Source organism: Trichomycterus rosablanca, chromosome 1, assembly GCF_030014385.1.
Source record: "Trichomycterus rosablanca isolate fTriRos1 chromosome 1, fTriRos1.hap1, whole genome shotgun sequence".
Lineage (NCBI taxonomy): Eukaryota > Metazoa > Chordata > Actinopteri > Siluriformes > Trichomycteridae > Trichomycterus > Trichomycterus rosablanca.
Window position 1 is genome coordinate 5,295,192 of NC_085988.1, and position 72,089 is coordinate 5,367,280.

The following is a 72,089-nucleotide window of genomic DNA, read 5'->3' on the forward strand; positions in this document are numbered from 1 at the left end:
AGAAACAGGGGCTTGATAGACGGAATCTGCTAAGAAAAGCATCAGCGTTTTCAGAGGGCTGAAAAAACAGAAACCAAAGTCACTATAAGCCACAGACATGAACAGAACAAACTTTATTCAGGATTTAAATAACAACTTAAAGTTTCTTTGCAAGCAGTTTAGTAAACTATCTAAACAACAAATAAATAACAGTTAACAATACTTACCATGAGAATATGAAACAGAGCCTCACTTGGCTGTCCCAGTTTCTGTGGTGGTGCAACTCCTGATGGGAAGAGTGCTGGAAGGCCGTTCAAAATCTCAATGGACTGTTGCACTATTTAAAGAAAAGCAAAATGTCTTACTGAAATTGAAATCACTTTTAAAATCAATTTTTTCCCTTCCAGAATGTTTACAATATGTCATATCCAATTCCCTTCATTTCTGCCTGGCCACACCACAGGATTTACAATAATTACACAGTCACCGAAACCACCAGACTTCAAATCTACCCAGAATAAAACAGACACCACCAAACGTGTACAAAGTTCTAGACCCACCTGAGAGCTCACAACATTTCTCATGAACAGACATGACTTTAGACGGGGCTTCAGACTACCGCTTGTTGAGGATGATAAAAATAGCACATGGGATATTTTACTGATTACTGATCAACTGTTTTGCTTCAGGGTCGAGTGGCAAACAAAGACTTAACACTCAACATCTATAAAACAATCATTTACTAATAAAGCAGTATTTCATCCAGAAATTATTTTAAATCACTTTTATTTCATCAAGTTTTTACTGCAAGTATAACGCAAATTTTTTATCTTTAATGAGAATGTATTGTAGCATTAAGCTAACAGTTTTGTCTGTTTGTGTTTTTTAACACTCTTAAACAGACAAAGTTTCTAACAAACATTTAAGTAACATTTCCTGTTAGAGTTTCTCTGTAATCTGGTCAACCTTCAAGTACTATTCACAAACAACAATCTAATGTTTGTGTTCAGTGATCAGCCAATTTAGTGATTTTCAAACTTAAATTAGGCTCCAGGGAACAAAAAATATGTTTGTGATATTCTTCTTTCAGCCATAAATGTTAATAATTGTTTATAATTACTGTTTGCTAGCTATTTACATCGATTAACCATAACATTAACACCACCTCCTTGTATCTACACTCACTGTCTATTTTATCAGCTCCACTTACCATACTGGAGTACTTTTCTAGTTCTACAATTACTGACTGTAGTCCATCAGTTTCTCTGCATACTTTGTTAGCCACCTGTTCTTCAATGGTCAGGACCCCCACAGGACCAACACAGAGCAGGTATTAATTCACTGAATGATTGTCTCAGCACTGCAGTGACTGACATGGTGGTGGTGTTTTAGTGTGAGTTGAACTAGTACAAGTGGATCAGACACAGCAGTGCTGCTGGAGTTTTTAAAACATTGTGTCCATTCATTGTCCACTCTACAGACACTCCTACCTTGTTCGTCCACCTTGTAGATGTAAAGTCTGAGATGTTCGCTCATTTCTTGCTGCAGTTTGTGTTGGTCATGCACTAGTCCTTCATTAGTGGTCACAGGATGCTGCCCAAAGAACATTGTTGGCTGGTGGACTCAGCAGTGGAACTGAGATGCTTAAAAACTCCAGTAGCACTGCTGTCTTATCCACTCATATCAGTGCAACACACACCAACACACCACCATCACATCAGTGTCACTGCAGTGCTGAGAATAATCCACCACCCAAAGAAAACCTGCTCTGTGTTGATACTCTGGGGGTCCTGAAGAACAGGATGGAAGAGGGATAAAGCATGCAGAGAAACTGATGGACTACAGACTGTAATGGTAGAACTACAAAGTACTCCAGTATGATAAGTGGAGCTGATAAAATAGACGATGAGTGTAGATTAAGGTGGTGTTAATGTTACGGCTGATGTGTGTATGATGCCCATTACAATGCATGCTGGTTACAATGCATTCTGAGCACAATATTACAGTATTTACATATAATTGTAAGAGTTATTACAAAAAAACCTAACTACAATATTAAATTACAATGAAGTTCGTTATAAGTAATAAAGTGATGCTTTAAAATATTTTAGACAGCTGGTGCCTCTAGGGGTACAAACTGCTGAATACATTTTGAGTAATGACTTAAATTGAATTTACCTTCATCCAGAGTCACTGGTGGCTTCATTACATTTTTCATGACTCCAAAGAACTGAACTTTTGAACAGAATGCTTTCCATCAGTTCTGTGGTGTACCTGTGATGGCCAGATTAAATAATCATCCATCCAACTCATCCATCACCTGTAAACAAGCACAAACAGCCATGAGAACATATTTTAGAGAACTAGAACTGAAGCATCTCAATTTTTATTTAATCACTATTTCTGATCTAAAACTGAGATCACTATTGTCACAATTTATTTGGTAAATAAATTACATAAAAAACATAAAAATATGATTTAAGAGATATTTAAAACAAAGAGTTTACAAAAAGTATAAATATAAATGTATATGTACACTGTCTTCTAAACAAAGTATAATTTACATTACAAATAAACAAAATACTAAGAGATGAGTTACAAGAATGACTAAAATACTTCAAACAGCAGATATTAACTGTGTATTCAAATGTATTCTTTACAATAACTAAATGTTTTACATAATACTGTTTCGTATACATCAAATGACAATTTCACAAACAAAAGCTGATTAAAAATGTTCTTTATAGCAGCAAAGTAAAGAATCAGAAAAAAAGAAGAAAACTATTTATTATTACTTGTGTTCATCACTACAGGCTCCACAATAACACAACATGAGCCATGACATGATTCTACTGCAGTATTATTACTGCAATAATCATTCATTTATCCTGATTTATTACTTCTGGTTACAAGTTATTCCTCCAAAACGCATCTAATAAATCAATACACTTTTATAGTCTTCCTTACCCTTAAACTTTTAGCAGATTGTTCTCCACAAAGTTCTTCTCCTGTCCCTAACACCACGTTCACCAGGCTGAAGTGACCCTCACCTGTGGAGCCGCTTGTACATGAACAGTTTCAAAACAGTTCAGAAGCTCAAACTCACTTCACTCACATTTAAACTCTCATTTTAACTTTCATCTTTTTCAAGCCTAAATGAAACTTCGTTGTTTTTCCCTCTTACAGAAAGCAGCACTCATGTTTACTCTGTGAGGCTTCGTCCCAAATCACTCCCCCTTCCCTATTTAGTGCACTTGGTAGGACATGACATATTAGCGCTTCCACCCCAGACAGTGTAGTGCACTATATAGGGAACATGGAGTGATTTGAGACACTACATATGGCCCTACTGTAAGGAGCAGATCTGTAACCCAGTTACCTAATCAATTGTATTTTCCAAGAATCCAGTGTTACCACTCACAATTTTAAAAGTATATTCTATGGTTCAACTACACTTGGTCATCAAACCTGAAAACAATTAAGAAAAAAAATGCTGACTTTAAAGTTAAGCTAGCTAGCTAAGTTAATTAGGTCAATGCTAACGCAAATAAACCTAGATAAGACTCTGAACAAGCACAATACTGGCTCACAAAACTCAAACAGAAGATATAAGTTATTAGCTCACCTGTAAGTGCTGCGGTGGAAATATCATCCAGGGTTTCTCCATTTCAGTTGTTTGTGATTAGCACTTAGCAGCAGAAAAAGACTGAAATGTGGGTTAGAAGAAAGTTCTGGCAGGAACTGAGGAGGAACGATCGATCTCATGTTGTAAAAGGGAGCGATTCATTTCATTAGGCAGCACGGTTTTGGTTAGCTGTTTGAATTGATCAAATGTGTTGCATTTATTACAACTCTAAAACACAAATATAATTAAACAAAAACAGCTCAACAATACCAGTGACTGTTTAAGCAGCTGTTATAGACAAACCTCCTTTATTTTTTACATAAAAATAGTCCAGGAGGGATTCGCAGGCTTTTGTTTCGGGTGTGACGTAGCTAGTGCGATACTGCAAAATTTGGTATTGATCCGATTCCAATACCAAGTAAATACAGCGCCAGTATCGCTAATATTAATCCGATACTTTTTAATAATTAAGGTAGATGCATCATCAAATTGCTTAATCTGAATTCTCATGAGGTGTATTAATGTAATAAATTTTTTTGTAAAGAGCTGCTCTCAGTAGGGTTGTAAATAAATTCAGTTGTTTAAAGCTCAGATTTCTTGTTTCTTGTAAGATGTGAGAGGAGCGAGTCTGTACACACATGGTCTCTACTTTCTGATGAGAGATGAGAGAAACGTGCTGAATGTAGCAGAGAAAAAGTAAAACTAAAGTATCGATCCCATCACACTAGTATCGATCTAATACCAATACCAACGTTGGTATCGATAATATTGATATTTGGATCAATCCACCCACCACTAGCGGTGGCTTGTTATCTACTTGTTAATAGTATATTTGAATTATTTAAAATGATTTGGCGTTGTGTAATCTGTATTTGTAGCTTTAACACTTAAGTCAAATAAACACTGGGTAGAGAGAACAAGGGAGGTTTGAAAGAAAGAGAAGATAAACTGTTGCCTGTTTTGTTTTGTTTTTTGGACCCAGTTTTTTCATCTGTATGAACCCACAATCAGAATGGCTGTAAAGTTTAAAGTGCATGTGTATAAATAATGTACAAAAGAATATACAGAAATGATATGTCTTTGTTTTTTTGCACTATTGTACTTTACTTATTTGCACTTTTTGTCAAATGTGTTATAAAACAAAAACAAATGCTTCACCTTTTTTGAAATTTGTGTTTTGTGTAATGAGCATTTGGTTAAAAGAAACCCAACAGCAAATCGAAAATACCAATAGAATTCTTGTCAGTCACATAAAAATGTGTCATCAAATTAAGGGAAACATGAGTGGGGATGTTTAGCTTTATAATCTTAAAAAAGAAATATTCAGAACACATTGTATTCTTAAATTAAGTAAAATTGTCTTGAATTTCTTTTTACGTAGTGGAGAGGGTCAATAATTTTCAGTTCTCTAGAAAAAGTTTCTTGTTTCATTGTAAGAAGTCTGTATAATTAGCTAATTTTTCTAATTAAGACAATTGTAGACAAAGTTTCTTAAATCTAGATTATTAATCTTGCACATGCAAATCTAGTCAAATCAGTTAATCTTAAAATAAAAAAAACAAGATCTATTGTTTATTTTTAAGATTTTCTGCCTTGTCAAGATTTCATTTTTTTGCCGTGTAACACAACAGAAAGGAGTCCAGGGCAGCTCCCATGACAGAGTTTATCCTCATTAAAAGTTTCTTTTCACATTTAAGTTCATTAGGACCACTATAACATCCATGATGAGTTTGTTAGGTGTGGGGGGTGCCCGCTGTGTGTTGTGGGGTTTCCTGGCTGGCACTGATGTCCTGTGGTTGTTCTGTCAGGCATTTCAGGGTCTTTTCTTGTCGCTGTACTTTGTCTCTTATGCCTAGTTCACACTACACGATTTTCGCCCAGATTTCACTCGACGCTTGATTTTCCGGGTCAGGAGCATCTCGGCGTTCACTCGGCGATCAAAACTCGGCTCTCAGTCGCTAAGTGTGAACTACCCAACAACTCGACCCGACCGGCTCGCCGAGCGCTCGGCGACTGGATTGAGTTTTCTAGCACGTCAGATATCTGATCTCAGATGTGCGACTGGGAATGAGTGACATGTCGAACAGCCAGTGAGAACGCAGGATACGGTGTGAGGGGAAACGCAGGAGAGGAAAGAGGTGGGACAGGGGCTTAATTAATATAGTTTATATCAGGATACACCGGCACACACACGTTTTACAGTATTTCTGATTTGATCGTCCTCTACAAAACATAACACCCATGCTGCATTGCAAAATTATTAATTAACCTCCAACTTACTACAGAACAAGCCATATACTGTTCGTGTTGCCAAATCCACTCAGATTCATTTATTTTTTCTCTTTGATTTTACGCTCACACCAGCGCACAAACACTTTGATCTCTCGCTACTTGTTGACGTGCATTTTTGGACGTGGTATCATTAAACCCCTCGCCACTTCTCGCGTGTGTTTTTGTAAAAAAAAAGAAAAAGAAAAAAGGGAGACCAGAGAAGCTCGTCTGCGATTCCAGTTGGTGATGGATCGTGTAGTGTGAAACCCCCTATCGCCGATCAGTCGTGTAGTGTGAAATACACACCGACTGAAAGACTCCCGAGTGCAAAAGATTCAGTCGTGTAGTGTGAACTGTACAGAGACCTGACCACTTGGAAAGTCGTGTAGCGTGAACTGTGTAGTCTGTGTAGTGTGTCTGTAATTCCCTCCATAGAGCTTCTTTATCCTGCAGGAGTTCCTTTACTCTGATTTATGGATAATTATTTATTATTAATGTCCTCTGATAATGGATGTGTTCTATTAGATCTAAGTGCAGCGTTTGATACTGTCGGTCAACATTTTACTGGAGAGGCTAGAAAATACAGTAGGTGTTAAAGGACTCGCTCTCTCTTGGTTAAAATTCTACTTGACTGACCGCTCTCAAAAATGTAAATAATAAATGCTCGGAAACTACAAAAGTAAAATATGGTGTTCCTCAGGGGTCAGTATTAAGACCTCTATTATTTACACTCTATATGCTACTGCTAGAAGAAATTATTCATAAACATGGCATCAATTATCACTGCTTTGCAGACGACACACAGCTGTATATATCAGCCAAAGCAAATGATACTGACACAATCAGTAAGATTAAAGATTGTGTAAATGATGTTGTGTAACTTTCTTTTACTTAATTGAGATAAAACAAAGGTTTTACTTGATGGATCTAGGGCTGTGAGAGAGAGAGATGTGTGTTTCTCTGTTACTCCCAGCCCAGCTGTAAAGAACTTGGTGTCACAATAGATTCAGATCTCTCCTTTGATGCACATTTTAATAATGTTACTATAAAAATAAAAAAATATATATACCATCTGTTAATGATGTTAAAAAACTGATCCATGCGTCGGTTAGATTATTGTAATGCTCTTCTCACTGGATGCTCTGGTGTATCCGGTTGGTTTAAAATGTATTGATCCTCTCTTTTGGCTGCCCCTCCTCACTGTTCACCTCTGTTTCCAACACTGCTGTTTCCCTTAAACATGATAGTACCATTCTGGAGTACACTACTGGTCAGAAACCTATGTCCCTGTCTTTCTTTTACCACAATTTGTCTATTTGTCTGCACTTTATCACAGGTCAATGGGGGGAATGTTCTAGTTCCTAAAATATAAAGAAAGGTGCCTTATCCATGGATGGATATTTTCTTTTTTCTGCTTTACTACAATTTCAATGGTTTCAAATCGGATAGTTTCAGGAGCTCCAGTTGAGCATGCCCTCATGCTCTTGGATTGTTGGTTTCTGTGTGAAGACAGTAGAAGTTGTACCATGACGGCACAACTAGCTGATTTGAATTTCTAAAGAGGATGGAAATCAGTGCTATCTAGTCAGCTTGTTGTTATGGTGTGGAAAGAACATAGAGAAGGAGCAGGTGATATGGTCAAAGATCAGAAGAACCTCTGAGGAACCAAGACCTTTTTCTTCAACATAAAGGTATTTAATGCAAATCCTGATCTTTTATACACATTAACACTTTATCTGTTTCTACTGTTCATTACCTACTAATATTTTATACACAAGATGTTTCAGGAATGAAATGGATGCATATTAAGAAATGAATTCAATTTTTTTTATTTGCATTCACCATACTGTCCCAATGTTTTCTGATTTGTGGTTGTATTAAAGTGTTAGATGTAGTTAGATGTAGCATGACAGCCCTGGGTATAAGTGTAGTAAGGGTAGGTAGGGAGGTGCAAGGTTTGGTATTTGTGATTATTTCTTACTTACATTTGTAGCATTTAGCATACAGTTTTATCCAAAGTGACTTACAATTATGACTGAATACAGTTTGAGCAATTGGGGGTTAAAGGCCTTGCTCAGGGGCCCAACAAAGGCAACTTGGCATTGGTGGGGCTCATACCGGCAACATTCTTATTACTAGTCCAGTACCTTAACCACTAAGCTACCACTGTCACACTTTTTCCACTAGTATAGAACTATCAAGAATTAAAAAGTGCCATCTTTTAAAAGGTAGGCCAGACCAAAAACAACAAACAAAACCCGATGCTGATGTCCAGACCAAATCTTCTTACTAACCTGAAAAAAACAAACTTCCTGACTACCATAAAACCAGAGGAAAACCCTTTATCAGTACCTAACAGGGATGTAACGATACACTCTACCCACGATGTGATGCAATTCACGATACTGGGTTCACAATGCGATTTTTTCCCGATTTCTTTTCTACTGAAATTGAAGACAAATTATGACAAAGTTTCCTTTTATTATTTCTCTTAATAAAAGAAAAGAAAAATACTGTATTTGTGATTTATCTTTTATTTATCTAAATAATTAATGCCCTTTTATTTTTGAGGTAGGTACAAACTATGCAAAACAATTTTGAATTAAGCCCAATTTGGCTAAAAAAACCCCGAATTTGGCAACCAGGAATATAGCGCCAGTGGCGTTTAACAAGGCGAGGTGAATAGCGCCAGCGCCCTCTGCTGTTTAACTTGAATATCGGTTCATTTTACATGTAAAATTGATTTGAATCGTGACATTTTTAAATCGGTTATTAACTGTATTGTGGTGAATTGTTACATCCCTAGTACCTAATCAGCAAAAGTCTTAGGTCACCACTAGCGTTATTGATTAAGCAAACAAGCACTCATTTCTCTTTAACTCTTTTTTTTATATATTTTCCACGATTGGACCCAAACATTATTGCTATTGCATAACAATAGCAGAATACACAGGATGTCCTCACACTGATGAGCCAGCATGTTTTTATTATATTGTTGTAATTACCATACTGTTGTATAATAGTAATTGCATAGCATAGCTAATTTTTTCTATAATTTACTTTTTTTTTTTTTTTATTCTACTCTATTTTATTTACTCTATTTAAACTGTATTTACACTGTTCTGGAGCTGCTGTAACACTCGAATTTCCCCCCCTGGGGATCAATAAAGGAATCTTATCTTATCTTATCTATTTTAAACTTCATTGGATCTTCATTCCAATTTTTGTGAGATTTAGCATATTTTAGCCTTTTCACCCTGTCTGTAAAAATTCTTTTTTTGGCTGCGACCCTTCCAAAAAGACCATTCCTGATCAAGCGTCTTCGAACAGTGGAGTGGTCAGCTTGGTATCCTGATGAAGCTGCTAGATGCTGAGCCTGGTCCTTGCTCGACTCTGAGAAGAAACTCTGAGAAACTTCTCATTAGATTTTGAAAGTTTTCTTACACACATCTTGAGTATCCAGTTTGTTTGCTGATTTCCTTTGAGAGAGGCAAAATTATCATTTATGTCTGTCAAATTCTGTGATCTTTGGCATTTTAAATGGAATGATGGAACTGAATATCGGTCTTGTACTTGTACTTGTACTAGTTTCCAATAAATTAACATTGTACACCATGTGTATGTAACACTCAGCCACGTCTTGCATGAACCTGCTGTAATAGAGCTTTTTCACTGCAGTCAGTTTGACATAAAATAGTAGAATAAATATGGATGTTAGCAATAATATTAGAGTTCCATTCCATTAACAGTACTGCACACACACACACACACACACACACACACAGTATATACAATTATAGAATGGAATAGAATGCCTTTATTTGGCATATATACACCAACTAGGCATAACATTATGAGCACTGACAGGTGAAGTAAATAACACTGATATCTCTTCATCACGGCACCTAGTGAACATTTTATCCTCAAAGTTGATGTTAGAAGCAGGAAAAATGGGTGAACGTGAGGATCTGAGCGAGTTTGTCAAGGGCCAAATTGTGTTGGCTAGACGACTGGGTCAGAGCATCTCCAAAACTGCAGCTCTTGTGGGGTGTGTCCGGGTCTGCAGTGGTCAGAATCTATCCAAAGTGGTTCAAGGAAGGAACAGTGGTAAACCGGCGACAGGGTCATGGGAGGCCAAGGCTCATTGATGCAAGTGGGCCAGCAGAACTCAAAAAGTTCATGCTGGTTCTGATAGAAAGGTGTCAGAATACACAGAGCATCACAGTTGCAGGGCTGTTTTGGCAGCAAAAGGGGGACCGACACAATATTAGGAAGGTGGTCAATACAATCTGCAGTTTACAGCTAATCCACTAGGACAGATTAGCGCTGATCATCCAGACACACTTTGCATTGATCACTAGCACGTTCTCTCAAACTCCTACTCTCTCCACCTTGTTCTGCTTTCTTCATCTTTGCCATAGCTCCACCTAGGGACAGTGAGGCACATGAAAAGAACAGACAACCTAAAAGAACATGTAAATATGTACAGTGTTGGTCTTGCTGGAGAACCAAACTGTTCAGTTCAGTACAATAATGGTACGAGCAGCATCTGCTGGAAATCAGGAGCTTCGATCATTACTTTACTGATGTACCTGAGGAGATGTACAGGACCATGTTCACCTTATTAATACATTATTCACTGTAGGATTAAAGCTTTCTCCAACCAATCAGCGGTTCTACTTTTATTAGGTTCCTGAAAGGGATTGATTGGTACCTGTTTGTTTACATTTAGTTCCACCTTCTGTTTTATGCTTGATTTTAGGCAGGTGGGATTATGAATGTAGCTACTAAATGTAACTTTATTTCAGGTGGAACTGCTGGGAGAACTACACCAGATTTCTCAGTTTACACATCAGTGATGGAGCAGATACTGATTCTCCTCCTGTTGCTCACAGGTAAGTGTGTTACTTGTTACACAGAGAAGAATAAAAGCACCTGGTTCCACACAGACTGGTGGAAAATACCCACTGATTGATACTAACACTTCATTACATGCTTAAAAGTGTGATGTTTAGGTGTTGACTGTGTTTGTAGTAAGGGTATCACTGTCATAAATAGTGCCAGCTTCTCCTCCATGACCATTAAGACATGGTTTCAGGGTGCCCAGGTGGCACAGCAAGATATTCCGCTAGCACACCAGCGCCGAGATTCTGAACTCCTCGGTTTGAAACTCGGCGTTGCCTCCGGTCGGTTGGACGCCATCTGGCGGGCATAATTGGCAGTGCCAGCATCAGATACTAATTGGCCACCGTATCTGCTAGGGTGGGACGACCGGACTATGTGTGGGTGGGATCTTCATACGCTATGTAAGGACTCTTATTGGTGGAAGAGACGCCTGTGCAGAATGCAGGGGTGAGAAGAGGCATGGGCAGCGACATGCTCTCCTCGGATGCTATTGGGTATCCCTCGAAAGCGGAAGACATTTTTTGTTTATGTAATTTACATTTACATTTTCAGCATTTAGCAGACGCTCTTATCCAGAGCGACTTACAGAAGAGCTTTCATAGTAAACATTACCTTACTCTAGTTTAAGTAGACAACAGTCCAAGAACATTCATCTGCTGAACCATTTATGCAAGAAATAAATAAGAGTACGAAGATGAAGGTTTTTAATTGTCTTTTGAAGACGGTGAGAGACTCAGATGTTCGGACAGTCAAGGGAAGCTTGTTCCAACACTTGGGTGCAAGTACAGAGAAGAGCCTTGATGCTCGTCTTCCTCGAGTCCTGGGTGGAGGATCAGGTTGAGCAAGACTAGTGGCTCGGGGGTTGCATGGTACAGAGCGGGGTTTGATTAGACCTTGAAGGTAGCTTGGGGCTGGTCCATTTTTGGCTTTTAGGCCAGCATCAGTGTTTTAAACTGAATGCGTGCAGCTACAGGAAGCCAGTGAAGAGAACGCAGCAGTGGGGTGATGTGGCAGCAGTGGGGTGATGATGTGGCAGCAGTGGGGTGATGTGGCAGCAATGGGGTGATGATGTGGCAGCAGTGGGGTGATGTGGCAGCAATGGGGTGATGATGTGGCAGCAGTGGGGTGATGTGGCAGCAGTGGGGCGATGTGGCAGCAGTGGGGCGATGTGGCAGTGTTCAGGTTGGTTAAAAAACAGGCGAGCAGCTACATTTTAAATGAGCTGCAAGGGTTAAATAGGGGAGCTGCAGCAGTCCAACCGTGAGATTACAAGTGACTGAACCAGAATCTGAGTAGCTTCCAAGGAGAGAAATGGTCGAATCTTCCTGATGTAGTAGAGGAGCAACCGGCACGATCTTGTCATGTTGGCTACATGAGAAGAGAAGGTCAGCTGGTTATCCCGGACTACACCAAGGCTTCTTACATTATTAGATGGTCTGATCTGGGAGTCATCAAGAGAGATGACTAGGTCCTGGGTTGGAGATTGATCTCCAGGAATGAGTAACAGCTCTGTCTTGCTGGGATTGAGTTTTAGATGATGAACTGACATCCATTGTGAGATATCTTGCAGACATGCTGAGATGCGAGCTGAGACTTGTGTGTCTGAAGGAGGAAATGACAGAATGAGCCGAGTATCATCTGCATAGGAGTGATAGGAGAAGCCATGGGAGGCTATGACCTTACCCAGAGAGCGGGTGTAGATAGAGAAAAGAAGTGGACCAAGTACAGAGCCCTGAGAAACACCGGTTGAGAGAGTGCATGGAGGGGATATAATTGAATTCCAATCTATTCACACTATCTTCTTAGCCACCCGTGAATGATGGGTCCCTGTTGAGTATAGTGGAGTTTGGTTCAAGGTTTCTTTCTTGTAATATTTAGGGAGTTTTTTTCCTGCCTTTGTTGCACTTGATCATTTGTGTTCATTGGTTCTGAAATTGACTACGCTAAATTAGGTTCTCGGCCTTTTGGCTAAGATCAAGTGTAGTATCTGGCCTGGTAGTCGGAAGAGGGGCATGCTCCATCCGCTCCACGCATTGACCAGGTGTTGTAATCAGAAGGTCGCTGGTTCAAGCCCCATCACTGCCAGGTTGTCACTTTTGGGCCCTTGAGCAAGGCCCTTAACCCTCAATTGCTTAGGCTGTATGCTGTCCCAGTAATGTAAGTTGATTTGGATAAAGGCGTCTGCTAAATGGTGACTGCTAAAAGGATTAATGTATTAATGAATGCATGAATAACTAGTAAGATAAATGTATAAATGACTGTTGTTTTGGGTGAATGAATTAATAAATGAATTAATCTGTTCTACAGGAGTCTCCACCCTCATACCTCTCGCCCAGCATAAATACTATCTGATCCAGCAGAATAAAACATGGTACGATGCTCAGACTTACTGCAGAGCTACGTACACCGACCTGGCTACCATCAGCAGTGATGCTGACATGGCTAGACTTCAAACTGAAGCTCAGATGAACCAGTTCACCTCTGATGCCTGGGTTGGTTTGTACAAAGAATCACATGAATGGCGCTGGTCCTACAGAAATGAGAGTCTAGGAAATATAACGTTTTGGTATTTTGATCAGCCGGACAATACTGGAAAGAAACAGGAGTGTGCTCGTTTTAGATACGATGGTACTTGGCATGACAGAGAATGCGCTGATGTGTTTTCCTTTGTGTGCTATGATGGTAAGTGGGCTTGTTATAGTGTTTGATGTAATAACTCATTGCTCATTTGCTCATCTCAATGTACTTTTCTGCATTAATGCTGCCATCACAGAAGTGTAAATGACCTTTACCAAGGGCACTCATCAAACTAATGCATGTTAATATTTTAATAATGTGTTTTTAAATCTCACAGAGAGGAACACTGGGACCAGCAGGTACGTTTACATCTCTAACAGTAAGAGCTGGTTTGAAGCTCAGCGTTACTGCAGACTGTATCACACCGACCTGACCAGTGTGAGAGATGAAACTGAAACCTCTGTTGTACGTGGTATGATATCTTTTTGGACTTGGATCGGTCTGTCCAGGATCAGCTGGAAGTGGTCAGATCAGACCAGCCTGGGCAACATTACCTGGATTCCGGGAGAACCTAAAACTGATGTAGCGTATAAAGATTGTGGTTATTTATCTAATTTTCAGGCTGCTGATGCTCTGTGCTCCGACCTCAAACCGTTCTTCTGCCACAGGGGTAAGATGAAGTTGTTTTCAGTGTCATATGTACAACAATGTTGATTGTTTTATCATTTCAGTTTCATCTTTGTCTGAACAGATGTAGGACACAAACAGATCCTGAGGTTCAGGGTTCAGTCGGATCAGAACATGAACGATCCTGCAGTACAGGCAGCGCTCCTGGAGAAGGTGGGTGTCTCATTCTCTACAAGGTTCTACTGATAATGTACAGTTTAAGTTACAAGTTTGACATTTGTACAAATGTTAGCAGCAATTGTACATTTGGAACCAAGCCTCCCAACACGATAAGGTAATAACAATAGAAGAAATATAAAAGACAATTAAAAAGCTTATAAACAAGCTGTTTGTGTGAAGGTTTCTACTGTAATTTAGGAATAATCAGGTTCTAGTCCCAACTGTAGTTTGAAATGATGTAATAATGTTATTGCACATGCGTGAGTGTGTATGTGTGTGGGTGTACGTTATGTGAGTTTTGGTAGAGTGATTGAGAAGAAGCTGAGTTATATATTGTTCAGTATTCTGATGGCCTGCAGGAAGAAGCTGTTCTTCAGCTTGCTAGTGCCAAAACCATCTTCTTCTCTCCAGATCCAGCAGAAACTGAAGGAGCATGGAATGGAACAGAACATCAAGCTGAAATGGAGGAATGTTGGGAGGTTTTCCAAAAGATGATGATTGATATACAGTAGTAAATTAAGCAGCACGGAAACGCTAAAATTAAAAGCTTCTCTTTTACATTTGTCACTGATGACCTGCAGACTAGCAGAATTCATTTAGCTGCAATGCTACTCTACTTCTTTAAACGTGGACACAACCTAAACTCAGGAACATCATGTTTAAATAGTTCTAAAAGTTCTGGATGCAGATTTAGTTTTTATATAAAAACAATAAAATAATCATAAAAAGCATTAAAAAAGTTCAACATAGCCTCTCTTAAACCTCACCTGGCCAGAACTAGACTACCATAAAGAAATCATTATGGACCCCAGTACAAAGAGCCTATCACCCCCAACCCCCTACACCCTGCTCCACCTGGCCAGGTTTACACTATCTTAAGGAAATGTTACCAGATCGATCCTAGCACAAAGATCCTGTCACCCCCTCACACCCTTCCCCTGCTTCTCTTAAATATTCATTAACTTTTTATTAGAATTTTAACGTCATGTTTTACTCTTTGGTTACATTCATGACCGGACAGGTAGTTACAGGTTACTCAAGATTTATCAGTTCATTACCGGCAATTTTGTATCTTTAATTCACCTAACTTACACATCTAGGACACGCCCTAACCCTTCTTCCACCTGCCCCTCTTAACCCACATGGAAATGTAATATATGACACATATGCTCCTATATCAATAATGGTTTTTCCACATATGTTATGTTATCTGTAAGGTGAAATATTATTATAACATACATACATGTATCCTCTGGATACAAATCTCAGCTCTGCTACCGGTTGGCTGGGCGCCCTCTAGCAGGCATAGTTGGTTAATACCTGCAGCAGACATCATCTGCTGGGTGGGAAAGACCGGACTAAGGGGGTGGGGTAATTTCATATATTTGAGTAACTTATACATAGAACATTTACATTTTCAGCATTTAGCAGACGCCTTTATCCAAAGCTACTTACAGTACAGTTACAGTATACAGTCTGAGCAATTGAGGGTTAAGGGCCTTGCTCAAGGGCCCAACAGCAGCAACCTGGTAGTGGTGGGGCTTGAACCAGTGACCCTCTGATTACTGGTCTAGTATTTTAACCACTAGGCCACAGCTGGCCCAAAAACGCATTTCTTTGTATTACATATACATAAGCATACATGTTTCTATGGGCCGCACATATATGTCAATATCTGTCCATCGTTCCAATAAGTTCCATATACAGTTTGCACAAATATGGGTGTATATGTTATATATAAAATTTTATATGTACATTTGTGTATGGGAATCCACACCTGACCAGGACTAGACCACCATAAAGAAAACATTATTAACCCTAATACAAAGATCCTATATAGAATAGAATAGAATAGAATAGAATGCCTTTATTGTCATTGCACAGTGCACAACGAAATTTTTTGAGCATCTCCTTGACGGTACATGTATGTACACACAGACATATATATACACATGTATTTACAAAATAAACATATACACATCTAGATACAGAAATAAACGTGTGGTATATCACCCCCACCCCCTTCCAACTGCCCCTCTTAAACCTCACCCAGCCAGAACTGGACTATCAATTATACATAAATCAACAACAAAACAGAAATGTTCACTTTTGTTCCCTTTAGAGGACACGTTTGTTCATTTGAACGTACAAAATCTGTACATGTTTATTTTCTGCTAATATTTACTGCTTTACATCTTCTACAATAAAATATCAAGTTTCAAAACATTTGCATGTCAGATTTTGTTATTTCTTTATCTCAGCTTTGGTAATTAAAGTGTGAATATTTGTTATGCCAATAAAGCATCAGAGATACAGAGATGTTCCTCACTTCTGTAACATTTGGATGTTTGAGGTGTAGCGTCTGGTTCTGAGACCCATCTTCTTGGTTAAGGTTAAAAAACAAAATGTTGAGGCGTCCACGTCATTAATGCTGGAGTATCAGACTGATGTACTTTTTATAATGACTTTCGTCTGATCTATGTATCGCTGACAGAAAATGTTTAACTGATTGCAGAAATGTTCATCTTGCAGTACTTGTATATTAAAGCAGTATCGTGGTTTGGGTTTCACCTCATCTAACAGCTGAGCTGATGCTCAGAAAAACACTCAAGTAAAAACAAATGTTTAAAATCTTCTTCCTGTCTGTTTTACTGATATAAAAATGATCCAGTTGTGTTATTTTATCCTTGTGTACTGATTAACACCAGGGTTCTGTTCCCTCCATGGATCTACGAGCCCCTGAGCTTTAACCTGCATATTTAAAACCTGAGATGAGTAATAATGGGGTTCCTGCTGAATGTGATCTCTAGTAAAAATCTCCTCCATCACCACTACATACAACCCCAAATCAGAAAAAGTTGGGACAGTGTGGGAAAAAGTCAAATAAAATAAAAACACAGAGTTTCTTACATTTACTTTGACTTGTTTGATTGCAGACAGTTTGTACCTGAGATATTTCATGTTTTGTCTGCTCACTATTTATTAATAAACATCCATTCCCGCATTTCAGGCCTGCAACACATTCCAAAAAAAGTTGGGACGGGGGCAATTGAGGGCTAGTAATGAGGTGAAAAAACTAAATAATGATGCAATTTTAAACAGGTGATTGTAATCATGGTTTGGTATAAAAGCAGCATCCAGGAAAGGCTGAGAGTCTCTGATGAGTAAAGATGATCAAAGGATCCAGTTTGTCCACAAATGTGTGAGAAAATGATTGAAATGTTTAAAAACAATGAACCTCAAATAAAGATTGGAAGGGATTTGCATATTTTTCCCTCTACAGTGCAGAATATCATTAAACCAGTCAAGGAATCGGGAGGAATTTCAGTGTGTAAAGGCCAAGAGCACAAGCTTAATCTGAACGCTCGTGATCTTCCATCCCTCAGGCGGCATCAAGAACCTCCACTCAACACCAGCTGATATAACCACATGGGTGAGGGATTAGTTTATCAAACCTTTATCAGCTCTACAATACAGAGTTACTGCACAAATGATACTTAAATCTTTACTGTGCAAAAAAAGAAGCCTTATGTTAACCATGTCCAGAGTGGCGTCGACTTCTCTGGGCTTATTACAAAGTGGTAAATGCTTTACCGTCCCAACTTTTTTTGTAATATGTTGCAGGCCTGAAATGCAGGAATGGATGTTTATTAATAAATGCAATGAAGTTGAGCAGATAAAACATGAAATATATCAGGTTCATCCTGTCTGACATCAAATAAAGGTGAAAGTAAATGTAAGAAACTTTTTATTATTATTTGCATTTTCCACACTGTCCCAACTTTTTCTGATTTGGGGTTGTATAGAATTCAGGACATGTGGACTCTTTGTGGATTCACTGAAATGATTCACAGAGTTTCTTATTCACACTCCATTTTAATGATTATGGTTTTAAAATACATTGTCCTGCATGATCATGATCAGGTGTTCACATACTTTTTGTCATGTAGCATGTTTTTAGGTTTTTTCTTCATGTAATACTTCCATGTGTTTTAGCTGACAGTTCTATGACCACAAGGTGGCAGTATTACATCTAAGTATGACCCATTTAGTGTTTTTATTATTCTAATAAAGCATTAAAATAAAATAAAGATCGAAGACTTTTGGTAAATTTTTGAAAGCTGTTTAAAAATGTTGACACCTCAGTCAGAAGTGTAAATTTATAAAAATGGAGGAGCATAAACTTGTTGAAGTGGTGGGTGTTAAAGGGAATAATCTGAAATAAACAGCTGTATATACTGTATGAAATAAAAATACAATAGTGTTGGTTTTACGTGCGTTTCCTCTAAGGTTTCGTTTTTCCTCCCAAAGGTAAACCTAGGTAATAAGTAAATGAATGTGTGTAAACCTTCAGTGCTTCATTTTTTAAGGTTTATTTCTGGGTGTCAGAATGTTGCAGCAAAAAGTTTTTATTCACATTTCTAAACAGGTGCATCATTAATTATTAGAAGTGAAACCAGCCCCCCAACAACCAACCAGAATCAGCTAATTATAATGAGTAGAAGCTAAAGTGAGAGAACATGGGGGTGAAAGTGAGATTTACATGAAGACGGCTGAGTGATCTGCTTTCTCCCAGAATAGAGCAGCACTTTCACCAGATGTTCAACTTCCTTCATCCAAACTCACTGAAGCACAACACACAGCACTGAATCTCCAGCTAAAGATCTTCTCTCCTAACACTCATCATGATGATGAACTAGAAGAAAAGACCAGACAATGTCCAAAATCAAGCTTTATTTCAGCACAGCAAAACTACAGGAAGAGCAACAGGACACTGAACAGAGGAAAGACAGAAATGCAGCATTGTGTAGAACTGAAACTCCATTGTAGAAGCATGTGGAAGTGTCTCCATGTTCAGTTCTATCTGGGAGCTGCTAGCCTTCACACTGGTTCTTTCTGAATACGACGGGATGATCGACGCCACCGTGAGAGACCTTACAGCCAAACTCCTCCCCCTTTTCCCACTGTGCTTTGCTGAGGGTCAGGGTGCTACCACGTCTCCAACTGCCCCCTTTCAGTTCTTCTGCTCCGGTCACCACCCCGTCCTGCAGCACTGTGCCGTCCACCGTCCAGCTCACCAGCGCCCCCTGTGGAGAGTAACCAGACAGCAGGCAGAGCAGCGAGGCCGATCCCTCAGACAGCTGCAGAGAGGAGGGAGGGAGCAGAGACACGGACGGCTTCACCGTGGGACCGGCTGTACAGGAGAAACAGAACAAAAAGTCCCATTTAGAAACGTTTCCACATCATTTCCTCCTTACTGCTTATTAAGCATCCAGACTGGAAACCTTCATCTGTGTTCAATCATCAATGCAGTGCTGCTGCACACTGTTCTCACATCACTGCAGTTCAGTAGAAACATCTGCAAGCTTCTGTTAGCACAGATTCAATATCAACTCTTATTACTTTAGCATTCAACACAACTGACTGCAGCACATCCAGATGTAGCTGATTACAGAAATATTCATTGTTTAGCACAAACACACAGCAGCATTCGTCTGGATTTTACATCAGCACCAGTCACTCGTACCAGTTTACACCAAACTTCATCAACCAGAGACCAGCTTTATATTTACCATCAAAACACCTGCACATTTATTCAGTCTTTAATATTTAGAAACTGTAAGTATTTAGTAAAGGTTGAATATTTAGTAATTGTATATACAGTGGTACCTTAACTTAATGTCATTTGGTTCTGGGCGTGGCACTGAGTTTCAAGGTATTTTTCCCATGAGGATGTTTGTGAAACCTGTTAATGTGTTTCATGGTTCTGTGGAACTGCATATATTTCATTATGTGAATATTTTATTATATATATATTAAAAATAATATTATAATATTACATTCCATTACCAACCATTTATTCTTGTAGCAAATGTTGTTTACAATCACCATATTATATTTTTAGCTTCTAACTAATTCTGATCTGGAGTTATAGAAGTAAAAAGAGTCCATGTTGGTCTCCAAAAGTCTCCAAGAAGAAAAACAAGTGGATTAAATCCCTGATGTAACAACACACTGATGTAGATTTGGTCTCAATTTGAAGAAGAGAAGCTCAGGTAAGCAGCGGTTATGATTTTATGATGTTCTGTGGTTGATCTGGGTCGTGGTGCTGCTGTTTATTGTGCATTTTCCTTTTGCAATGATAGCAAAGCATGATCATGATCACGGACAGCATTAATGTGAACAAAGCGACAGTCCCACACAGTTCCAGTTTAAGCTAAAAGTCGAGTTTAAAGGTACAAATTTTTCCACGAAGGGCGTCAAGTTTCAAAGATTTCAAGTTTAGGGGACGTCGAGTTACAAGGTACCACAGTATTTATTGAAGTTTAACTATTCAGTTACTGTTTATTTATTGTTATTAATACTTATTTTTTCTCTTGTTTATATGAAGATTAATAAATGATATTAAAAATAAAAATGTTTTTAATGTAGAAGAAATAAAACTACTTACTTTTTACACTGAGTTTGGTTCCTCCACCAAAAGTGTAGCACAGTGATACATTCCAATGAAGCCGTCGTACAAAAACCTCTGTTCCACTCCAGTGATTCCACACAAACACACACACACACACACACACACACACTCTCACACACACACACACACACACACACACACACACACACTATAAGAGCTGTAGTTCTGATCAGACTGGGTTCAGGACTTTCAGACTCACTGAGACGCAGCACAATGATGAAGGTTCTGATTCTACTGCTGAATACACTCGGCCTCCTCACTCAACGTGAGATTCACTGTTTATTTACTATCTTCATATCAGTCCTCCAACATCAGCGCTCACCATCACCGTCTCTTTATCACCTTCAACTTTTCTCTCTTCTTCTCTTTAGAGTCGTTTGGAGAAATCATTATGACTCAGACTCCAGGATCTCACTCGGTTTCTCCAGGACAAACTGTTACCATCAACTGCAGAGCCAGTCAGAGCATTAGCAACTACCTCCACTGGTACCTGCAGAAACCTGGAGAAGCTCCTAAACTCCTGATCTATAGTGCAACTACTCTTCAGTCTGGGATTCCTGGACGTTTTAGTGGAAGTGGATCTGGTACAGAATATGCTCTAAAAATCACTGGAGTCCAGGCTGAAGATGCAGGAGATTATTACTGTCAGCAGGGTTACAGCTATCCACTCACACAGTGTTATTTACTGGTACAAAAACCTCCCTCAGCTGTAGAGGAAGTTCTCTGAAACACACACTGATCTGAGAACATCTGCAGAGCTGCTAAAGCTGCACTCCACTGAACATCATCATCTACAAAGCACTACAGTACTGAGCATGTTCCTCTCTCTGTGGTGTTCTCCTCACTATCAGCACATGGAACATCTCACTAGTAGAATGAAGGTTTGAGAAGAAGCAGCAGTGCTAGAAGAGATGATATGAATGAAACCATCATGACATGTTCTGTACATTCAGATAGATGTGATTAAAGTGAATGTAAAATACACTATAGGGCCAAAAACCCTCCCCCTATCTTTGCAGTTTTAGTTTTCCACAAGACGTCAGGTTCTGATGCTGGACATGAAAACCTGCCTCACAATTGATGTTTCAATTCAGTCCAAATGTGTTCAATAGGGTTTAGATCAGGACACTAGAGTTCCTTATCATATCATGTCTTTATGGACCTTGCTTTGTGCACAGGGACGTAGTCATGCTCAAACAGGAAGGGTCCTTCCCTAAACTGTTGCCACAAAGCTATGAGCATATAATTTATATAACTGGTTTTATACACCAGTTTGCAATGAGTGTGGCTGAAACACATGAACCTAATAATTAGGAGGGGTGTCCACATACTTTTGGTCATATAGTGTTCGGTCTGATCAATTCAAGTATCAGTTCATACAAACAATAAAATGTGCTGAGAACGATTCATCACTTAGATCAAATCTCCTGATTGGTCGTTTCATGATTGAATCGATTCCTTTCTACCCCATAAATCACTGAACACGTAACACTGTGCAGAATTACAGATGAGCTACAGTCAGTAACAGTATACCTACAATGTGAACATATGGTAGATTCACCTAATAGTGGATATGAGGAGGAGGAGGATCTTCATCTACACTCTCTGTACTCTGAAAATAAAAGCTGATCATCATTTGATGTGGTTTTAAACATAACCAGTTCTCACCAATATAAAATGAGAGCTGATGATCAGATGATCATGAGGATTCTACAGAATATTTAAGATGAAATACTGACTGGTTCCAGTTTCTGCTGTTGATGGTTAAAATGGTCTGTTTGTTCCACAGACCAGCATCTCAGTTCCAGCTCAGTTCAGCTAAACCTTGTAACTCTTTCTGATCATTTATTACATCTTTTATATCAAACTATCATCTGTCTTTATTTAGATCATATGGAGTATTTTAAATTATGTGGACACCCTCCTAAATACTGAGTACATGAGTGCAGGTCACAATTACTATAGTAAATAAAGGGAGAATAAGAGACAGTACAGGAGATACTTCCATATGTACCAGCTGATTGTTCTTTCACCATAAGGTGGCAGTATTGCATCTCTGAGTGACACATTCACACTGTTCCACTCCAGTGATTCTACACACACACACACACACACACACACACACACACACACACACACACACACACACACACACACACACACTACATGCTTCAGTGCTCTGTCAGTGTTTAAAGCTCTGTGAGTTTAACACTTCATGACTGAGAGCTGCTGACCAGCATCTTCACCCACATCAACCATGACCTTCATCTCCATCTTCATCTGCACACTGGCTCTCTGCACTCAAGGTAACACAATGCTTTATGTTCTACTGGTGAGGAGGCTCTGCCATGTGGAGAAGATCCACTAGATGAACCTCAAACTCCACATGGTTCTTCATGTAGTGAACGTCTTTATTCTTCTTATTGTTTTCAGGATCCAGAGGTCAGGTGACTGTGACTCAGAGTCCTGCAGTAAAACATGTTGATCCAGGAGCTTCAGTCACCATCAACTGTAAATCCAGTCCTGTTGTTAATCGAGATAGTGATGGAGATGATTGGTTACACTGGTATCAGCAGAAACCTGGAGAAGCTCCTAAACTCCTGATTAGATATGCAAAGAAGTTACACTCAGGTATTCCAGATCGTTTCAGTGGCAGTGGATCTGGATCTGACTTCACTCTGACCATCAGTAGAATTGAGACTGGAGATGCAGGAGATTATTACTGTCAGAGTTACCATAGTGGTGGCATCTTCACACAGTGTTATATGGTGGTACAAAAACCTGGGTGAGTGGAAGTGTACAGTAACTGCACTGCTGCAGCTGGGACCGACTGCAGGTGCTGAGGGGGAGGATGTGATACAGTACAATCATTCACTCTGTACAGGAAACACCTCACTCACTCACTACTGCTCCTAAATACAAGCTTTATTATTATTAAAATAATAACTAACACTTCATCCTGATCAGGGTCACAGTGGTGTAAAGCTGGTATAGAGTACAGACACATTTACTTGATTTAGTCCCAAGAGGATGCATTTCAGAACAGCCAGTCCATATTTTGCATTACAAAAAGTGGGAGAATGTCTGAGTACACAGAGAAAGCCAAACAAAGAGAACATGCCAAACTGATCAAAGTACCACCATAAAGAGGTGAGAATTGAACTCAGGTCTCAACAACTACTAGCTGCACCACCATACAGCTTCTATAATGAAATACTAAACATTATGTCCACCTTTTGCATTGCAGGTTTATTAAGATTTATTTAGCTCGTGTTAATTAAAGATGTTCCAACACTGAGAGGACTTGAGTTTAGAAGAACTCTTAAAAGAGAATTGAACTGACAGCAAGTTCCAAGATGAAGCAGTAAACCAGAAGATGGTTCAGTTTAATCATACTGCATACTATAGTACACACTACTATAGGATTAGTATGCAGTATATACTGGGGCAGTAGGACATTTTGAACAGAGCTGCTGGCTTTGGTTGGGATTGGGGGCGGGTCTGGAGGTGGTAACTCCTGCACTGATTGGTGCACACCTTCATACCAAACCAATAGGATTGAACTTCATCTTATTACAGCTAACAATCAGCAGCTGGAGCTCATCTAATAGAAACTACTTTATCTCCATGTGCTGTTTGCTTCAGTTGGTTTGTGACTCGCTGGTGAATTGAGGAGCTACAAGTTACAACCACATTAAAAAAAGAAATAGAAAATAATATTTTTATTTAGTTTTAAACATTTGATTTAGCTTTTCTCTCTCAGAAGCTGGTTTATGATGTTAGTTTTGGTCTCTACAGAGTTAGTAGTTTGGAGGTTTTGCTCAGATGTGAATAACATGAATCTTTATAGATTTAGTGCTGATTATTCTGAGCCTAAAATCTCATGAGCGTAAATAAGGAGGTTCAGTATGTTCTCCACCATTTGCTTCATTATTGTGTGTACTGGTTTTACTGGTTGTGTTGGAGCTGAGGCACAATTGCTAAAAACTAAATCTTACATTATCAGCTCTATTCTTTCATATCTGTGTTGCATAATCACACAATCTTCTTCTTCCTAACACATTACACCTGCTAACAACAGCAATGCTAGTAATGCTAGCTACGTTTAATAATTCAGAAAAAATTCTGTGTTTTTATGACTGGTGTAAAAATGTCCATTCATTTAGCTTTACTAGAACATTATATACATTTAAAATAAGTGATCTAAAGGCCATCTTGAAGCTTGTGTTTATTTTTGAACAATGGCGGGTAGAGTAACATATTTATAAAAAAATTTTATTCCTGTATGATTGCGGACATAAAGATTTTAGAGAGATTTAACAGAATTTCAAGTAGATGTTACAGTAGCTTTTCCACAAATGAACACATTTAACAGATTGTAAAGATGATCTGATTATATAACACAAAATAATGAATTTAGTTTTAGTTGTAAGAAATCATATCTAGTAGAAGCTCACAAAGATCAAGGCAAGTTTATTTGTATAGCACCTTTCATACACAGTGGCAATTTAAAGTGCTTTACATAAGGAACAAATTACAAGCAGTAAAACATCCATGAGATCTAAAACCTCAGAAAGGCAACAATTACTTACAATAAAAATATGACATTAAAACAAGAGAGATAAAGTGCTTTAAAAAAACTAAAAGAGAATAAAGTGAAATAGCTTATAAAAGATAAGTGCAATAAGAGGCACGTCCTGATATTGCAGAGTGAGATGTGGCCCTGGGTCAACAGGGGAGGTGCTTCAATTGAAATTGTTCAACCAATCACAAACTAGCTGCTATGACATCGCCACATTTGCCGGGCCTTTCTATTTTTTATTTTTAACCTGAACCAGAGAAGCTCCGTGCCACGCACTGAATCCCCTGCAGAAGGTGAAGATATTTCTTTTAGATGTTTCTTGTTATACATGCTTTTAACATGTAGTAGTACTGGTTTCTCTTACACAGAATAATACTTTAGATATTGTAGCCTTGGCTTGGCTAATCTCTCATAGCTTTTGCTATGCTAGCTAGTTAAGCTAGCTGGCTAACCTAATGGTAAATCTGAGAAATGTATTTAACCTCCTCACTCCTAATGTCCAGTATACTGGACATTTTTTTTCTGGGTTTTATAACTCGACAGGAAGTTTTACTTTGTCACACTCACTTTTAGACACTCCAACACAACTCTGTCTTTCTACTGGTTGGTCAAAGACATTGCGAATTTTTTTTAAGCTTCTTGAAAAAAGACCCGAAGATGGCAGCTGTTGAGAAAGACGCTTGTTGCCTCCGTGACCGAACAAAACATACGTTTTTATCTATTAATGTGCACATATAACCAAAGTGTTTTAGAAATGATGTATTTTTAGAAGGTTTTTGTAATGATTGGTAACAATATAAGCGATGAATATGTATTTACGCATACTTAAATTTCGAGCAAATGTTTTATGTCCAGCCAGCTGGACATTTGGATTTAACGTATTGAATGGTGTTTAGTTTGTCATGCTAACTGTGAATTAGAAGATGTGCATCAGTATTACTTTTTGCATTTTCCGTGCTGTACATATCTTTTTCGTGTATGTTAAGGGCTGACAGTAGATGAGGAGCTTAAATTACTAGATGATAGTAATAGACTGCAGTGTTGAGAGTAGTGGGATGAATATCAACAGGATAGTGATAGGGAGTCAAGTGATTCTAAGCCAAGATGTTAGATGCAGTGGGGCAGAGCACTTGCCAGTGGTGGGTAGTGATAGCACCAGCTTTCAGAGGTGCAGAAACCCTGGCTCCACCAAAAAATCAAGCATAAGATGTTTAAAATGTAATGTATTTCTTTGCATTCAAGTTGAACGAAACTGCTTTTATGAGTTCCACACAAGGTCCCGTTAAAAAAAGAAAAGAAAAACTCAAAGCTGAAATGCAAAAGGTTTTGATTTGAATAATTTAGATATCATTTATTTTCAAAATATTTATATTGAAAGATAGATATGTGAATAATTTAAAATTTAAAATTAATATTCACAAACTGAATATTCTGTTTTATGTTTTAGTAATGTTCCTTGTTTTTAAAATATATCTATAAAAGGAAAGTTTGTTTATAAGAAAAGGGGAAATGAACAAAGCTAAATGTTTTAATTAAAAAGTTTGAGTTTTCATTTTTAAGGTTTGAGTTTTTAAAATTAAAAGTTTAAAATTAAATATTTAAAATATTCATATAAATAATTAAAATGTAAATTTTAACTTCTGTATAAACTAGTATATGCTTTTTAATATTATAAACATGTATTACATTATGCCATAAATGTACAATACTTGATATGTCACATGTTATAATGGTAATAATAATATGTACATTTTTTCAGAATCTTGCACATTTCATGCTCTTAATTCCAAATGTCCAGTATACTGGACACTAAATAACTCACAGTCCCCAAGCAAAATTTCTTTTTTTTTTTGTATAATGTCATTTAAAAGGCTGAAATGAACAAGTGTTGTTACAGGATATTGTTTGTTTTCAAAGCGTCCCATCTCGGGGGTGAGGAGGTTAATGCTTTCACACTGTTAAAATTTTGCTTGTAACAATGATTTCCAACAAATACTAAAAAGTAACACAGTTGCTGGAACTGATAGCTTTTGCATCACAGTAAGCTAGTAAGCATACTTTGTAGTCTTAGGAACATCATCCACTTTTGACCTGGAGACATCATACCCAGGTATTTCATTATTTAATGTTAATGCAGAAGCAATACATTTTATATTACCTGCAGTTTTGGAACTGATATTTTAGGTTTTTCACTACAGTAAGAAACCTGCATCTTATTTATTCCCATATGGATTTGAAATGAATGTATGAAAAATCTGTTTATTTAATGCCCTTACTCCCCCAAAATGATAAATATATCCATGCATGATAGATTTAGTGAATAAATACATTAATTAATTAATCTCTCCACTCAGGAAATGGTGAATAATGGAGGACTGCATGAAGAAAACAGTGCTGCGTGAGGAGAAAAGAAAACAAGCATATCACAATTAATGTACATCTCTTGAAGAAAGAAGAGGATCATGGGATGTTCATAGAAGCAACAATTGAAACTTTGACAACCTTCAGAAAAACAAATTCAGCATGTCACAAGGACAAGGGATACTACATTTTCTATTGTATCTGGTCAGGAAACACCTGTGATGAAAGCTATAAGATTTCAAGATTTAAGGTTTACACGTCATTTAATATAAAAAATGATTGGTTGATGATTTGATTTGATGATTTACAGTGAGCACAATGGGCATGATTCAGATTCTGAAAAAGAGGGTCACTTCCAAACAGTATGTCCAGATTTGGTGTCACAAGAACAACAAATACACCTACTCTCTCTCAAAACAGCACTTTATTCCAATCCAGTGAAACAGCAGCACATAGCACTACAACACTAATGCAGAGATTAAATGAGATGTGAGACTGTGCAAGAGTGGCAAACTGTTCCTCAGCACATTAGACATCAAATTGAAATACTACATGACACAGTCATAAATGTCAGCAAGGCTACAGGTGTGTTTCCAGCAGTAACTGATAATCTGACCAGAAAAATTAGGCCATCATTTCCACACAAGGCAAAAAATATGAAACAGAAATATAGAAAGCATGTTTAGAAAAAAACTGATTAAAAACTGAATGACAATGCAAGTAGATAAGAACATAACCTAATAAAATTATCTAAGTAGTGAATTTAACATATGAACTTTAATTTTCGTGTAGCATCACTTGACCCCATTTTTGTTATGCCATTCTGTGTAGTTATTTCAGACTATAGAGTCTAAGTGTCCTCTGTATGGCAAAGATTTTAATGTGTTTGTATCTGTTGTTTTCCATGAAATATTGTTCTGAACAGAAATGTACTTGGATTGTTTTCTGATTCAAAATTAAATGACAGTGTCAACTGCCTGTGGTCCAAATGTATGTGTAAGAAGACTAAAAGGTGATTAATCTCCCAGTTTTTCCCTCAGTGTTTGCTGAATTGTGCAGAGTGTATTCCTGAGAAAGAACAGAGAAAAACATATTTTAATACAAATAAGTGATAGAACAGTACTTATTAACAGTTATATCATTTTTAATATTGGGTAGATTCACAGACAGCAGTAGCAGCAATATTTTTATACTTACAGGCAGGATAAATCCATACTAACAACTTACTTTGTAGCCTCTGCCTCGTCTTTAAATACTCTGTCCGGCACTCAAGTCCAGGTCCACATGACGCCCAAGCATAGCTCCCAATCCCAGGGGCCAAATCAGTAGCCTCCCCTTCACTGAGGGTAGTGAAGATGCTCATTTTAGTCTTGGCATTTTTTGGTCTTTGCTCTCTAAGCTCCTCAGGGAGATCTTCTTTCTGAACCTTTGGACAAAAGCAAAATGATTTAAAAAATTGCTATAAAGTACTAAAACTTAGTCCCTTAATTCTGTGCCTTAACCAGATTAGTGTTGGGTACAAACTACAAAGTGGAAGGTGTTTTTAAGATGGTGGTAAGTTTTAAAACAGTGTAAATAACACCAAATGCACTATACTGTCTACAACAGGGCTGCCCAAAGTTGGCCCATGAGGATATTTGATTTACCCCACCAGAAAGTTATAGTTTAAAGTGATGAAATATATTTTTAAAGACTTTTTTAAAGTTCCTGGGACCACATAATATGCTAACTAGCTTACTGTGTCATTAAAGCTAAAATATAAGTTCCGGAACTTTGCTGCTACTGTTATTATTAAACTTACATTTTCTGGGTTAACATAAAATAATTACATCCTTGGGTCAACGCAACTGTATGATATCCACAGGTGAAGACTAGATGATGTTCCTGGGACCACATAGATGAGACCACATAGATGATGTTCCTGGGACCACATAGATGAGACCACATAGATGATGTTCCTGGGACCACATAGATGAGACAACATAGATGAGACAACATAGATGATAATCCTGGAACTACATAGATGATGATCCTGGGACCACATAGATGATGATCCTGGGACCACATAGATGATGTTCCTGGGACCACATAGATGAGACCACATAGATGATGTTCCTGGGACTACATAGATGAGACCACATAGATGATGTTCCTGGGACCGCATAGATGAGATGACATAGATGATGTTCCTGGGACCACATAGATGAGACAACATAGATGAGACAACATAGATGATAATCCTGGAACTACATAGATGATGATCCTGGGACCACATAGATGAGACCACATAGATGATGTTCCTGGGACTACATAGATGAGACCACATAGATGATGTTCCTGGGACCGCATAGATGAGACCACATAGATGATGTTCCTGGGACCACATAGATGAGACAACATAGATGAGACAACATAGATGATAATCCTGGAACTACATAGATGATGATCCTGGGACCACATAGATGATGATCCTGGGACCACATAGATGATGTTCCTGGGACCACATAGATGAGACCACATAGATGATGTTCCTGGGACTACATAGATGAGACCACATAGATGATGTTCCTGGGACCACATAGATGAGACCACATAGATGATGTTCCTGGGACCACATAGATGAGACCACATAGATGATGTTCCTGGGACCGCATAGATGAGATGACATAGATGATGTTCCTGGAACCACATAGATGATGTTCCTGGGACTGCACAATATGCTAACTAGCTTACTTTGTCATTAAAGCTAAACTGTCAGTTCCAGAACTTTGCTGCTAAGTTAATATAAAATGGACTGCTTCTGGGTTAACACAGCGATCCTATATGATGTCTTTAAGTAAATATTAGGCATGATTTTCCTAAAACTGCATAGGTCGGCTAACTGCATAGGTCCAGCAACTGTGTTACTTTTTTAGTATTTGTTGGAAATCATTGTTCCAAGCAACATTTTAACGGTGTGAAATCATTACATAAATTTCTCAGATTTACCATTAGGTTAGCCAGCTAGCTTAACTAGCTAGCATAGCAAAATCTATAAGAGATTTGCCAAGCCAAGGCTACAATATCTAAAGTATTATTCTGTGTAAGAGAAACCAGTACTACTACATGTTAAAAGCATGTATAACAAGGAACTTCTAAAAGAAATATCTTCACCTTCTGCAGGGTATTCAGTGCGTGGCACGGAGCTTCTCTGGTTCAGGTTAAAAATAAAAAAATAGAAAGGCCCGGCAAATGTGGTGATGTCATAGCAGCTTGAACAATTGGACAATGGGATCATTGTCATGCTGGAAGACCCAGCCACGTTCCATCTTCAATGCTCTCACTGATGGAAGGAGGTTTTGGCTTAAAATCTCATGATACATGGCCCCGTTCATTCTTCCCTTAACACGGATCAGTCGTCCTGTCCCCTTTGCAGAAAAACAGCCCCAAAGCATGATGTTTCCACCCCCATGCTTCACAGTAGGTATGGTGTGCAACTCAGCATTCTTCCTCCTCCAAACACGACGAGTTGAGTTTTTACCAAAAAGTTCAATTTTGGTTTCATCTGACCACATGATATTCTCCCAATCCTCTTCTGGATCATCCATATGCTCTCTGGCAAACTTCAGACGGGGCTGGACATGTACTGGCTTAAGCAGGGGGACAGGCCTGGCACTGCAGGATTTGAGTCCCTCTCGGCGTAGTGTGTTACTGATGGTAGCCTTTGTTACTTTGGTCCCAGCTCTCTGCAGGTCATTCATCAGGTCCCTCCGTGTAGTTCTGGGATTTTTGCTCACTGTTCTCATGATCATTTTGACCCCATGGGATCGAGGGAGATTATCAATGGACTTGTATGTCTTCCATTTTCTTACAATTGCTCCCACAGTTGATTTATTCACACCAACCTGCTTGCCTATTGTAGATTCACTCTTCCCAGCCTGGTGCAGGTCTACAGTTTTCTTCCTGGTGTCCTTCGACAGCTCTTTGGTGTTGGCCATGGTTGACTGTTTGAGGCTGTGGACAGGTGTCTTTTATACAGATAACGATGTCAAACAGGCGCCATCAATACAGGTAACGAGTGGAGGACAGAAGAGCTTCTTAAAGAAGAAGTTACAGGTCTGTGAGAGCCAGAAATCTTGCTTGTTTGTGGGTGACCAAATACTTATTTTCCACCATAATTTACAAATAAATTCTTTAAAAATCCTAAAATGTGATTTCCTGTATTTTTTTTTCTCATTTTGTCTCTCATAGTTGAAGTGTTCCTATGATGAAAATTACAGACATCTCTCATCTTTCTAAGTAGGAGAACCTGCACAATCAGTGGCTGACTAAATACTTTTTTACCCCACTGTATGTCTTTAACATCTGTGTCAAAATGTGAAAAGCAAGTTTCTTAAGCAGGTCAGGGTGACCCAGACTGTTCAAGTGAACAGAAAAATCAGCAAGCGGGTTAAGAAGAGGTGACAGACAATAAACTCCTCATATTCTAGTACAAGTGTTAATAAAACTAGGATGGATTTTGGACTCAGCAGAAGATGTGTGGAGTTTAAGAGAAACAGCCCTTAAGAAGACGTTTCTTTTTTACACACTAACACAGATATAAAATGATGGCAGTTCTGGAGCAAACTTTGCTGAACTAGAGATGAAGTGAAATATACATGAATATGAAAGTTCTACTTTGTTACAGTTTATCAAATTCAAATTCACTTAAACATGAGTTTCATCATCAGAACTTTAGCCAGAATCACCTACTAGTGCTTGTAAGCACCCCAGCACAGGAGCTGCACCCACCCTCACATCATTGTTCACCTCCAGATGTTCAGTCCCTAAAACTGGAATATTTGTTATAAATCCATCAGATTATTTTTAACACGTCTGATGGATCTGAAACAAAGTCAAAGCATAAAAATAAACATCTAATATATATATATATATATATGTTCACATTAAAAACACACGTTTACTATATATGCTTTGTCTGTTATATTGACTTGTGACTTGACTGTATTTTGTAACTTGTGAACATCTCTGCTGTGATGGGTGTGTGGGAGACATTTCGAGTTAATGCCTGAATCTTCAGAATTGATGTCCAACAAATGTATGTGGAGGTGTCTACATACTTCTGACAATGTTTAACCACAATAAACCCTTATGAAATAAATCAGATCTTGTTGAACATCAGTGCCTGACAAATGTCTTTTAGCTGAATTGGCATACATGTTTAAAATCAAACTTTATTTGTTTTGTGGAAAACTGTTATTCTGTCTCTATATTGATGACTGTGGTTTTAAAATACATTGTCCTGCATGGTCATGATTAGGTGTTCATATACTTTTGGTAATGTCTTATATTTGTAATTTTTCTTCATGTAAATCTTTCATGTGAATAAAAGAACGTGTGTATGTGTGATGACCTTCAATGCTTCATTTCTTCTTCTTAAATTATGAAGTAAAAACAACCAACTAAAAGCAGCTAATTATAATGAGTAGAAGCTAAAGTGAGAGAACATGGGGGTGAAAGTGAGATTTGCATGAAGACGGCTGAGTGATCTGCTTTCTCCCAGAATAGAGCAGCACTTTCACCAGATGTTCAACTTCCTTCATCCAAACTCACTGAAGCACAACACACAGCACTGAATCTCCAGCTAAAGATCTTCTCTCCTAACACTCATCATGATGATGAACTAGAAGAAAAGACCAGACAATGTCCAAAATCAAGCTTTATTTCAGCACAGCAAAACTACAGGAAGAGCAACAGGACACTGAACAGAGGAAAGACAGAAATGCAGCATTGTGTAGAACTGAAACTCCATTGTAGAAGCATGTGGAAGTGTCTCCATGTTCAGTTCTATCTGGGAGCTGCTAGCCTTCACACTGGTTCTTTCTGAATACGACGGGATGATCGACGCCACCGTGAGAGACCTTACAGCCAAACTCCTCCCCCTTTTCCCACTGTGCTTTGCTGAGGGTCAGGGTGCTGCCACGCCTCCAGCTGCCCCCTTTCAGTTCTTCTGCTCCGGTCACCACCCCGTCCTCCAGCACTGTGCCGTCCACCGTCCAGCTCACCAGCGCCCCCTGTGGAGAGTAACCAGACAGCAGGCAGAGCAGCGAGGCCGATCCCTCAGACAGCTGCAGAGAGGAGGGAGGGAGCAGAGACACGGACGGCTTCACCGTGGGACCGGCTGTACAGGAGAAACAGAACAAAAAGTCCCATTTAGAAACGTTTCCACATCATTTCCTCCTTACTGCTTATTAAGCATCCAGACTGGAAACCTTCATCTGTGTTCAATCATCAATGCAGTGCTGCTGCACACTGTTCTCACATCACTGCAGTTCAGTAGAAACATCTGCAAGCTTCTGTTAGCACATCTTCAATATCAACTCGTATTACTTTAGCATTCAAAACCAGATGTACAGTCATGTGAAAAAGTTAGGACACCCCATGAGAACTTTTGTCTTTTTGAACATATTTAAACAAATAAACATTTGAGCTCCATTTGAACAGTACTGAGAGATGTAGATTATATCATTAAACAAATAAAACAACAAAAAATACTTTTAAACACAAGCTGTAAAATATAATGAACAAAAATGAATATATTGTGAGGAAAAAGTTAGGACACCCCCACATTTATTACAACTTAAAATGTCTAAAATGAGAATCAGGTCACCACATCAGCTGTAATGATTAGAGCATCGTTAGAGAACACTGGAGTTTTATTTAAAGCTCAGACATTAGTTTGGTTTGCTCTTGATTGTTGAAGTGAGTGTTATCACTATGGTGAGACCTAAAGAGCTCTCAGAGGCCTTCAGAAGACATGTTGGGTGCAAACCAAACACGCTGTTTGAGCAGAAGAACCTCATACCAACTGTGGAGCATGGAATGTCATGGTTTGGGGCTGCTTTGCAGCAGCAGGGTCTGTCAAGCTCTCCATTATAGAATCCACAATGAATTCTTCATTGTATCAGAGGGTGCTTGAGAAAAAATGTAAGACCATCTGTCCAAAAACTGTAAGCTGAAGTGGAGGTGGACCATGCAACATGACAACGACCCAAAACATTCCAGTAAATCCAGCAAGGAATGGCTTAAGAGAAAAAAATGGAGAGTTCTGGAATTGTCGAATCAAAACCTGGATCTTAATCCTATTGAGATGCTGTGGGGTGATTAAAACAGGCTGTGCATGCAAGAAACCCCTCAAACAACACACAGCTGAAGAAATTCTGCATGGAGGAGCGGGGAAAACTTTCTCCCATTCGATGTCAGAGACGGTAGATGGTTATAGGAAACGTCTAATTGAGGTTGTTTTAGACAAAGGGGGAAATACCAGCTATTAGGGCATAGTGTCCTTTTTCCTCATAATCAATTTCCATTTTTGTTCATTATATTTTACAGCTTTTGTTTATAAGTAATTTTTTAACATTTAATGAAGCTGAAATGTTCATTATGTTTAAATATGTTCAAAAAAACAAAGGTTCTCATGGGGTGTCCTAACTTTTTCACACGACTGTAGCTGATTACAGATATACAATATTCAAATAATATACAAATATTCATTGTTTAGCACAAACACACAGCAGCATTCGTCTGGATTTAACATCAGCACCAGTCACTCGTACCAGTTTACACCAAACTTCATCAACCAGAGACCAGCTTTATATTCACCATCAAAAACACCTGCACATTTATATATAACACCTGTCTTTAATATTAAGCCGTCAATAGACACAATTACTAAATATTAGTTACTGTATATTTATTGTTAGTAATAAATGAAAAATGTTTTTTTAATGTAGAAGAAATAAAACTACTTACTGACGCTGAGTTTGGTTCCTCCACCAAAAGTGTAGCACAGTGATACAATCCAATGAAGCCGTCGTACAAAAACCTCTGTTCCACTCCAGTGATTCCACACACACACACACACACACACACACACACACACACACACACGCACACGCACACACACACACACACACACACACACACACTATAAGAGCTGGAGTTCTGATCAGACTGGGTTCAGGACTTTCAGAGTCACTGAGACGCAGCACAATGATGAAGGTTCTGATTCTACTGCTGAATACACTCGGCCTCCTCACTCAACGTGAGATTCACTGTTTATTTACTATCTTCATATCAGTCCTCCAACATCAGCGCTCACCATCACCGTCTCTTTATCACCTTCAACTTTTCTCTCTTCTTCTCTTTAGAGTCGTTTGGAGAAATCATCATGACTCAGACTCCAGGATCTCACTCGGTTTCTCCAGGACAATCTGTTACCATCAACTGTAGATCCAGTCAAAGCGTTAGCAGCAGCTACCTCCACTGGTACCAGCAGAAACCTGGAGAAGCTCCTAAACTTCTGATCTATGGTGCAACTAATCTTTACTCTGGGATCCCTGGACGTTTTAGTGGAAGTGGATCTGGTACAGAATATTCTCTAAAAATCACTGGAGTCCAGGCTGAAGATGCAGGAGATTATTACTGTCAGCAGTATGAAGCCCTTCCCATCACACGGTGTTATTTACTGATACAAAAACCTCCCTCAGCTGTAGAGGAAGTTCTCTGAAACACACACTGATCTGAGAACATCTGCAGAGCTGCTAAAGCTGCACTCCACTGAACATCATCATCTACAAAGCACTACAGTACTGAGCATGTTCCTCTCTTTGTTGTGTTCTCCTCACTGTGGAACAGGGATTCTCATCAGCACATGGAACATCTCACTAGTAGAATGAAGGTTTGAGATGAAGCAGCAGTGCTAGAAGAGATGATATGAATGAAACCATCATGACATGTTATGTACAATTAGATCGATGTGATTAAAGTGAATGTAAAATACAATATGGGCCAAAAGTATGTGGACACCTGACCATGTGCTCATTGGAAATCCCAGTCCAAATTCATTTTCCAAAACAAACCCTCCCCCCACTTAACACAAGACATCAGGTTCTGTTTTAATTCAGTCAATGGGTTATAGGGTTTAGATCAGGACACTAGAGTTCCTCATCATATCACGTCTTTATGGACCTTGCTTTGTGCACAGGGACATAGTCATGCTCAAACAGGAAGGGGCCTTCCCTAAACTGTTGCCACAAAGCTATAAGCATATCATTTATGTAACTGGTTTTATACACCTGTTTGCAATAAGTGTGGCTGCAACACGTGAACCTAATAATTAGGAGGGGTGTCCACATACTTTTGGTCATATAGTGTTCGGTCTGATCAATTCAAGTATCAGTTCATACAAACAATAAAATGTGCTGAGAATGATTCATCACTTAGATCAAATCTCCTGATTGGTCGTTTCATGATTGAATCGATTTCTTTCTACCCCATAAATCACTGAACACGTAACACTGTGCAGAATTACAGATGAGCTACAGTCAGTAACAGTATACCTACAATGTGAACATATGGTAGATTCACCTAATAGTGGATATGAGGAGGAGGAGGAGGATCTTCATCTACACTCTCTGTACTCTGAAAATAAAAGCTGATCATCATTTGATGTGGTTTTAAACATAACCAGTTCTCACCAATATAAAATGATAGCTGATGATCAGATGATCATGAGGATTCTACAGAATATTTAAGATGAAATCCTGACTGGTTCCAGTTTCTGCTGTTGATGGTTAAAATGGTCTGTTTGTTCCACAGACCAGCATCTCAGTTCCAGCTCAGTTCAGCTAAACCTTGTAACTCTTTCTGATCATTTATTACAACTTTTATATAAAACTATCATCTGTCTTTATTTAGATAATATGGAGTATTTTAAATTATGTGGACACCCCTCCTAAATACTGAGTACATGAGTGCAGGTCACAATTACTATAGTAAATAAAGGGAGAATAAGAGACAGTACAGGAGATACTTCCATATGTACCAGCTGATTGTTCTTTCACCATAAGGTGGCAGTATTGCATCTCTGAGTGACACATTCACACTGTTCCACTACAGTGATTCCACACACACACACACACACACACACACACACTACATGCTTCAGTGCTCTGTCAGTGTTTAAAGCTCTGTGAGTTTAACACTTCATGACTGAGAGCTGCTGACCAGCATCTTCACCCACATCAACCATGACCTTCATCTCCATCTTCATCTGCACACTGGCTCTCTGCACTCAAGGTAACACGATGCTTTATGTTCTACTGGTGAGGAGGTTCTGCCATGTGGAGAAGATCCACTAGATGATCTTCAAACTCTACATGGTTCTTCATGTAGTGAACGTCTTTATTCTTCTTATTGTTTTCAGGATCCAGAGGTCAAGTGACTGTGACTCAGAGTCCTGCAGTAAAACATGTTGATCCAGGAGCTTCAGTCACCATCAACTGTAAAACCAGTTCTGATGTTTTTAGTACTTATTTAGCCTGGTATCAGCAGAAACCTGGAGAAGCTCCTAAACTCCTGATCTACTATGTTGAAAACAGAGCATCAGGTATTCCAGATCGTTTCAGTGGCAGTGGATCTGGATCTGACTTCACTCTGACCATCAGTAGAATTGAGACTGGAGATGCAGGAGATTATTACTGTCAGAGTTTACACTGGCCTGGTAGTACCCAGATCTTCACACAGTGTTATATGGTGGTACAAAAACCTGGGTGAGTGGAAGTGTACAGTAACTGCACTGCTGCAGCTGGGACCGACTGCAGGTGCTGAGGGGGAGGATGTGATACAGTACAATCATTCACTCTGTACAGGAAACACCTCACTCACTCACTACTACTCCTAAATACAAGCTTTATTATTATTAACATAATACAGAGAAAGCCAAACATAAAGAGAACATGCCAAAGTGATCAAAGTACCACCATCAAAAAGTGAGAAGTGAACCCAGGTCTCCACAATACTAGCTGCACCACCATACAGCTTCTACAATGAAATACTAAACATTATGCTGAAACAGGCATGAGGAAGGAAAAACTTTTTATTATTTATTTAACTCATGATAATTAAAGATGTTCCAACACTGAGAGGACTTGAGTTTAGAAGAACTCTTAAAAGAGAATTGAACTGACAGCAAGTTCCAAGATGAAGCAGTAAACCAGAAGATGGTTCAGTTTAATCATACTGCATACTATAGTACACACTACTATAGGATTAGTATGCAGTATATACTGGGGCAGTAGGACATTTTGAACAGAGCTGCTGGCTTTGGTTGGGATTGGGGGCGGGTCTGGAGGTGGTAACTCCTGCATTGATTGGTGCACACCTTCAAACCAAACCAATAGGATTAAACTTCACCTTATTACAGCTAACAATCAGCAGCTGGAGCTCATCTAGTAGAAACTACTTTATCTCCATGTGCTGTTTGATTCAGTTGGTTTGTGACCTGCTGTTGAATTGAGGAGCTACAAGTTACAACCACATTAAAAAAGAGTCAAAATTAATTAAAAAAAAAAGAATATGACTTATTTTTATTTAGTTTTAAACATTTGATGTTTTTCTCTCTCAGAAGTTGGTTTATGGTGTTAGTTTTGGTCTCTACAGAGTTAGTAGTTTGTAGGTTTTGCCACCATTTGCTTGTGTTGCATAATCACACAATCTTCTTCCTAACACAATACACCTGCTAACAACAGCAATACTTGTAATGCTAGCTAAGTTAATTTAACCCCTTTGTTGTCCAGCCTGTTTTTGTGCATTTTCTGTCTGAAGGGCATACCCACATTTTACTGCTGTTTATTCACAAAGTACATATGATATTTTTTATTGTGACTGAAAACCCTATAAAGTATCAGAAAAAAACAGCTAAAGCTCATAATGATATTTTACCATGTTGCAATGATGATGTATAACTCCAGATCAGTTATACATCAAGAAATTATCAAGAAATTTGGTATGGTGGTAGTAAACAAATTTTGCCACAGAAATGATGAGTTATCAAGTTGGAGTAACAACAGTCCATATCGGCCTCTCCAAATGTTCCCAAAACATCCAGAAACGTCCAGATCTATATACCTTAGTGTAAATAATAATTATATAATATCCTCTCATATCCTCTCCAAATGTCCTTTTAGCCTCTTCAAATGTTATTTTAGCTTTTCCGAGTGCTTTTATTTTGCCTTTTTACAGTAGAAACAACCTCTGAATTCAATATAATTAATTGTATTTAGGTACCTATGTTGTTACTACTTACATTATTGAAGGAGTTGTAGCCTAGTGGTTAAGGCACTGGACTAGTAAGCAGAAGGTTACCGGTTCAAACCTCACCACTGCCAGGTTGCCACTGTTGGGCCCTTGAGCAAGGCCCTTAACCCTCAATTGCTTCAACTGTATAATGTAAGTCGCTTTTGATAAAAGCGTCTGCTAAATGCCGTAAATGTAAATGAAGGATAGGCAAAACAAATTTTATAAAAAATTATCAAAATTATTATAGAAAAAAAACAGTAAACCCAAAACTATTCATAATATCTATTTACATTTTGGGGGACAAATATTTACATGTTTCTGTGGTACCCCATATTGTGCCAGTTATAAAAACAGTTTCTTTTGGCCACAATGCACAGTGGCACATCACACCTTGTACAGTACGCTGGCGTCTTCACCTTTTCTCCAGACTTTTTGCACATTTCTGTCTAGCAGCTGTACTGTTATCATTGTAATATGCTGGCAGGCATTGATCAGGGTCGGCTGGCTGACTTGAGGGTCCTGCAGCAGACTCATCTTGAGTGGTCGCTCTGATAAGGCCACAAGCTCTGACCTCAGTCTCTCTCTATAGAGTTTCTGTGTTAGAGCCTCTTGTCCATTTGCTCTGGATATTTGCTGATGCAAAATAAAACTGTTGACAATTTCAATGTCAATGAAATAGTAAAACAATGTTTTGTACCATTTTATTGTCTTGTGTAAAACATTGTAATAAAAAAACAAAGCGTCCGACAAATCAACTCCACCCATGTGCTTGTTGTAATCCTTGACCACTGCAGGAACTGGAACATTCACTTTATTGCAAACCCCCTCCTGATTTTGTACTCTCCTCAGCACTGTGTCACCATCATATGCCTTGTGCATTGTGGAGCACACAACCACCTCCCTTGTGTCCATCAATTTTACAAAAAGCAGTTGTCCACGTCTGTGCCAGCGGATGGTTCCTCTCTTTGCCTGCCTGCTGAGATAATTTATTTTTGTTTTTGGATACCCCTTCCGGTTGGTACGGATGGTACCACAAGCAAGAGTCTCTTTCTTGAGGAGATCCAAAAGAGCATAGGGCTCGTGTAAAAATTGTCCGTGTAGAGGTGGTACCCCTCGCCCAGAAGTGCAAAATCCATAAGTGACATAACTGAATCATAGCTCAGTCCTTGACCTGAGTAAACGGATTGCTTTTCTTCATAAATAAAGAAGTTCCATGTATATCCTGTGGTGGAATCAGCAAGAAAAAACATTTTGTAGCCCTATTTTGTTGGCTTTGCCATCATGTATTGCTTTAGGCCAATTCTTGCTTTACAGGCTACCATACGCTCATCTATAGAAATGTTCCTGTTCAGCTGAAAATATGTGCGGCATGCTGTCAGCAACTCTGTATACAGCGGCTTTACTTTTAAAAGTCTGTCATACATTGAGGTTCCTTTTCTCCTTGTGTTTTCTTCATCTTCTATTGGGTCACACAAGATGCAGGTTACTTGAAATTGCCAAAAATCTTTTGCTTGTCATCACTTTTGCGGTGTAATGAAGGTGGTAATATTCTTTTCCAGACCAGTAATCTGCAAGAGATTTTAGTTTCACTATCCCCATGTATATTACCAATGCAATGAAACTGTATAATTCTCTAACAGTGAGAGGAAGCCATTTGTAAGATGGTTTTGCCGCTGCTTTGATCTCAGCATACTTATTTGTGTTATCCACAATAGTTTTTACCACAGACGTACTGAAAAACAGCTGAAACAACTGCAGTGAGGAATATACAGTGTTAGATGGAAGCTGTAGCCCTGGAGGTCGCTTTGGCACAAAACAACAATAATGTAGTACTTTGAACTTATTGTATAATAATTGTAATAGATACTGCTACATGATACTTTGAGTCTGTACCAATTACAATACATAATAAAAAAATTAACAATATAATAAACATCAATGACAGGCCTTAGTATTAACATGTCGATTTTGTATTTACATTTTCGAAATTTGTTTACATTACATTACATTTCGCATTTTTAACTTACTAAAATAATGGGATTGAAAAAAATAAGCTTTTCAATGCAACGACACAAATGTAAAGTTGGTAACAAAATTAAAATTCTAGTCAAGAATAGCATCTTCTCAGATATAACGCAAAATATAGAAGGGGTTAACATATTTATGCTTTGTGTCTGATTTTAAAACCTATGACATTATCAGGGTCCTGGGGGTCTTGTCTGGACTTGCCCATGGGGAGGACATGTTGGGGGTGTCCTGTCAATCAACCTGACCTTTCAATCAAACTGACCTGTTGCTATGAAAGGAAGATTTGAAACCGGTCTGTAGTTGTTTAACATTCAGAGTTCTCTTTTTCAGGAGTGGCTTAATAGAAGCTGTTTTTAGTGATTTTGGGAAAACGCCCGATACTAATGAGCCATTAACTATTTGTTGCAAAGTTGCAGAGTTAAAATTTTTTTTTTTTTTTAATCAAATGTGTAGTGGTAAAGGTGGGGAAAAGCTTAGCAATTAATTTTAGATTTAATAGCTTATCACTTATGGGAGCACCACTTGGAATTTTAAGGGAAATTACCAGAAAAAAACAAATTTATGATGGATCAGTCTTGTTTGTAGGAGTTCTTTAAGTCACTTATTCCTCTCTTCTGGAAATTAAATTAATGGCACTAACAACGGAAAACAACAGAACCAAGCCCTTCACAGAGCATAGAAAAACTGAGTCTACCTCTTGTAGCAGTTTTCTGGAGCCAGCGTTACCTCACATTGGAATTTTTTCTCAACAGACAGAGCTGTTTGCTCTCTCCTCTGTCCCAGGTAAGCTCTACAATGTGGAACGTGGAAATTGGGCTTCCCGTTCAGATGGTTTCCTCCTCTTCTCTGAGAAGGTCTGCGATAAGACTCACACAAGGCTTCATCAATGTAGAGCAAGGGTCGGCAACCCGCGGCTCCGGAGCACATTCATCCTTATACTGCGGCTCCGCGTGGCTTGGGAAAATAAATTATAAGTATTTAATTGAAGTGTATTTTATTTGTGTTCTTTTTTTAAATTGTAGTTCTAAATTGGAAGATTATTGTGATCTTAAATATTAAAATAAAATTATATTTTATTATTTTTCGTCGCTTAAAATAACCTTCCAAGACCAGACAAATTTGTGTTTGAAACATGGAATGCCATCCCCGACACCTACATAAACATGAAGAAATATGCATTTAGAGTCTTGTCGATCTTCGGATCCACATATGTATGTGAGCAGCTATTCTCCACCATGAACTATGTTAAAAACAAACACCGCTCATGCCTCACAGACGGCAGGTTACAGTCCTGCGTAAAGATGAAAGTGACTTCGTACAACCCCGATTTGCAGACACAAGTCCCATTAACCAGGTAAAATAAATATTTAAGCAGATATTTTGCAAATATTTATTTTTCATTGTTTAGTGGCATAGTGTTTTTTTTTCCAATTTATTTTTTAAAATTCAGGTCAAGGCTCCGCTACACGCTCCGAAAGCCCAAAGGCGATATAAGGATGACGGCTCATGGCATTTTTTGTTTGCTACATGGATAATTAAAGTTTTTTAATTCATTTGAAAGAGACCTTCAACTCGGCGTGTTTTTTTAATTATTTTTTTAAGAGTTCAAAATGTGTTCATTACATAATTAAAATTAAATTTTCTCTGTAGCACTTCATGGATTTCATAAGCAACACACTATAGTTGTTTATACAAAGCGTAAAGGTAAAAAAAACAATATATACAGTGTTATCTTCATTTTAGATGTCAAAAAGTATTTGCGGCTCCCAGTGTTTTCTTTTTCGTGGAAACCAGGTCCAAATGGCTCTTTGGGTGTTAAAGGTTGCCGACCCCTGATGTAGAGTAAGGGCTTAGGTCAGAGTAGTCCCAGGCCTGAGGCTCCAAGAGTCATACATTTTGCAGATAGGGGAATTCCAAGGAATAAAGTTGGGGAAATTATAAGTCCTAGAGTCCATAAAAAAGATCCCTGACACTACATTCCCCCATTCGGTTTAATGCTCTACCCACAGAAGAGGGTCTTACCCAAGCAGGTGGACTGTTAGGATCGCCTAATCCTATAGCTTAATTGAGTACCGGGGTCTCATTTTTTTCCTCCTCTTCAGTGGAGTTAACTGGATGGTCTCACTCCAGTTTATTTTGTCTAATGAATCTGACCATCCATTCAGAGCAGTTACCTAATTCTGTCTGCAGTCTCTGGATGCGTTTAAAGTAAAGGTAGGTGATTGTGTCAATGAGTACATAACCTAGTCCCACCATGGCTGCTAGGATCATGTCTAAGACTGACCAGGAATGAAGGAGAAATTGGCTGAGTGTTTGAGGCTCTGAGGCTAGGCTGTTGTTGATAGGGTCACCTCTATGGCCTGTGGTCCATCAATCTGGACATGTGTAATAGTGGCCGGCTCCAATTCCAAAGTTTGCTTGGCAAAGAAATTGAATATTTTAAGCTTGCTTGCATACTGATCAGGTTTAAGGTGGTATAAGACCAAATCCTTGACATGCAGGATGGTATTGTTGGGTACGCTAACCCACAAGGTTTGGCTGGGCAATGTTATGTGATTGGCGGTGTCATTCTGGTCATACGTTAGGAGTGCCTTCCTGGCTGGCTGCTTCCAACTAATACTCTACTTGATGTCAAAGCGTCATGGTGGTTGCACAGCAGGCATCTTTTAGCATGAGCTTTTAAGGCCACAGATGCCGTTGGTGCTATCACAGATTAATGGTTTGCTGGGGCAGATATAGTGGATCTCTTTGGTCAAGGTGCACATGCGTAAATTTGGGGCCAAATACAATCCTGGGTTATTGTCGTGACACGCCACAATTGGTGGAGTCTGGACCTTTATATGGGTCTCACCCTGCCAAAACTCGACATTAACCACATCTATTAGCCGATAAATGTTTTCCATAGAGATTATTGGTATGTTGATAATAAATGTCAATTCACTTTTTTGGGGATTGCGTAGAGGTGTAAAGCACTACCCAAGTAACAGGCTAGGTGCGCTTGCAAATCAGTAACCATTTCCTGAGTGGCTGCAGAGAGAATACCTTGTACAAAGGAGAGGGGTACCAAATAGGCAAGAATCCTACCCAAGGCTATGTTATCTATAGAAGATGCAATTTATCACAACATGTCTTACATTTACATATTCAGGAGTTCAGTATGTGCATGCTCAACCTGAAGCCCAGACAGAAGTGAGTTTACAGTTTGCAAGGTTTTGTTTAAGGTGGCGCTATGGGTGTTTAGCACTACAACCGTGCCCTGTATGGGTTTGTTTAATGTTTTGTAGCTGTGCCTTTTGTTGCAGCAACTGGAGTCGAATATCAGGAATCTTAGCCTGCAATTCTCCAACGTGATGTTTGACACTGGCTAGAGTAACAGCGTTCACAGCCGAGGTTCCGAGGCCTAGAATTGATCCGATGGCTGTGGCTGCAGTTAACAATCCCCCAATGAACGTTTTTGGATGTCATGTTTTGTCCACTCAGTTCGGATTGAGCGACAGTAAAATATTTGCAGCTGTTGTTAGTCATGTGAAAAAGTTAGGACACCCCATGAGAACTTTTGTCTTTTTGAACATATTTAAACAAATGGACATTTGAGAGTCCTGAGAGATGGAGCTTATATCATTAAACAATTAAAACTGAAAAAATACCTTTAAACACAAGCTGTAAAATATAATGAGCAAAAATGAATATTATGGTGAGGAAAAATTAAGGACACTCCCACATTTATTACTAGTTAAATGTTCAAATTCAAAGGTGTAAAGCACTACCCAAGTAACAGGCTAGGTGCGCTTGCAAATCAGTAACCATTTCCTGAGTGGCTGCAGAGAGAATATCTTGTACAAAGGAGAGGGGTACCAAATACGCAAGAATCCTACCCAAGGCTATTTTATCTATAGAAGATGCAATTTCTCACAACATGTCTTACATTTACATATTCAGGAGTTCAGTATGTGCATGCTCAACCTGAAGCCCAGACAGAAGTGAGTTTACAGTTTGCAAGGTTTTGTTTAAGGTGGCGCTATTTGTGTTTAGCACTACAACCGTGCCCTGTATGGGTTTGTTTAATGTTTTGTAGCTGTGCCTTTTGTTGCAGCAACTGGAGTCGAATATCAGGAATCTTAGCCTGCAATTCTCCAACGTGATGTTTGACACTGGCTATGTATCAGGGTTAGTGAGAATGTATTTACAAACTTAAAAGGGTCGTCTCACATGAGATCACAACTGTAACTTGTCAGGAAACCCAGTTACCAGGTGACACGACTAACCCTTTGGAAGCGCTCACAGTTTGTGGGTGTTGGCCTCAGTCCAGTATAATTGGAACCTCTGGGAAAGCTCCAGTGGTTACTTTTGATTCGCTAAATTCAAAAGTAAAGCAAGTTTGTGCCTGTTTGAAATGTAAATAACTTTGGATGCCTTATATGAAAATCACAATTCTAGAGGGGGGTGCAGCACTAAATTTGAGAAGTAAAACCAACCAACCAAAAGCAGCTAATTATAATAAGTAGAAGCTAAAGTGAGAGAACATGGGGGTGAAAGTGAGATTTGCATAAAGACGGCTGAATGATCTGCTTTCTCCCAGAATAGAGCAGCACTTTCACCAGATGTTCAACTTCCTTCATCCAAACTCACTGAAGCACAACACACAGCACTGAATCTCCAGCTAAAGATCTTCTCTCCTAACACTCATCATGATGATGAACTAGAAGAAAAGACCAGACAATGTCCAAAATCAAGCTTTATTTCAGCACAGCAAAACTATAGGAAGAGCAACAGGACACTGAACAGAGGAAAGACAGAAATGCAGCATTGTGTAGAACTGAAACTCCATTGTAGAAGCATGTGGAAGTGTCTCCATGTTCAGTTCTATCTGGGAGCTGCTAGCCTTCACACTGGTTCTTTCTGAATACGACGGGATGATCGACGCCACCGTGAGAGACCTTACAGCCAAACTCCTCCCCCTTTTCCCACTGTGCTTTGGTGAGGGTCAGGGTGCTGCCACGCCTCCAGCTGCCCCCTTTCAGTTCTTCTGCTCCGGTCACCACCCCGTCCTGCACCACTTTCTTGTCCACCGTCCAGCTCACCAGCGCCCCCTGTGGAGAGTAACCAGACAGCAGGCAGAGCAGCGAGGCCGATCCCTCAGACAGCTGCAGAGAGGAGGGAGGGAGCAGAGACACGGACGGCTTCACCGTGGGACCGGCTGTACAGGAGAAACAGAACAAAAAGTCCCATTTAGAAACGTTTCCACATCATTTCCTCCTTACTGCTTATTAAGCATCCAGACTGGAAACCTTCATCTGTGTTCAATCATCAATGCAGTGCTGCTGCACACTGTTCTCACATCACTGCAGTTCAGTAGAAACATCTGCAAGCTTCTGTTAGCACATATTCAATATCAACTCTTATTACTTTAGCATTCAACACCAGATGTACAGTCATGTGAAAAAGTTAGGACACCCCATGAGAACTTTTGTCTTTTTGAACATATTTAAACAAATGGACATTTGAGAGTCCTGAGAGATGGAGCTTATATCATTAAACAATTAAAACTGAAAAAATACCTTTAAACACAAGCTGTAAAATATAATGAGCAAAAATGAATATTATGGTGAGGAAAAATTAAGGACACCCCCACATTTATTACTAGTTAAATGTTCAAAATTAGAATCAGGTCACCACATCAGCTGTAATGATTAGACCATCGTTAGAGAACACTGGAGTTTTATTTAAAGCTCAGACATTAGTTTGGTTTGCTCTTGATTGTTGAAGTGAGTGGTATCACCATGGTGAGTAGATGCATATGAGTCTGGGAAGGAATTTAAAAAGATCTCAAAACAATTAGAAAATAATTACAAGTGGAGAACATTTAACAACTTTGCAGCAGCAGGGTCTGGTAAGCTCACCATCATATAATCCACAATGAATTATTTACTGTATCAGAGGGTGCTTGAGAAAAATTAAGGACCATCTGTTCAAAAGCTGAAGCTGAAGCAGAGGTGGACCATGAAACATGACATCGACCCAAAACATTCCAGTAAATCCACCAAGGAATGAATCAAAGGAAAGAAATGGAGAGGTCTGGAATGGTCGAGTTAAAGCCCAGATCTTAATCCTATTGAGATGCTGTGGGGTGATTTAAAACGGGCTGTACATGCAGGAAACCCCTCCAACCTCACAGCTGAAGAAATTCTGCATGGAGGAGAGAGAAAAACTTTCTCCCAGTCGATGTAAGAGACGGTAGATGGTTATAGGAAACGTCAAACTGAGGTTATTTCAGCCAAAGGGGGAAATACCAGCTATTAGGACAGAGGGTGTCCTAACTTTTTCCTCACAGTCAATTTACATTTATGTAGTGAAATTACTTAGGAAAAGGTAACTCACAGGTTTGCTGGGATAAACGTTGGGGGTGGGTTGAATAGTGTGTTATCTGTCAGCATGTGCATGACAAAAGAGGCCTGATGGGGCTATAATGGTTGTGTAGAAGGAGGGGGTTTGTCCTCAAAATCTCAGATTTTCAGTCAAGCTTGTGTTAAAGTATTTTTTTTTCCATTTTTATTTGTTTAGTTATATAACCTCAAACTCTCAGTACTGTTCACATGAAGCTCAAATGTTCATTATGTTTAAATATGTTCGAAAGGACAAAGGTTCTCATGGGGTGTCCTAACTTTTTCACATGACTGTAGCTGATTACAGAAATATTCACTGTTTAGCACAAACACACAGAGACCAGCTTTATATTTACCATCAAAAACACCTGCACATTTATTCAATCTTTAATATTCAGTCATTAATAAATGTACACAATTACTAAATATTACAGTTACTGTATATTTATTGTTATTAATAACTGAAATATTTTAAATTTAGAAGAAATAAAACTACTTACTTTTTACAATGAGTTTGGTTCCTCCACCAAAAGTGTAGCACAGTGATACATTCCAATGAAGCCATCGTACAAAAACCTCTGTTCCACTCCAGTGATTCCACACACACACACACACACACACACACACACACACACACACTATAAGAGCTGTAGTTCTGATCAGACTGGGTTCAGAACTTTCAGAGTCACTGAGACGCAGCACAATGATGAAGGTTCTGATTCTACTGCTGAATACACTCGGCCTCCTCACTCAACGTGAGATTCACTGTTTATTTACTATCTTCATATCAGTCCTCCAACATCAGCGCTCACCATCACCGTCTCTTTATCACCTTCAACTTTTCTCTCTTCTTCTCTTTAGAGTCGTTTGGAGAAATCATCATGACTCAGACTCCAGGATCTCACTCGGTTTCTCCAGGACAAACTGTTACCATCAACTGCAGAGCCAGTCGGAACATTGGCACTGAACATGACTGGTACCAGCAGAAACCTGGAGAAGCTCCTAAACTCCTGATCTATGCTGCAACTACTCGTCAGTCTGGGATTCCTGAACGTTTTAGTGGAAGTGGATCTGGTACAGAATTTACTCTAAAAATCACTGGAGTCCAGGCTGAAGATGCAGGAGATTATTACTGTCAGCAGGATTGGGGCACTCCCTTCACACAGTGTTATTTACTGGTACAAAAACCTCCCTCAGCTGTAGAAGAAGTTCTCTGAAACACACACTGATCTGAGAACATCTGCAGAGCTGCTAAAGCTGCACTCCACTGAACACCATCATCTACAAAGCACTACAGTACTGAGCATGTTCCTCTCTTTGTGGTGTTTCATGATTGAATCGATTCCTTTCTACCCCATAAATCACTGAACACGTAACACTGTGCAGAATTACAGATGAGCTACAGTCAGTAACAGTATACCTACAATGTGAACATATGGTATATTCACCTAATAGTGGATATGAGGAGGAGCTAAACCTTGTAACTCTTTCTGATCATTTATTACAACTTTTATATCAAACTATCATCTGTCTTTATTTAGATAATATGGAGTATTTTAAATTATGTGGACACCCCTCCTAAATACTGAGTACATGAGTGCAGGCCACAATTACTATAGTAAATAAAGGGAGAATAAGAGACAGTACAGGAGATACTTCCATATGTACCAGCTGATTGTTCTTTCACCATAAGGTGGCAGTATTGCATCTCTGAGTGACACATTTACACTGTTCCACTACAGTGATTCTACACACACACACACACACACACACACACACACACACACACACACACACACTACATGCTTCAGTGCTCTGTCAGTATTTAAAGCTCTGTGAGTTTAACACTTCATGACTGAGAGCTGCTGACCAGCATCTTCACCCACATCAACCATGACCTTCATCTCCATCTTCATCTGCACACTGGCTCTCTGCACTCAAGGTAACACAATGCTTTATGTTCTACTGGTGAGGAGGCTCTGCCATGTGGAGAAGATCCACTAGATGATCTTCAAACTCCACACGGTTCTTCATGTAGTGAACGTCTTTATTCTTCTTATTGTTTTCAGGATCCAGAGGTCAGGTGACTGTGACTCAGAGTCCTGCAGTAAAACATGTTGATCCAGGAGCTTCAGTCACCATCAACTGTAAAACCAGTTCTGATGTTCACCTTGGCAGTAGTTGTAAATGTTATCTTTTAGCCTGGTATCAGCAGAAACCTGGAGAAGCTCCTAAACTCCTGATCTACAAAACTAACAGCAGAGCATCAGGTATTCCAGATCGTTTCAGTGGCAGTGGATCTGGATCTGACTTCACTCTGACCATCAGTAGAATTGAGACTGGAGATGCAGGAGATTATTACTGTCAGAGTTTCCATAGTGGTGGTGGCTTCACACAGTGTTATATGGTGGTACAAAAACCTGGGTGAGTGGAAGTGTACAGTAACTGCACTGCTGCAGCTGGGACCGACTGCAGGTGCTGAGGGGGAGGATGTGATACAGTACAATCATTCACTCTGTACAGGAAACACCTCACTCACTCACTACTGCTCCTAAATACAAGCTTTATTATTATTAACATAATAACAACCACTTAATAACAACTTCATCCTGATCAGGGTCACATTGAGTTCAGAGCTTACCCAGAAACACAGAATGTCAACAGCATTTTGCATGGTTGCAGACAATGGAAATAAATCTTATTACCCATGAAGAGAACATGCCAAACTGTTTAAAGTACAAGCACCAAGAGTATGAAAACTGAGCTCTGGTCTTAACAATAACAGCCTCACCACCATTCAGCCTCTAATATAAATTACTCTATAAATATAATAATAATATAATATAATTTATAATAATATAAATTACTGTACACTATATAAATTTTAATTTTTTAATTAATTGCTTAATGCTGGTCAGGGTCGTATCAGGTTTGACTTTTGACCTTTCATATGAATTTGCACGTCCTGTAAAACCACTTCAGTTTAGAAGGACCAGTTTTGGTTGATGAACATGTGATATCTGTAAATTTGGATTGTCAGTAGATGAAAGGAAATGGTGAAAAGGTTTTAGTTTATGTGGATTTGATGAACTCTGACCTCACCCAGGCTTTACCTCTAACATAAACCTTATTTTTAATATGTGGTTGTGTTTTGCCCAACACCACCAATAATGATCAGTGGAATAAGTTCTCATTAATCACACATTATATCAACTTGATGGGTGAGGTGGAATGTCAAGGAAAAGAAAATCTTTAATGGTCAGATATCTGGGCTGCATCCCAAATCCTCATTGATGCCTCCTCTATTCTTGGCTTCTACGTCCTTCAGCCTAAGATACGCCTCTGTTTAGGAATAAAGACCACTTTACTAAACGAGACGACACAGTACAGCACAGTGTTCATGTTCTAGAAGGAAGGAGTTCAGAATCAAATAAAGTAATCAAGTAGACGACATTCAAGAAACATGATGCACCTCTGATACACCACGAATCACAAATCATTGTCGTCTCCTGATTGTAAAACCATCCATGCTGCAAATGATGAAAATGTTTTTAGATTTGAAGCAGAACTGTAACTGTAAGAATCGTCCCTCCACTTGGCAGAATCTGTGAACTTATTGTGCAACATCCAGGCTTTCCCCAAACAGTTGACCTCTTGCCAGGATTGTATGTGCTTATCCGATCCAGACATGGCAAGATGACGTAATCAATAGCTGTTTGGTGGGGTTGTGTTTAATTTTCTTTTATTTTCCTATTGCCACATGCTACATGGCCTCATTATTGATTCCTGAAAGCTTCTGTCTTGTTTTTAGATTGTTTTCAGTTAAGATTAGATTGTACTTGATACTTGTTCTAAGATACCAATTCAGGCTACTGGGATTCCAGATGAGTGTGTTTGGTAAAGGGGAATAAATTGTCTGAGGCCTCTGTTCTTTGAGTCCAGATTCGATGGCAGGTGTCCTCATCCAACATATGCACATTTTATTTTTATTTTTTGGCTCAAATTCCCACACACACACTTCAAAATGTTACTGCAGATAGCTTTGGAATGGAAAGCTTATGGTCAGGTGTCCACATACTTTTGGCCATGTGGTGTAGCAGAGACAATAATATTTATGCAGCCTTAAATAAATCCTGTCTGCACCATTTACATTTACATTTTCAGCATTTAGCAGACGCTTTTATCCAAAGCGACTTCAATGAGCAGAACACGATGAACAATTGAGGGTTAAGGGCCTTGCTCAGGGACCCAACAGTGGCAACTTGGTGGTGGTGAGGCTTGAACCAGCAACCTTCTGTTTACTAATCCAGTACCTTAACCACTGAGCTATCACTGCACCACCGTGCTGATCTCACTGTCTCAGCACAAAGCATTTCTATGGTTGGAGCTTCATGGTAGGCTCTGTTACAGCTGCTGAAGTAACTTCACTCAGCATCTCCTGATAGTTGTAGACAGCATCCCAGCACAGGAGGTTCCTCCAACTTCACCTCTTTGTTCACCTCCAGATGTTCAGCCAAACAGCTGGAACATTTGCTGTGACTCCATCAGATTCTTTCTAACACATCTGATCTAAATCTGGCTCATTTATGAAACAATGTTATGTTGTGTTTAGTGTTTCTAATCAAAACATGTATATTAGCTGTTTATGTTTATTCTTCCTTTATTGTATTTGCTTGTGTATGTTAAATTGATTTTGTTAATTGTTCTAGCTTAAAGACTTAGATGTAATACTGCCACCTTGTGGTCATAGAACTATCAGTGACACATTCAGAGATTTCATCATTTTAATAAAACCATTGATTTATAAAGAGAAAATACTTTTGATGGCTGCATTTGTGAAGGATCTTTAAATGTTCTTGATGCCTCAGATAGTAAGAATGAATGAAGGAGCATAAATATGTGGACGTGGTTGGTGTAGAAAGGAACAATCTGAAATAACTCTTTTACAAAACCTTCATATTGCTGTTTGTGGAATCACCTCTGAACTTTAACTTCTGGCATGAAAAAAATATATCTAGTGTTGGTCCTACTGATGTTCTCCTTATTCACATGTATTTACTGTGAAGTCTGATCTTTCCTCCTGAAGGTGAATAAAAGAACGTGTGTGATGATCTTCAATGCTTCATTTCTTCATGATTTCTCAGTGTTACAGCAATAAGTGTTTATTCACATTTCTAAAGGGGTGCAGCATTAATTTTAAGGAGTGAAACCAGCCCCCCAACAACCAACCAAAAGCAGCTAATTATAATGTGTAGAAGCTAAAGTGAGAGAACATGGGGGTGAAAGTGAGATTTGCATGAAGCCGGCTGAGTGATCTGCTTTCTCCCAGAATAGAGCAGCACTTTCACCAGATGTTCAACTTCCTTCATCCAAACTCACTGAAGCACAACACATAGCACTGAATCTCCAGCTAAACATCTTGTCTCCTAACACTCATCATGATGATGAACTAGAAGAAAAGACCAGACAATGTCCAAAATCAAGCTTTATTTCAGCACAGCAAAACTACAGGAAGAGCAACAGGACACTGAACAGAGGAAAGACCGAAATGCAGCATTGTGTAGAACTGAAACTCCATTGTAGAAGCATGTGGAAGTGTCTCCATGTTCAGTTCTATCTGGGAGCTGCTAGCCTTCACACTGGTTCTTTCTGAATACGACGGGATGATGATTGACGCCACCGTGTGAGACCTTACAGCCAAACTCCTCCCCCTTTTCCCACTGTGCTTTGTTGAGGGTCAGGGTGCTGCCACGCCTCCAACTGCCCCCTTTCAGTTCTTCTGCTCCGGTCACCACCCCGTCCTCCAGCACTGTGCCGTCCACCGTCCAGCTCACCAGCGCCCCCTGTGGAGAGTAACCAGACAGCAGGCAGAGCAGCGAGGCCGATCCCTCAGACAGCTGCAGAGAGGAGGGAGGGAGCAGAGACACGGACGGCTTCACCGTGGGACCGGCTGTACAGGAGAAACAGAACAAAAAGTCCCATTTAGAAACGTTTCCACATCATTTCCTCCTTACTGCTTATTAAGCATCCAGACTGGAAACCTTCATCTGTGTTCAATCATCAATGCAGTGCTGCTGCACACTGTTCTCACATCACTGCAGTTCAGTAGAAACATCTGCAAGCTTCTGTTAGCACATATTCAATATCAACTCTTATTACTTTAGCATTCAACACAACTGACTGCAGCACATCCAGATGTAGCTGATTACAGAAATATTCATTGTTTAGCACAAACACACAGCAGCATTTGTCTGGATTTTACATCAGCACCAGTCACTCGTACCAGTTTACACTAAACTTCATCAACCAGAGACCAGCTTTATATTTACCATCAAAAACACCTGCACATTTATTCAGTCTTTAATATTCAGAAACTGTAAGTATTTAGTAACGGTTATATATTTAGTAATTGTATATAGTGGTACCTTAACTTAATGTCAATTGGTTCTGGGCGTGGCGCTGAGTTTTAAGGTATTTTTCCCATAAGGATGTTTGTGAAACCTGTTAATGTGTTTCATGGTTCTGTGGAACTGCATATATTTCATTATGTGAATATTTTATTATATATATTAAAAATAATAAAATATTATATTCAATTACCAACAATTTATTCCTGTAGCAAATGTTGTTTACAATCACCATATTATATTTTTAGCTTCTAACTAATTCTGATCTGGAGTTATAGAAGTAAAAAGAGTCCATGTTGGTCTCCAAAAGTCTCCAAGAAGAAAAACAAGTGGATTAAATCCCTGATGTAACAACACACTGATGTAGATTTGGTCTCAATGTGAAGAAGAGAAGCTCAGGTAAGCAGCGGTTATGATTTTATGATGCTCTGTGGTTGATCTGGGTCGTGGTGCTGCTGTTTATTGTGCACTTTCCTTTTTCAATGATAGCAAAGCATTATCATGATCACGGACAGCATTAATGTGAACAAAGCGACAGTCCCACACAGTTCGAGTTTAAGCTAAAAGCCGAGTTTAAAGGTACAAATTTCTCCACGAAGGGCGTCAAGTTTCAAAGATTTCAAGTTTAGCAGACGCCGAGTTACAAGGTACCACAGTATTTATTGAAGGTTAAATATTCAGTTACTGTTTATTTATTGTTATTAATACTTATTTTTTTCTAGTTTATATGAAGATTAATAAATGATATTAAAAATAAAAATGTTTTTAATGTAGAAGAAATAAAACTACTTACTGACGCTGAGTTTGGTTCCTCCACCAAAAGTGTAGCACAGTGATACATTCCAATGAAGCCGTCGTACAAAAACCTCTGTTCCACTCCAGTGATTCCACACACACACACACACACACACACACACACACACACACACACACACACACACACACACACACACACACTACATGCTTCAGTGCTCTGTCAGTGTTTAAAGCTCTGTGAGTTTAACACTTCATGACTGAGAGCTGCTGACCAGCATCTTCACCCACATCAACCATGACCTTCATCTCCATCTTCATCTGCACACTGGCTCTCTGCACTCAAGGTAACACAATGCTTTATGTTCTACTGGTGAGGAGGCTCTTCCATGTGGAGAAGATCCACTAGATGAACTTCAAACTCCACATGGTTCTTCATGTAGTGAACGTCTTTATTCTTCTTATTGTTTTCAGGATCCAGAGGTCAGGTGACTGTGACTCAGAGTCCTGCAGTAAAACATGTTGATCCAGGAGCTTCAGTCACCATCAGCTGTAAAACCAGTTCTAATGTTTACTCTGATAGCTGGGGTCAGTATTTTGCCTGGTATCAGCAGAAACCTGGAGAAGCTCCTAAACTCCTGATCTACTACACTAGCAGCAGAGCATCAGGTATTCCAGATCGTTTCAGTGGCAGTGGATCTGGATCTGACTTCACTCTGACCATCAGTAGAATTGAGACTGGAGATGCAGGAGATTATTACTGTCAGAGTTTACATAAGATCAGTGGTAGCTGGGTCTTCACACAGTGTTATATGGTGGTACAAAAACCTGGGTGAGTGGAAGTGTACAGTAACTGCACTGCTGCAGCTGGGACCGACTGCAGGTGCTGAGGGGGAGGATGTGATACAGTACAATCATTCACTCTGTACAGGAAACACCTCACTCACTCACTACTTCTCCTAAATACAAGCTTTATTATTATTAACATAATAACAACCACTTCATCCTGATCAGGGTCACAGTGGTGTAAAGCTGGTATAGACCACAAACACATTTACCTGCTTATTTAGTTTTAGAAGGAATCAGAAGGCTCTACAGAGGACCCGATCATGGTGCACAGCTCATCATCGACTGATTTTGACATTCTGAAATTCTAGATCCAAAGCTCGTCTGAAAAATGGTTCTGCAAATAGTTTAGTGCGTTTACGTTCCCAGATGCGGGGTGAACGTCGCCGTGGCACGGAGATTTGAGCCCACATTAGAGGGGTCGTTGCTCGTTCTGCCCGACGTCTCTCACGTGATGTAAAGGTTTTTTCGCATAACTGTAGTTGATGGAAACGCAACATTTTCCGCTTTTTATCCAAGTTATTGGATATTGGATATATGAGGTTATCCAAGATGGCGCCGCAGATGGCGACACTGGTTAGGAGCTCCGTAGTGCTTTGTTTGTTTTTGTTTGTTTGTTATGGCATGTGTGATCCAAACACACTCCAATACAGTGTAGAAGAGCTGCTGAACATTAGGAAGCTCATGCCACCAGGTATATTTCCTGATTTTTCATTTTCGGACAGTTTTTTGGACATTTTGGTCAGCGGAGCGGCTGCGCTCCTGAGCAGACGCAAGCAGATGCGCAGACGTGGGAAGCGCGCCGGAGCGCTCGTCAAACTCCGACAGCGCGGACTTCGTACACCGCTACCCAGCATCCATATGACAAACCTTCGCTCTTTAGGAAATAAAATGAACGAACTTTCACTGTTAAACCGTACCAACAAGGACTTTTCTCTCTCTGCTGTACTGTGCTTCACTGAGACCTAGCTCACCGATTCCTTCCCGGACAGAGCGCTCCACCTGCACGGCTTTCATCTCCACCGAGCGGACCGCGACGCGGAGCTTTCCGGCAAGAAAAAAGGCGGCGGAATTTGCTTTTATATCAACCAAGGCTGGTGTACAGATGTCACAGTGTTAATGCAGAACATGCAGCCCTAATCTGGAATCACTTTTCTTGAACTGTAGACCGTTTTATTGTCCGCGGGAGTTTATCAGTTGTGCTTGTTGCTGTTTACATTCCACCTCAAGCGTGTGCGCGCGAGGCACTGAGCGCACTCGCTGATCAGATCCTCAGTGTGGAGCACAAACACACAGACTCTGTTTTTATCATCTTAGGGGACTTTAACAGAGCAAAACTTAACAACAAACTACCTAAATACAGACAGCATGTTACCTGCCCCACCAGGGAGAGCAACATTTTAGATCACTGCTATACTGTATTTAAAGGTGCGTACCGCTCTGTCCCCCGTGCAGCACTGGGACTATCTGACCACTGTTTAGTTCATCTTCTCCCGACCTACAGACAGAAGCTCAAGTGTGCCAAACCTGTAGTCAGCACGGTGAAGAAATGGACTAATGAGGCTAAAGAAAGGCTTCAGGACTGCATGGAATTAACAGACTGGTGTGTGTTTGATGATGCCACAAGCAGTCTGGATGAATACACGGACACTGTGATATCTTACATCAGTTTTTGTGAAGACATTGGTGTTCCCACCAGGACTCGCATTAAATACAATAATGACAAGCCCTGGTTTAATGCCAAATTGAAACAGCTGCGCCGGTCTAAGGAGGTAGCATATAGAAGTGGGGATCGGGCGCTGTACAACCAGGCAAGGAACATCCTAACCAAAGAGATCAAGGCTGCAAAGAAGAACTACTCCAACAAGCTAAGCAGCATGATGTCCACAAATGAGCCATCAACCACCTGGAGGTGTCTGCAGAACATCACCAGCTACAAAAGGCCACCTACACAGACAATGGGAGATCGTCAACTGGCCGACGACCTTAACAGATTCTACTGCAGGTTTGAACAGCCCAGCAACGAGCTCCCATCCAACACCACTTCACACCCATCTGACTATCAGCCACCCATCCAGCCTGCCCTGAAGATCTGCGAGGAAGACGCGCTGAGACTTTTTAAAAAACAGAAAGTCAAGAAGGCCCCAGGTCCTGATGGAATCTCTCCCTCCTGCCTGAGGACCTGTGCAGACCAGCTTGCACCTGTCTTCACTAAGATCTTCAACAGATCACTGGAGCTGTGTGTTGTTCCGTCCTGTTTTAAATGCTCCACAATAAAACCCATTCCCAAAAAGGCAACTACCACAGGACTAAACGACTACAGACCTGTTGCCCTGACCTCTGTGGTCATGAAGTCCTTTGAAAGACTGGTTCTCAACCACATTAAGGAAATCACGGACCCCCTGCTAGATCCCCTGCAATTTGCCTATCGGGCCAACCGGTCGGTGGACGATGCAGTGAACATGGGTCTCCACTTCATCCTCCAACACCTTGATCACCCAGGAACTTATGCAAGAATTCTGTTCCTGGACTTCAGCTCAGCCTTCAACACAATTATTCCAGGACAATTACACAGCAAACTGACTGAACTCAGCGTACCAGCCTCCAGCTGCCAGTGGATAACTGACTTTCTTACTGGCAGAAAACAGCAGGTGAGGCTGGGAAAGTGTACTTCAGGGACCCGAAAAATCAGCACGGGTGCCCCACAGGGTTGTGTACTCTCCCCACTGCTCTTCTCGCTGTACACAAATGACTGTACCTCCATGGACTCCTCTGTTAAAATCCTGAAGTTTGCAGATGACACTACAGTCATTGGTCTCATCAGTGACAGTGATGAGTCTGCTTATAGACGGGTGGTTGATCAGGTTGTCCTCTGGAGCAGTCAGAACAATCTGGAGCTGAACACAGCAAAAACAGTGGAGATGACCGTGGACTTCAGGAGGATCCCCCCAACCCTGCCAGCACTCACCATCCTAGACAGGACTGTGCTGGCTGTGGAGTCCTACAAGTTCCTGGGCACAACGATCTCCAAGGACCTGAAGTGGGACAGCAACATCAACTCCATCATCAAGAGGGCTCAACAGAGGATGTACTTTCTGTACCAGCTGAGGAAGTTCAACCTACCCCAAGAGCTGATGGTGCAGTTCTACACAGCCATCATAGAGTCCATCGTCACCACATCCATCACAGTGTGGGGCAGCGCGATCACAAAACATGACACCAAGAGACTGCAGCGCATCATCAAGTCTGCAGAGAGGACCATAGGTGTAAAGCTGCCCACACTGCTGGACCTGCATGCCTCCAGAACCAGGAAGCGTGCAGAGAAAATCATCACTGACCCGTCTCACCCTGGCCATCACCTGTTTCGGTGCCTTCCATCAGGCCGACGCTCCAGCCACATGAAGACCCGAACGACCAGGCTACAGAGAAGCTTTTATCCAATCTCCATTACGCTCATGAACAATTGAACACTACTGTATTGTTAATACTCGGGACACTTGCACATCAAAAACTACCTATTTCATTTATGTAATGGCATACACAGGATTTTCACCTTACTTCCATTTCATATTTATATATTTTTATATTTTCTATAGTTTTTATATTGCACAAAACTGCACCTTTTTAAAATTACAATGTAAATTGCACATGCTAAATGTTTACAATGTTTTCTATGTTTACGGGTATGAATGTGTGTGTTAGAGAGAGTGAGCTGTGTGAATAAGATTGTCTTTACTGTATTTTTCATGCACTGCAAGCATCTGTGTAACCAAAAACAAATTCCTTGTATGTGTGAGCATACTTGGCCAATAAAGTCCGATTCCGAATCAGTTCCAAGTTGTCTCCAGTTCTGGTCGGTCATTTAAGAAACGCTTTGCTGACTACAAGCAACTAAACAGGGTTCAAACCACTGTCTACTCCAGTTGGTTCTCCCTGTGCTATATTGCCACTGTTTACAGTTGCGTACCGAGGGTTCTTTTTCTGTCTCTGTATATCGTGCTTTGACCCATTTCCGTATAACCTCTTTGAGTTTTGGCTTGCCCTTTTGTACTGTGTTTTTCTAGTTATTGTATCTGGTTTTCGATCCTGTTTCTGGGTACAATTTTCCCTTATGGACTGTGTTTTGGATTTGATGTTGTGGTTTGGTTATTAACTGGTTTTGACCCACGCTTGTACAACAACCACTGTTTTTGGATCAGTGTTTCAAATTAAAGCCTATTTCAATTTTTACCGCAAGCACCTTTTTCCGTCTGTAACATTACAACACTATAGCAGCGGCTCTGCCATCTTGTAAAGTCTGGGAAATGTAGTCAGTAATAAATTGTAGTGGCTGCAATCACATAGAATCTGTAAATCTACTATAAACTGTCACTGTGTTTAAATAAATTGAGTAAACAATGAATCACTAATATTTAAGTGTGATCATAACTTCTGTGTTTTATACAGTTTCACAATAAAAATACACAGAGTTTAAGTGACAGAAGGTCAGAATCATCTGCTGCACTAGACCCACTATGCTGTTCACTTATCAAGTTTAGTGTTTGTAAATCACAGTATTTATGTGTTCTTGCAGGTTTTTTTGTATGTGAGTGTGATTTATTGATTGGTTATACTGTATATAATAGTTCTGATTATAAACAATGAAAATCTGATCTTTGTTCTTTCTGCAGGTTGGATCGTTGTGGTGTATCATATGTAGGTTGTGCTGCTCTGGCTTCAGCTCTGAGATCAAACCCCTCACACCTGAAAGAACTAAATCTGACTTGGAATAAACTAACATATTCAGGAATGAAGCTCCTTTCTGATGTAAAGAATGATAAACGTTTCAGACTGGAGGTTCTGGAGCTCTAAAGTAAACACTGTTTTAGTCAATACAGTTCAGAAATAAAAGGTTCTAGGTAAATCCACTCTGTAGTCATACAAATTGTGTATGTGGTTTTAATGAGCTCAGTTGCACACTGACATTCAGAGAGAAATCAAACCTTTAATGCAAGTACATTTATTACAAGAAGATAAACAAGATAAACTTGGCCCCTTTACTTAGTACGTTCTCTTTGTGGCATAGCACCGAGTCTTCTCCTACAATGTTTGATTAGACTGGAGAATCCAGAACAGAGAATCTAATGCTAAGTTCACATTACACAACCTGATCTCTTGTAATCGGGAGTCTTTTAAGTCTTGGTGGTTTTCACACTACACAACTGATCGGTGATTGGGGATCACACACTACACCATTTATCACCTGGAGAAAGCTCAGACGAGTCTGTCTGATCTCCCAAACTACATTTTGTCATGAAAACACACATGAGAAATGACAAGGGGTTTAATAATACCATGCCCAAAAATGCACCTCAGCGTGAAATGAATGATCCAAACTGTTTGTTCACTGATATGCAGCATAAATGCAAGAAGGAAAAAAAATGAATCTGGGTGAAGGAGTGAATTGGTCTATGCAGCAGGGATTAAATAAGAGAGGTAAATTAATACTTTTACAATGCAATGTACAAAGATCAATCTCCAACCCAGGACCTAGTCATTTCTCTTGATGACTCCCAGATCAGACCATCTGATAAGGTAAGAAGCCTTGGTGTTGTCCTGGATAACCAGCTGACATTCTCTCCTTATATAGCCAACATGACAAGATGGTGCCGGTTCCTCCTGTACAACATCAGGAAGATTCGACCATTTCTCTTCAGGGAAGCTACCCAGATTCTGGTCCAATCACTTGTAATCTCACGGTTGGACTACTGCAACTCCCTCCTGGCAGGAGCTCCCATGTCCACTATTAAACCCTTGCAGCTCATTCAAAATGCTGCCCGTCTGGTTTTTAACCAACCCAAACACTGCCACATCACCCCACTGCTGCCACATCACCCTACTGCTGCGTTCTCTTCACTGGCTTCCTGTAGCTGCACGCATTCAGTTTAAAACACTGATGCTCGCCTACAAAGCCAAAAATGGACCAGCCCCAAGCTACCTTCGTGGTCTAATCAAACCCCGCTCTGTACAACGCAACCTCTGAGCCACTAGTCTCGCTCGAATTGATCTTCCACCCAGGACTAAAGGAAGACGAGCATCAAGGCTCTTCTCTGTTCTAGCACCCAAGTGGTGGAACGAACTTCCTCTGTCTGTCCGAACATCTGAGTCTCTTGCTGTCTTTAAAAAACGATTAAAAACCTTCATCACCTTTTTACTAAACACTTAAGCTGACTTGTACTTATTTACTAACATTTTTCTTCCATTTACAAAAAACAAACAAAAAAAACCCACTTTGGTTCTAAAAGGTTTCAGCAGATTCGTGTTCTTTGACTGTTGTTTACTAAAACTTGAGAAATGAAATGTTTACTATGGAAGCACTTCTGTAAGTCGCTCTGGATAAGAGCGTCTGCTAAATGCAGAAAATGTAAATGTTGGTATTATGGTTTGGCATGGATGATAAGGTCACAAATATTGTAAAGCTTGTGTGTGCACATGTATTCTAATTTGACAACCCCAAATCAGAAAAAGTCGGGACAGCATGGAAAAGAAGAAGAAGAGGAAGAAGAAGAACCTTTATTTGTCATTATACTTGCGTACAACAAAATTTAGTCTGACACTCTCCAAAATATAAAAAGAAAAAGAAGATAAAGTATTTACATAAACATATGGATATTTACACAGGATAAACCAGTACAATTTAGAGTATGGATTTCAAGATAAATAAAATAAATTATGGTTGAATATGAATATATAAAGTGACTGTGCTCTGTGTAGATGATTATTTTATGTTCAGATGAGAAAATGGTTTTATGTACTTGTGCAAATACGCAATGTTCAAGTTCACAGTCCATGAGGGGTGGGGAGGGGTGATGGAGGCCACAGCTCTTGGGAAGAACCTGTTCCTTAGTCTGTTTGTGTGTGCACAAATAGCTCTGTACCGCCTCCCAGATGGTAACAAAGAGAACAGATAGTTTCCGGGGTGTGTTGCATCCTTACTAATGCTGTTGGCCTTGTTCTGTAAACGGCTGTTGTAAACACTGTCCAAGTTGGGAAGTTCGGTCCCGATGATACGTTCTGCCACTCTGACCACCCGACGTAGGTCCTTCCTCTCTGAGGCTGTGCAGCTGGAGTACCACACCGTAATGCAGTTGGAGTTGCTCTCGATGGTGCTGTGGTAGAAGTTCACCAGGAGTTTTTGAGGAAGCTGAGCTTGTTTTAACTTCCTCAGGAAATAGAGTCTTTGATGTGCCCTCGTGTTCAGGTACGAGGTGTTCTGTGTCCATGTTAGATTGTTGGATATGTGGACCCCAAGGAATTTCACACTCTCCACACATTCCACTACTTCTCCGGAGATGTGCTAGGTCATTGACTTTGCACCATTTACCCAGACATTTCACCTCGTCCCTGTAGGCACATTCATCACCATCACCATCATCTGAGTCTCTTGCTGTCTTTAAAAAACGATTAAAAACCCACCTTTTTACTAAACACTTAAGCTGACTTGTACCTATTTACTAACATTTTTTGTCTTTGACTGTTGTTTACTAAAACTTGAGAAATGAAATGTTTACTATGGAAGCACTTCTGTAAGTCGCTCTGGATAAGAGCGTCTGCTAAATGCAAAAAATGTAAATGTAAATCTGTGATTAGGCCAACAATTGTGATGTCGTCAGCAAATTTTATTATTGTGTTAGAGGTGTGGATTGGGGTGCAGTCGTGCGTGAACAGGGTGAAGAGCATGGGGCTCAGCACGCAGCCCTGTGGGGTACCGGTGTTCAGGATCAGAGTGGAGGTGTGATGTCTTATCCTGACGTGTTGTGGTCTGTCCGTGAGAAAGTTCAAAACCCAGGAGCAGATGGAACTGTCCAGACCCAAGCGCCCCAATTTCCTGACCAGTTTTTGAGGAATTACAGTGTTAAAAGCTGAGCTAAAGTCCACAAATCCAAAGTCCAAGCACTGTTGGACTGTTCCAGATGCGACAATGCCGTGTGAAGTGCCACTGAGACAGAATCTTCAGTGGATCTGTTTGTTCTATATGCAAACTGATGTTGATCCAGATCCCGGGGGTATGATGTCTCTGATATGTGAAAGAACCAGTCTCTCAAAGCACTTCATGACTACCGGTGTTAGTGCCACTGGTCGGTAGTCATTAAGGCATTTCACTGCAGACTTTTTGGTTACTGGTATGACTGTGGAGGTTTTAAAGCACGTCGGGACAGCAGCTTGTTTTAGCCAAAGGTTAAATATGTTTGTAAAAACCTTAGCGAGTTGGTTGGCACAGACCTTAAGTGTCCTTCCAGAAACTCCATCTGGGCCTGCTGCTTTGTTGGGGTCCACTCTCTGCAGGGTGGTTCTCAGCTGATGACGCTTTAGGCAAGGCAAGGCAAGGCAAGTTTATTTGTATAGCACCTTTCATACACATTGGCAATTCAAAGTGCTTTACATAAGGAAAACTTAAAAGCAGTAAAACATTCCTGAGATCTAGAACCTCAGAAAGACTTCTTGCAAACATTTAGTTACAATTAAGAACATGAAATTAAAACAAGAGAGCTAAAAATTAAGAACACGAAAAATTAAAAGAAAATATTGTAAAATATACCCTACAATTTAAGAAATATGAAATTAAAACAAGAGAGATAAGCAATTAAGAACATGAAAACTAAAGGAAAATATAGTAAAATATACCCTACAATTTAGAGAATATGAAATTAAAACAAGCAACAAACACTCATACACTACTCTATAAAAAATTATTAAGAGCATGAAAAACTAAAAGAAATATGGTAAAATGAGGGTAATAGCAAAAATTTCAAGCTCAATCATAGGCACAAGAAAAAAGATTTCTACATTTGAGGAACATCTAATATCTCCTGTCAGTCTGTTCCAGTTCCAGTTCTATACAGTGTAACAGCTAAATGCTGCTTCACCATGTTTAGTTTGGACTCTGGGCTCAACTAGCTGACCTGAGTCCATGGATCTAAGAGATCTACTGGGTTTATATTCTCTAAACATTTCTGAGATGTATTCTGGGCCGAACCCATTCAGTGATTTATAGACCAGTAGCAGCACTTTAAATTCTATTCTGTAACTAACCGGAAGCCAGTGTAGAGATTTTAGAACTAGAGTGATGTGCTCAGTTCTCTTCGTCTTAGTTAAAACTCTAGCAGCAGCGTTCTGAATGAGCTGTAACTGTTTAATGGTCTTTTTAGGAAGTCCAGTTAAGAGACCATTACAATAGTCCACCCTACTGGAGATAAAAGCATGGATGAGCTTCTCTAGGTCTTGTTGGCACACTAGACCCTTGATTTTGGCAATATTTCTAAGATGGTAGAAGGCTGTTTTGGTGATGGTTTTAATATGGCTGGTGAATGTGAGATCTGAGTCTATTAGAACGCCAAGATTTCGGACTTGGTCTTTGGTTTTTAGAGCCCGGGAACTGAGGTGTTCACTGACACTAGACCTCTTTTCTTTGCTGCCAAACACAACAATCTCTGTTTTGTCCTTATTTAACTGTAGAAAATTTTGGCTCATCCAGTTATTGATGTTCTCCAGACACTGAAACAGTGAATCTATTGGGCTGTAATCATCTGGTGAGAGAGCCAGATATATCTGTGTGTCATCTGCATAACTATGGTAATCAATGTTGTTAGCCTGTAGCATTTGGCCTAATGGCAGCATATAAAGATTGAACAGAAGAGGTCCGAGAACTGATCCCTGGGGGATTCCACATGTCATAGCCACCCTGTCAGATTCACAGCTGCCAATAGTGACGAAGTAACTCCGGTCTTCTAAATAAGACCTGCACCAATTAAGGACTGTTCCGGAAAGTCCAACCCAGTTTTCCAACCTGTCCAGCAATATTCTATGATCTACAGTGTCAAAGGCTGCACTAAGATCCAGTAAAACCAGCTTTAAAGGAACCACAGGAGCCCCTGGGGCAGCCCGAGGTTGTCGTGGTACAGGTAAGAGGTTAGACTGGTTGACTTGATACGCTGAATGCGTTCTATTCTTTCTATTTCTAATCAACACAGGAATAAAAAACATTTCAGGCATACTGGGTCCAAGCTTACTCTCCAAACTGTTGTCAGTATCATATCTGCTATAGCAAGGACCCTGATCACATCACAACGTGTTATCATTGTTTTGTATTCTGCAGCCGCTATCAGTAGCACTCGCTGAACATTCTGAACTCTGTACAGCCAGAGTAGATGAAGTACAAGGCTGCTGCTGACAGTGCTGAAGTGGCCTCAGAGAACGGGGGGGAAAGGGGGGAAGGGGAAGGGGTGCCCTGGGCTTCTTGGGTGAAACCTGTGGACTGGCTGAGATGGAGTGTGAGAATTTAAACCCAACACACACCAGTTTCTCCATTTTCTCTGTGAAATCCATATGTGGAGGTGATGTTGTTGAGAGAGAGAAGTTGGAGAATGACTGTGATGTCTCTGCTGTTGACTGCTGTGTCACTGCCTGATGATGGTCGTAATAGCTTTCATCAAGAGTCAGAAACTCAGCCTGAGCTGTGTTCTCCAGTGATGGGGATTGTATGTTTGATGGTCCTTCATCATGGTTGAAAGCAGGTGAGGGAATGTTGTCCTTTAGTGCCTTCACTCCAGTCTTGCTTAGGTGGGTGCCATCTGGGTAAAAAAAATTCTCTGTGCCCCCAGAATAGATTAAAATTGTCAATATAATCCATACCTTTCAGACTGCAGGTTCTGCTCAGCCACGTGTTGAGGTTGAGTAGCCGTGAAAACATATTAGATCCTCGGGCTGGGAGAGGCGTACTGATGAACTTCTGAGCAGGCAGCTTCTCAAGTGTATTAAACAGTTCAGTGAAGTTGTTCTTTAAGATTTCTGACTCCTCTCTGCGAATGTCACTTCTGCCCACATGCAGAATAATTCGGTCGATCGCTCCATGCTGGGAGAGAATGTTGGGAAGTTCCTCATTTAATTCTGAGACAGTCACGTTCGGGAGACAGCATGTTAGCATTGATCTGCTGCCTATATTCTTGATGGCAGAGTCACCGACGATCAGGGTTTTCGGAGCGTTCTCTGCTTCAGGCGAGGGCCTCTTCTTGATCAGCCTCGTGTTTTTGCTAGCCCGTTTTGAGTCCCCTTTTATAGTCAGCTTCGCTGGTTTTGATTCGTTACCATTACCACTGGGGGTAACCTCGATCAGATTTCTGAGCGGTTCAAAATGATTCAGCAAAGGGGATCGGTTTTGGTTGCTGCCTTGCTATTGTTCCACAGGGTGCAATTGTGCTAACTTTTGGAATAGTTTAAGCTTTCTGAGCCCATGATGAACAGTCTGGCGTGAAAGACATTAAGACGGCCACCTGCTGCTTTTGTGCTTTGCTCCAAGTTTGTGCCATCAACTCTTACATGGCTCGTCTCTGTTTCCCTGATTTGATTGAATTCTGTCAAGCTCTCTAGTCTTAGCTTAGCTGGTTGTTTTGTGAGAAGAGGAGAGGGCCGCTGGAGGAGAGAAGAGGGCTGGAGGAGAGGGAGAAGTCTGACTTCTTTTTTTTGTGTATAAAATAAAATATTACAATTTAATTAAAATTAAAAACACTATTGCCACACTGCCACTGGAGGAGAGAAGAGGGCCGGCGGCGCCGCTGGATCGGAGGAGAGGTGAGAACCGCTGGTGCTGCAATACTCTCTATTGTTATAAGAAATAAATGTAAGAAAAAACAGATTTTACACAATTAACAGATTTACAACAATAATGACAATAACACAAAATAGACTTTCTGTTTAGTAACAAGCTGGTGAACAATTGCACATTACCCTTGTAAACATTGTAAAATATCCCGAAAATCCACATTACATTCTGTATTTCTACATTTATTTATTTATTTCTGTATTTATACATTCATTTATTTCTGTATTTCCACATTTCTGCATTTATTTATTTCTGTATTTATTTATTTCTGTATTTCCACATTTCTGCATTTATTTATTTCTGTATTTCCACATTTCTGCATTTATTTATTTCTGTATTTCTGTGTCTGTATGTTAATAAGGTAGGCGGTCCTATCCTCACTCTACAGCAGGACTGGTCAGGTTGGCGAACTAGGCAGAAGCAGCCGATTTCTAACAACCTTAACGTTACATGAACACTAGCTAGGCTAACCTTCGATTGACTATGCAATGGCTTCGAGTGGGAGGCCGCTGGCAGACCTGTTGCGGGATGTAGCTGACCAGCTTGAAAACAGTAAGTTCATATTTCTCAGATAGATTAAATAATCAGTGTGACCAGCCTATTCACTTACTGATATATCGGCTACTGTATTAACATAAACTGAACTAGCTAACAATGTGGTGTTCAATATTTCTTGTGCAGCACCACCGGGTACCACAAACGCGCCAAGTTTGCCTGCTACGCCGTCACATACCATGACACCAAGTCATCCAGTGGACGGTAGGTTTCTGCAGTGAACAGTTTGTGATGCTAAATGCCAGACTGTGATACACCCTGTAGAATTTACACATTAGCTGAATATGAAAAAAATTAAACCAAACAATTGTAAAAAAAAAAAAAATTTAGATATGTGATTAGATATTAGATTAATATACACCATCGCTGGTGATGTATCTAGTTTAGCTGTTTGTCTTTATCGTCTAACGTTTGATGCTACCCTTTGCTCCTCACTTAGCCGAGGTTTCAAGACTGTTCGGGCCATACACACATGGGGGGAGGAGGTCAACAAGTTGGCGATGCCTTGCTGTGCCCGCACAACTTAATTCTTACACTCATGTCTTCTGTTGTCTTGAGGACAAAAATGAGGATTTAGTCCCCAGTCGATTTTCCAAACAGAGGCTTGTTGCTGCAGGATTAGGAGAGAAACGTCTTACGTTTAAAGCTACATACGGCATCACGGTTACCATGCACACTCAGGTTTTAGTGAAACTTCAGAAATCGCACTTTTTTGCATGTTGTTATCTGTCGTCTTTTTAGGTAGTCAGACAAATCCACATGAATTCAAAGAATTCCTTTTAGCTGCATTTCCAAAACTCAGACAAGGGGGCGGATTTGAATTGCTCAAAATTTCTGGAACAACTCGAAGTCGCAAACTGAACCTCATCCCCTGTCCCAATGAGGGCTACCATGTCAGACATCTGAAAGATCCACAGACCCAGATTGGTCATGCTACCATTTTCATTCGACCACTTCAGAGGAACCTGAATCTGGAGCCTGTAAGTTTCTCTTTAAAACTGCTCTTCCCTTCTGAAAATCAGGTCATTATTTCTTGTATTTAATTGTTACATGATCTCCTCTGTAGATATCTCGACCACCTCAGAAATGTGTGACGTGGAGAAGAATTCCCTTTTTCACAAATCAAGGCTCATAGTGATGAATGCATGAGGTATTGCTCTACACAGCTAAAACATCACATCTGTTAGTACACTGCATGTGTTGTCATACATCGGACATGTGGCATGAGGCATAGTGAGTCCACCCCCAGCCAAAAGGCATGCTTGATAGTCTGTGCATGTGAATGTAGGACTAACCATGTAGGGCAAAATGTATAACAAAACTTAAGGCAAAATATTGACAAATAAGAGTAATTATTGCTTTTTTGATTAAAAAACACTCTCTAAAGGCCAACATGTGGGTGTTTGGGATATTGCTTCTTTAGAACTGAATTTAACTGTTGTATTTTAATATGACCTCTTCCACGTTGAAACTTTTGTTTTATCTAAGACTATCGTAGAGCAGTGTTGAGGTACAAATGGAGGTAGCCACAGGAAGTGCCAGTTCCCCCAAAAATGAAGATAGATGTGTGAGTACATGGACAAGACCACAGGAGAGTCAGACAGCAAGGGCCAGCAACACGGACGTCTCCGTTCCACATCAGGGAAATATCCCAGCCCCAGTGACACCTCAGGAACATGTGCCTACTCCTCAGATCATTGATCTGGATCTCATCGAGGAGAATTGTGGTCGGTTATATTCAATTTAAACATTACATGATTTATTTTAGTAATTTGTTGTTTTATCCATATATAGCTTAAATATAAATTCAGTCTTTATTTTTAAGTGTTTAAGATTGGAAAATAGAGCCAGATCCCACAGAGGCAGCAAGGATATTCAAAGAAGACATTTTAAATAAGCATGCAACTGGAAAACCACTAAGTTTTGCCATGGATCTCAGAGACAGTGCAGAGGACAGGGAAAGGACAATCCTTTCTTTTTATAAAATATCTCGTGTTGAGTGGGCTTCTCCTTTGACCTGCACACTGAAGGGTAAATTTCTTACTAACACAAAAATATAGATTGTACCAAACTGTTTTTTAAATTCATTATTTAACCTCTGTTTGTACAGGGTATGATATCAAAACATATATGCTTGTTTATAGCAACACAATGTTTATGGTTAAATGAAATCATAAGGCGGGGGTGGGGGGGTAATGAAGTGATAAACATGTTAATATAACAGGAATGTGCAAGCTCAGTAAAAGTGTCGCAACTCTCTCTATCTACGGCTCTGGGCTGCACTATATTTTGTTTCAGCATCTCATTTGCAATGTGCACATGTGCAATAGTCATGTAAGGCAAATTAAAATCGTACACATCATGCTTTGTGCTGCTTAATACAAAAGGAACATTTGTACTGTTCTCATTTTTCATGACATATCTGCCAGAGGAAGATTATATCTGCCCAATATCATTTATTTTATGCTATTTACTATTTATCAATAACTTTGTAATTACACACACACGCTATATCGCCAAAAGTATTCACTCACCCATCCAAATCATTGAATTTAGGTGTTCAATCACTTCCATGGCCACAGGTGTATAAAACCGAGCACCTCGGCATGCAGACTGCTTCTACAAACATTAGTGAAAGAACGGGTCGCTCTCAGGAGCTCAGTGAATTCCAGCGTGGTACCGTGATTGGATGCCACCTGTGCAACAAGTCCAGTCGTGAAATTTCCTCACTACTAAATATTCCACAGTCATCTGTCAGTGCTATTATAACAGAGTGGAAGTGATTGGGAACGACAGCAACTCAGCCACCAAGTGTTAGACCACGTAAAGTTACAGAGCGGGGTCTCCAAGTGCTGAGGCGGCTCGTACTGCATAAAAGTCTGGAACGCTCTGCTGACTCAATAACTGCAGAGTTCCAAACCTGCTGTTAGAGCTGCAAAAATGGGACCAACTGTATATTAATGCCTATGGATTAAGAATGGGAGTCACTCAAGTTCATATGCGTGCGAAGGCAGACGAGCAAATACTTTTGGTAATATAGTGAATATTGCAATGTGAGTTTTTCCAATATCGTGCAGCCCTAGTATGGAAGCAGAATATCAGTGTCCTTTAGATTACTACCTATGTGTTTAGAATTTTGTTTTATGTTAAGTGCCAGGAGGAACTCTTCTTTTTGAGGCTGAAACAGACCACTTGATTCCCTCCACTTCCCATTTCCTTTTGGAGAGTGACTTCTTTGTTGTTGCTGGCCGAATGATGGGTCATTCATTTCTACATGGTGGGCCATGCCTAGGTGGATTAAGCCCAGCAATCCTGCATGTGCTCTTTGGTGGATCCCCAGAAGAAGCCACAATAGATTTTAAGGATTGTGCTGACCTTGATATCCGTGAGACAGTCCAGGTGGTATGATTTATCAGATGTTTTATTGATAAATAAGGCTACACTAATAAAAAAAAATTATTTTTATAGTAATGCAATTAGGGCTGGACGATATGGCTAAAATTTATATCACGATATAACTCCTAATTTCGGTCGATACGATATCATTCCGATATCGATATGAATAATACAAATGTCAGGAAAACTGCCAAGAACACCAACATTGGATGGCTGTACCTGCAAACCTCTGAAAAATTTATTTGCAAAGTCTATAAAATCTCACCCATGACAGACCCTGGTACTGACACACCCCCATACCATGACAGACCCTGGTACTGACACACCCCCATACCATGATACACCCTGGTACTGACACACCCCCATACCATGATACACCCTGGTACTGACACAACCCCATAC

General features: G+C 39.8%; 1 pseudogene and 5 gene segments (V, D, J or C); all 6 read left to right on the forward strand.

The window, feature by feature from the left end:
- Positions 1 to 12,728: 12,728 nt before the first annotated feature.
- Positions 12,729 to 12,902, forward strand: LOC134325874 (U2 spliceosomal RNA; annotated as a pseudogene).
- A 7,877-nt stretch (positions 12,903 to 20,779) lies between these two features.
- On the forward strand, positions 20,780 to 21,345 carry LOC134317696 (Ig kappa chain V region 3381-like). The segment is given in 2 exon segments: positions 20,780 to 20,883; positions 20,990 to 21,345. Coding segments are annotated over 2 exon segments (408 nt in total).
- A 1,524-nt stretch (positions 21,346 to 22,869) lies between these two features.
- On the forward strand, positions 22,870 to 33,627 carry LOC134325571 (probable non-functional immunoglobulin kappa variable 6D-41). The segment is given in 3 exon segments: positions 22,870 to 22,924; positions 23,052 to 23,403; positions 33,513 to 33,627. Coding segments are annotated over 3 exon segments (516 nt in total).
- A 1,926-nt stretch (positions 33,628 to 35,553) lies between these two features.
- On the forward strand, positions 35,554 to 36,109 carry LOC134325579 (immunoglobulin kappa variable 3-20-like). The segment is given in 2 exon segments: positions 35,554 to 35,644; positions 35,751 to 36,109. Coding segments are annotated over 2 exon segments (411 nt in total).
- Positions 36,110 to 49,979: 13,870 nt separating this feature from the next.
- LOC134325587 (Ig kappa chain V region 3381-like) lies at positions 49,980 to 53,948 on the forward strand. The segment is given in 3 exon segments: positions 49,980 to 50,034; positions 50,162 to 50,516; positions 53,834 to 53,948. Coding segments are annotated over 3 exon segments (519 nt in total).
- A 1,602-nt stretch (positions 53,949 to 55,550) lies between these two features.
- LOC134317848 (immunoglobulin kappa variable 4-1-like) lies at positions 55,551 to 60,990 on the forward strand. The segment is given in 3 exon segments: positions 55,551 to 55,599; positions 55,727 to 55,921; positions 60,769 to 60,990. Coding segments are annotated over 3 exon segments (273 nt in total).
- The last annotated feature ends 11,099 nt before the right edge of the window (positions 60,991 to 72,089 follow it).